Here is a 72,089-nt window from a genome sequence, read left to right as displayed (position 1 = left end):
CTCAAATACTACGTTTGAAACTTACCTTTTCACCTGTTCCCTATATTTCTTACCGCCTCCTCCATCATATCTATAAAAGCAAGCACGACAAGTTTGGATGCTCCCGCACGAGTGCGGTGGGCTGGGGATGACACCATGCTAAGCCAGGGGGCGTCGGGGTAAATTTGGAATGTGTCGCCCTTGAGATCAACCCGAGTTTAGCGACGCTTTCCCATCCAGCCCATAGTGTGAGAAGGCCCTTTTCTCCACGTATCCCAAAAGCACACTCACACACACAAACACCCCACCCAACTACGCACAAATGAATACTATCCAGACGCAAGCCCGCCCACATGGACATTCATTTTGCTGTGCCTTGCTTCACTGTTCGCGTGGGGAATACTAATGAAGGCAGCGTTAATGCGCGATCGGTTCCGCCAGGCCGCGAGCTGAGAAACGATCGCTTTGTGCCGCTCAATGAATAATAATTAGGCGGATTTGTAATAAGTGCAACGCACCGTCACCGGCCGCTTTCCGAAAGAAGACGAAAAGTGCCGAGAAAAGGATTTGCCCGGCTGCCTTCCTGCAGCCTTTCTACGGCGTTTTGTTCAGAAACGTAAGAAAAACGGAGAAACTAACCTTTGATCCTGCCGCTCTTATAGGTCGATAAAGGAGAGGGAAGAGTAATCCGTGAGGTAAAGGAGTGAAAGTATTCTCTGGGGGCAAGAGGTGGACGGTGTGTGTGAGAAAAAAAAGGTATCAGTTTAGAAGTGTATGGAAGTAACTACATCAGAACACAAGATTATTTTTTGGGTAAAAGTAATGACAAATACCAACGAGAGTCTGTGAACTTGATGGGCAGGTTGAAGCATTGCATAAGTATAGAAATTTGACACCTGAAACAGCGCAAAATGCAAATATCAAACATTTCAATTTTCAACTCGTGGGTATCTGATAATTATTCATAATTATTTTAAGGGCTTTATATAGCGAATAAAAATTAGCTGTTCGTAGGAATGTTTCGCAAGTACCCCACCATCGTGGAAACGAAACGGCACACACGACTGCCTGCGCTCATCAATGTAGAAAGAAAAAGAATAAGGGAACCTTCGTTTTAAATCTGCTTCCTTAGCCAATTATTGTTGGGATTGTGTGATTAAATGATGGTCAGCTAGGCTGGACCATCATTTTGTGACGTATTATTTGTCATCATTTTTATTGTTTTCTGCATGAAAACTCAAGTATTCAAGTTAGATATTCTTTGCACGACTCGTTGTTCAGTTTCGAGGTTTTCGAAGGTCCGAAAAACCAACGACCCCTTACTTTACGGGCAACTTTGCAGTTTGTTGCTCAGGAAAGACAGTGAATAAGAATGTTGAAAATTTCGAAACTGCCGCGTGCTGTCAGAACGCAAAGCGACTCCATGCTACAACCGGGCAATTGCTGAAGCTGACTAAAGGTGGTCCTAGAGTAATGCGTTGCGGTCTTCTATTTCTAAGCTTCAACAACGGGTACACGAAGCTGGACGCCCAATGAGTTTCACGTTTATCGACACCGTGTTAGTCTCAACATTGACTTAACCGCCCGTTACGGCTGAATATGAGCATAACAACTCATGTGGACTGGGCCAGTGGCGATGACAGCTGCCGTCAGAAGCTACCGAATGATTCGCCAATTCACATTTGGTTGCGACGTCAGCACACCCACGCACAATTCTCATATACCCACTCGAGCGGATTGGCAAGTTACACTGACGGCTGGCCCCGGAGGACCAACGTCAATTTAGCAATTCCTATTGGTTACGAAGACAACATAACCACTTGAACAGGGCATGCTCGGCGTTCGACTGGGCAATAATCCTTTCCCATTCACAACTCATACGAAGGGCTAGGTGACTTCGGAAGTCGTCTTTATCCACCGCTGTTTTACCCAACCACGGCGTTCCCCTTGAGGAGCGCCCATGCCAACCTGGCCCACAACATCTGGGCATGCCCCCAGAACCATTTCCCTGAAATCCCTTCCAGGGAGAAGTGGGAGACCTCGCTTCACAGCCCCGACCCGGACCAACAGCTCCGCCTAGTCAAGAGTGCGAAAGTGGTCGCCAGAAGGTACCGGCCTAAGGCCATAACAGGACCGCCTACCTAACTCAAGAACAGGTCCACCAGGGGGCGGATTTTCACCTTTGTTATGTTCGGGCTCCTCATGTAATTAAGGAAAGCCGCCGGTGGCTCATGTTCGGCGTCGCGTACGCTGGTTGCGGCTATTCAGTGTCCCTTTCATGTAGCCGCACGGACGCCAAGTTCGGAGCCGCGGAGAGCTGTTGCGCCCGTCCTTTTGTGTGCCAAAGGATGGGGGCGATTAGCCTGAGTACCTCTGTCGCGTCGAGGGTGGCGGGGTCATTCGGCATAACAAGCTGACGGGCGACCAGATGATCGTATCTCTTAGTGTTGAAAGCGCGCGCGGTGTAAGTTTGGAAAATCTTCGACTCCGGCGGCGGGCGCTCTTCGTCGACGGGTCGTTCGCCTCGACGATGGTCGCCTCGGCTGGCAGCGTCTCTCCCCGTGGTCTGTTCAGGTGGCCGGCGGCGCCCCTTTAGTCTGGGAGGGAATTAGCAACCCTCATTGTCACGCCGCGCGCGCGGACGCCCGACGTCGTGGGAGGCGCCGCTCGGAGGGAGGTCAGCCGCGCGAGGACCGCTCCGGGCCCTCGGCTTGGCTGTTGTTTGTGCAGATGCCGCCCGCTGAACGTAATGGATGGTTCACTTTAGGCCGCAGATGGCCTGCATTTTCTGGCCGGGTGCAACAGCGTGCGTAGGAAACGCACTATGAGTGTGTAAGAGAGAGTGTTAGGTCACGTGACCGCAGGTGGGGACATGTGTGTGATTGGCTGATTCCTGTGGCCAATCAATGGTTTGTATTAATTGTTTTGAAAGGTTTTTCTCTCTTTCTTGTACGCCCCTTTTTTGGAGGCGGGGTTTTTGTTATCAAAACCGGAGTGTTGGGTTTTCTCGGGGGTCGGTCGAGAGGGGATCTAGTTTAGTATAGATCTCGGCCGAACAGGCTGCTGCGGTCAGAGTGACAATGTAACCGTCACTCTGACCTGATGTAAAGTTGGAGTTTTGTAAATAATGTAAATAAACCTAATATCTAGCAAGGAAGGCAGTCCTCATCCCTCACCCGCTCCAAGCATCGGTCGTCGGTCATCGGAGCGAGTCGAGATCGTCCTCTCGGCTCGCGCATCAAAAGAACATCACTATTTCGTCTCCATCAGTTCGCCAAGAAGATGGAGAGGCGAAATATAACTACCTTCTTGCCCGCCACCACCACCAGGACCTCGATCAGTTCTCCTCGAGCCACTTCGTCACCCAATAAAGTTTCTCTCTCTCTCTCTCTCGCTCGCTCTCTCGCTCGCTCTCTATCTCTTTTTCTTTAATGAAGGTGTTAACCGGCCCTTTCCTTAAAGTTTGCCGCGTTGATCCCGCCGCTGCTAGAAGCAGCGACGAGGAGCTACGACAGGGAGACCCAGATCCAGGCCGTCCAGCAGGTCTCGGCCGCACTCGAAAGGCAGCGACCCAGCGAACCCGAGGGAAGACTGCCGCTCCAGACCAGGAGCAGGCGTGGTCGACCCGAGGAAGTAGCGGGGCCGCGGCCAAAGTAGAGGCGACACCAACCGAGACGACGTCAAGGCCGCGTCGCGGCGAAGTACCCTAACAAGACCAGGGCGACAAGCCGTCTGCAGGCACTATCAATAAAGTTGTCGTACCGTACCGTACCGGGTTTTTTTACAGTGCGAGAAAGTATTTTTTTTTGCGTGTATAAGTTTTTCTAAACTTTCCGCATTCGCTGGGCAGTTTTACTACCCTTCCTTTTATTATTGCTCTCAACAAATTATTAGAACCTTTCTACCTTTGCTTTGCTTTTTTCTCTCGAATATACTCCACAAGAGGCTTCATGAATCTCTTTTTATTTGGCCCTCGGTACCCTTTAGAGAGCGACCTCGTGACTTCATTTATGGCCCCATGGGACCTCATTTCCAACCTCAATTCAGCACGCCTTAAGCCCGGTGCACCCGTTGCCTTAAAGCCGGAACAGCGCGGATTTATAATATCTAAAAAAAAAGAAAACACAAGTGTTCGGCATTTCACAACCCGACACTACACCTGTACTACGAGGCGCGCTGTAGTGTAAGGCTGTGAATTCACTCAGATCACCTGGAGGTCTTAAAAAGGCGCTGAAATAACGAGACAAGGCCGCTTTCCTTCTTCCCCTCCATCAAAAAAACAGCAGATGCGGCCCGCATCGAACCGACGTCCGTGTGCTCAGCAACACAACGCTTTCGCCCCTGAGCCACCACGGCGCGTAAATGACACAAACCCCAGACCTATACCTTGGCGTGCACGTCCAATTTGGAGTAGAAGCATGGGTGATTGGTGCTGCTTTGTCAATGTCTACATGATTGCACAGCGTAAAAGACTAGGACAGAAAAAACGACCCAAGACAGGTTCTGCCTGGTGTCATTTCGTATGTCCTTACCTTTTGCGATGTGCAATCATGTTCACGTCAGTTCTGCCTGGGAGATTACGCGATGACGATGACCCGTACCACGTACCCTGCTTTCGAGGCAGCGTCGCATTCTTCGTTGCCTCACTTCCCCCCTCCCCCCCCCCCCCCTTAAAGGTCAACGACAGCATACATGCCGAAACTTGACGAGAATCCAGTTGCCTCCATTTGTATTTTCGCACGGGAGCCTGTATAGCTGAAAAAATAAGCGTCAGATTAGGAGGGAGTCGAAGTGCATGCTCAAAACAGCCGGAGACAGCTCGAAATAAAAAAAAACGAATAAAAAGCTTCAGCCCTTTCACGTAATGCTTAGGCTTGAAGCTGTCGTTCAAAAAGGCATGTGGTCGACTGGTGTTTCTACTTCTCTTTTTTATGTTTTTGCAGGGTTTCACGACCTCGAGGCCTGCCACGTCTTCTGTCGTAAACGACAATGCGTTAAAAAGGGATGAACGGGACGCCGGCGGGTGTTAAAATCGTGAATTAAAATTGCAATTATTGCGTGAACAGCTTCGATTAAATATGTCGTTTGAAACGCTCGTAGTTAAACGCCGTAGACGGCGCGCGGACCTCAGAACGTTCGCCGAATTCCGGGTTGTTTCTTCCTTTTATTTCATGCTACTGTGTCTCAGACTTATGAAGATATAGTTTTTTATACTGTTTTCTAGCCGGTTGCTCGCATGGCTCTCCAGTTCTTTATGCATATCCCCGTTACGGCTTGTAATGTCTTTCCACGAAAGTTTGGCGTCCCACTAATAAAAGAAAGGGAAGACGTCATTTTAACCAGTATTTACTATATCTCAATCCCTTTCGCACATATTGAGCAGGATTTTTTTATCGAAGGTTTGAGGCAGATTGAAATAAGGAATTCGACTGAAGAAAAGTGTCATTGAAATATTCCTAAAAACGGTCTCAGGTGCAAAAATTAGGAAGATAATGGCTGACGCGTACGAATAGAACCATGAGGACGAAGAAAAACATCATTCGGGACGAGTGGCAGACAAGTGAACTATTTATTTTGTATTACTCATTTTTAAGTCTAAGGGGTTATCATTACAAATTTTACCGTTTTAGTTGGAGAGTTATTCAACCGTGAGGTTAAATTTTAGGGCACTAAGCGACATACCGTAAAAACCCGCGTATAATACGAGGTTTTTTTCCCAATTTTACTATGTACAATTTTTGCCTCGTATTTTATGTGGATCCCAAAGTTTTCAGCCGAAAATTTGCACTTTCGGTTTTGGTTTCAGCGGAGGGTGGGCCATCTTGCAGTTGCGGTGAGCTGGCTGCTGCTTCTCTCAGCCAGCGCCATTTTGATTGTTTTGACCACGCGAAGGATCGGCACGTTCACCGCAAGTCTATCACGATATGTTGGGTGCACGAAGGCACCATTCAGCGGCAATTAAAAGAAAAGTTATTTTATGTGCCAAGACCATCAGGAATTGCGCCGCAGGACGGCAGTTCGGCGTCACCGAAGGCAGCATTCGCGGGTGGAGAAAGCAACTGGTGCTTGACTGGATAAAGTCTGTGTGGTGTCGGCGGCCTGGAGCACTGTTAGGGGTTCCCGTCAGTGGTCGTGTTGGACGCCTTTCGCTGCCACCTGGCTGATTCAGTGAAGAAGTTGTTGCGCGAACCCCGCACGGAACTCATTGTCATTCCAGGAGGAATGACATCCCAGCTGCAACCGCTAGACGTTTGCATCAACAAGCCTTTCAAAGACTGCATCAGGTCCTGCTACCAAGAGTGGATGAGGTCAGGAGACCCGTAAGTGACAGCTACCGAATGGCTGACGCGGGCCTCTCCAGCGGAGCTTTGTGGCTGGATCGCGGATGCGTGGGCCAGCATCCCAGAGGAGCTCGTCAGTCGCGCTTTTAAGAAATGCGGCATCTCGAACGCCCTTGATGGCACTGAGGACCCCTTTCTGTGGGAAGACATTTCCAACAAGGCGACTTCCGGAGACAGCGGCAGCGAACTTGACGATGTCTGAACGGACGTCGGGAGGCAGTGCCAGCGAAAACTGACAATGACTGAAGGGTTGAAGGGTAACTGCAGTGCAAATAAATGTTTTCTGTGCTCTTTACCTCGTATTATATGCGGATGAAAACTTTTTTTCTGATTTTGCTGTCCCCGAATTACACCTCGTATTATACGCGGGTTTTTACGGTAGTTATTTTGCAGAAAATAGTAAGCGTTTCAGAATAAAGGTGCTACGGTTACTGGGAACTTGCTATAAGAGAAATCGCTGAGACAAAATATTCGACCACACATCGTCTTTAACATTCGTCTTTAACATAGCGAAAATTCCCCAGTCTGCGTTGGCTTCATCTGCAACAGCGAAGGGGCAGCTGTAGCAGCAAAACAACACCTGAATTCCCATTGGCTGCGACACGTCATGTGGCTCATAATCTCGTGCCTCACGCGGACTATTACCCGCCGCGGTGGCTCAGTGGCTATATGACGTTGTGCTACCGAGCACAAGCACGCGGGCTCGATTCCCGGCCGCGGCGGCCGCTTTTCTAATGGCGACAAAAGTGAAAACGCCCGTGTTTTCGAGATTTCGGGCACCTTAAAGATCCCCAGGTGGTCAAAATTAATCCGGAGTCCTCCACTACGGCGTGCCTCATCGCCTGTGTAGCGTCGGCACGTTAAACCCTAAATCAATCAATCACGTTAGCTACGCGTGGGAAGGTCACACGCCTTAAGTGTTTGTATCAACTTTACAACAATAAGCTGAAGTTGAATTTTAGTTTGTATTCGCAACCTCCCGGAAGAGTTTTGGGTGAGCTAATGAAGTTTTTACTATCATGCCTTATATGTGCCTAGAGTTGATTAATTTAAGCTCCTTTCATTGTGAAGACAATTGTTGAGCGGAACAACTTGAACTCCTGTGTATTTCCAACTAACAACACGGTTGACTTGGTTAAAAAAAATTGTAGACGCCTTCTCCATGAAGCCGTGTTTTCTATTTCCACCTTGTAACATCCTGGGAGAGCTCACAGTATAAATAAATAAACACATAAATATATAAATAAATAAAAATAAATAAATAAGCGAATAAATAAATAAGCAAATAAGTAAATAAATAAATAAATAAACTGAAGGAGTACCTTCATTAGGTGTCCACCGAGCAACCTGAAAAAGCGCGGAGTGTGGCAGCGGCAACGGCTGAATTTTGGCTGCCGATCTCCCGGCTAACCCATACAGTCAAACCAGTTTTATTTTAAAGCATCGGCGTCGCCGAGCTTCGCATTCCGGCGCTTCTACTCCTCACGCCCAGTGGCGAAGCAGTCATCAGCTACCCAGGCAATTCTGCACTCAGAGACTTTGAATAAGACCCTGTTGCTTTCACATTTATAACTCAGAAGAGCTTCAGTGTCCTAAGAGCTCTTTTTTTTCCTCAAGCGAAGCTCTGTATATAGCTAGTCGAAAGGAAATCCACACGTCCCATGTGTGCAGAAAATGCGTTCGGCGCAACCCCATGTGCATGCGCAGAAAAGAGCCAGTAACGCTCGCAGTGAGGGGAGAGGTTGTGTCTGAGTTTATGGATGACGTAGCTGCACTTTCGCGTGTGTACCGACGCTGGCAAGGGGAAACAGTGGATCGGAGGGAGCGAAAAAAAGTCTACCTCGTAGCAGAGCGCGCGTGCGACAAGCTACTGCATGAAGCACAGCTCGGCGACAACGCCGGGCAGGGGCGGCGCCGGTGCAGGCAGAAGCGTCACCGCGGCAAAGAAGCACGTTACTTCCACATGGGTAGGCCACGCGCCATGCGTAAAACACCAGCCACGCGCTACAGCTTCCCTTGTTAACCATCTGTGCGGAGTGCACGGGTGATTTTATATCAAGCATCCACCCACTGTTGCGGGCCGGCTTGCAGCATGTTTATAGTCGCGTCTCGCGTAAAAGGCCTTCGCACGAGTGCGACGAGAAGGGCGCTGGAAATTTGTTTTCTAATTGGACCTTGGTGCGGTAATGATGAGGAGGCGGCGCGAGAGACAAGCCCTCTTAATCTTGCACGGGGCCTAAAAGCTGTACAGCGTGCTCCGATCATAATGTGCTTTTAACAAAGGAGCTTTTCTACAAGCCGTAAGTTCGCCGTTGCAGGAAAAACACCCAAGAACCTGCGAAGCGCTCGTGTGCGTGTGCCTGGCGGTGACCACCGAGCGTTCCCGGCACGCGCATTGGCTTTGGCGAAAAAAAAGAAAAAGAAAAAGAAGCACCCCATCCCTGCCGACGAGCGCTACCGCGCATATATAATGCTTGGCGTGAGGAACCCGACGACATCGATGCATATGACGATGACTACTACTAGCCCAGTGCAAAGGAACGACGGAACATGTAAATAAACAATTTCAAACCTAATGCAATGCGTGGTGGTGTGTTCTTGAGTGCTCACGTAAAAAAGAGTAAAAAAACAGCTTCGCTATCAAGCCTTGCGAGACTTTGTGCAAGCTTCGCCAGTTGAACTGGTAGAAGTCTACAATGCTGAGGATGTCTTTGTGTCCACCACTTGCCGCGAGAAAGGCGACGACCTCTTCGATACATATGACGACGATTACTAGCCCCCCTACTGTGGAAACAAACAATGATACGGAAACTTAACTGTGTGTCCGGTAATGCTCCCCTACAACAGCTACGCCTTTCAAGTCTTGTGCGTGAGGGCAAGCTTCGCTGAATTTGCTGTATGGTCCTGCATTTTCTTTCATATCGTGTGTTGTGTATAGTGCTGTTTCAGTTTCGTTGCACATCGTGTTTCACAATATCCTGGTGGACATATATTTCAGTGCTTTATGCTTCACTCCTCCCCCCTGCAGCCAATCTTTTTCCTCTCTCCTTAGCCCCGGTTTGTCCTCTCCCACCAGAAGCAGCAGCCCTGCTGTTAATAGGGCTGACCTCTTCAGATTTTCTTAAAGGAGTACTGACACCAAAATTTTAAGTTCCTTTTTTATTGATTTCATCATTGCTTAACGTCCTGACGAACCAGAAACAGCCCTTTAAATACTTATGCGCGCGATAATAAATTACATTCAACGGCCCCAAAATGGTCCGTTTTGGTTTCCCGCGCTTTCAGCCGGAAGGGCGCGTGTGACAGAATCACGGAATGACCTCACTGTTTTGTGCGAACGTCAAAACACTGCAAAGGCCGGAGGAGGCGTTGTTTCGACCCCGCCGCAGGAGCTGAGCGGATGAGGTGCCTGAAGGCGTTAGGCCTAGCTTTGCGGCGGAAATCTGATGACTGCTTTCGATAAAGTCTGGGCTTTATAATCGGTTCCTTTCCCGCGCGTGGAACTTTATTTTTGGCAAGAGTGCCTTTTTGGGCAGCGGTTACGCCTGTAGCTCTGGCTACGTGTATTACTTCGTGAACGCGCCAGCGCCCAGTTGCCATTGATTGGGCCACGCGCGCGAAGTGACGTCACGAGTTCCTGTCGAGCGTGGGCGGCAAACGGCTGCGTCACTTCTTTTCCCTCTCACGGAGTGATGTCACGCTGATGTTGATTAGCTGCGCACCGGTCCGCGTGCTATACCGTCGGCGCGATAAACCAGACCAAATTGCAGTAGGCTCCACGCGTCTCAAGCCGCTCATATTTCAGCCAGGTATTCTGTTGAGTAAAGGAAGTGAACTGTGTAATAATATTAAAACTAAAACTTGGTGTCAGTGCCAATTTAAAGCTTCTTTCTAGAGACTCTCTATCTCTCCCTCTGGATTGCTTAAGCAAATTAACAATGTAGCGCATTTTTCTTGCTCTATTCTGCGCTAAATGGGATCGTTATCGACCACAAAAAGAGTGCTCCAAATAAGGCCACATTAAAGGTTCATTTTGTAGTTAGACTGCGGGTGCAAGGGAGGTCCAGTTTTATCCCGGGCTATGGGACCGTTATGACGCATAAATCGACTTTGAGGGCTTTATTGATTGATTGATTGATTGATTCATTGACTGACTGATTGATTGATTGGTGGATTAAATAATTAATTAATTGATTAATTAATTACTTAATTAATTAATTAATTGGTTGGTTGGTTGGTTGGTTGGTTGATTGATTGATTGATTGATTGATTGATTGATTGATTGATTGATTGATTGATTGATTGATTGATTGATTGATTGATTGATTGATTGATTGAGAGTGATATCCATAGAATATGTTTTACGTTACACCGTATGAACTCACTCTGTATATACGCCCGCAGGCACCAACAAAGCGGCCGCCACTTGAACGTGTAAGATATATTCACTGGAGGCTCTCGCATGTGTAGGCGTGTATCTACGAAATACTTTGAGATTTAAATTCCTCCCCTCGTCACAAGAAACTTACTTGGAACAATGTCCACTACTTCCAAAGCTCTTGAATATTTTCTGGCATGGATTAGCTGAAGGGTGCTCGAAGGGGTGGATTTGCCCGTAGAGTTTGTTCGGTCATTAAGGAGTTGGCTCCGGGGAGACCACTGCGGAGTCTACCAGGGTGTCTGTCTTCTCCTTTGGTGGGGTTTTTGGCGCAAGGGCATCTGAGGCAAAGAGCGCCATTGCTATGATCAGGTAAAAATGTGTTGATGAAATGAGTGCAAATAGTGCATAAAATTACTTCAGTGTAAAGGGCCGGATCCAAAAGATGAGTGAGGAGCATGATGAGGCATGGAATGAGCTAACGGTGTATAGGGCCATGGTAAACAGTACACTAGGGATGAACAAGGTAATGAGGTGGACGAGAATGCTACTTTCTAAAACAAACCTGTTTTAAAAAAACGATATCATTAAGGTACTCTAAAACTCTGCTGAAATCGAACACACGACAATCCGATAAAAACATTGCAATGTGCCGTGGCATATTCTTACTGTACATGTCCGAGAAATAGCGTTTCCTTTCCGGTTCCATGGCCGAGCCTTCTACCAAAACATGGAGGACTGAAAGACTCTCGCCACATCTGGCGCAGTTCGGTGGATGGTCACCAGTCAGGAGGTAGGAATGCGGGCCATGTGTGTGTTCTATTCGTAGTCTGCACCGCCAGACCTCAAAGGCCCTGCTTTTTCCCTGGCAGCTGATCGGCGAATTATAGGTTGTACCAAGTGAAGCTTGTAGTTTACTTCTCCGTCCCATTCTTTCTGCCAGAGCTGAAGGAGTATGTGTTTTACTGCTGGTTTCATATCCAGGTAAGGTACTTGCGTGATGTCAATACTGGTTATTTCAGCTGCTCTGGCGGCAGCCTGGACGGCTTCCTCGTTGCCAGCTATGTCACAGTGACCAGGAACCCAACACACTATAATTTCTAAATTTAGCTGGTGTGCTTTCTACAGAGCTTTAAGAGGGCAGTAAATGTGGGATTCTTGGTGCCCTTTCCTGTGGACAGGGCCGTGACAACACTGAGCGAGTCTGTGAAAATAACAGACTTGTGTGTTTTGCTTGTGATAATGTGATCCACAGCCACATATACTCCGTGTGCTTCTGCTGTAAATATGGTTGTGTTTTTATGCATTGTTTTTGCTACTGAAAGATACTGTCCAACAGCTGCACAGGCCACAGCCGATTTGGTTTTCGATGCATCAGTGAAAAACTGAGCTGCTTTGTATTTGTCTTGGAGGTATGCGAAGTGCTGTTTGACTTCCAGTAGTGAGCCTTTCCTGTCTACTTGTCTAAATGAGGTGTCGCATGATATGATGCTCGTATCCCAGGGTGCCACGCGTTCATTTGGGGTCATTTTGAGGATGTCATCAAACGAGATGGATAGTTTTGTGGAGATGGAATTGATCACCAGTGGAAACGGTTGAGCTAAGGAAGGTCGATTTGAAAAGAGCAGCATTCTTGAGTTATCTCTTATCAGGGAATCACATGGGTGCTCAGGCTGTGATGTAACCTTCAGGGCATAGGTAATACCAATAAAAGTTCGCTGGTACTCCAAAGACCAACAGTCTGATTCAGCATAGAGGCTCAGTACTGGAGTAGTGTGGAAGGCCCCCCTGGCCAACCTGATACCCAGATTGGGGATATGATCAAGCATTTTCAGAGCAGTGTTAGAGGCTGACCCGGAAACTACACATCCACAATCTAGGCGGGACAAAACAAGACTTTTGTACAGGTGTAGTAAACACTTCTTGTCAGTGCCCCATTTCATGTGTGCTAGTATCTTAAGCACATTCATTGCCTTCAAAAACTTCAGTGTCAGATGCTTCAGGGGTGGGGTGAACGAGAGTCTCGAGTCAAAGATCAATCCGAGAAACTTATGTTCGGTTTTAACAGGAAGCAGTTGTCCATTTAAGTAGATTTCTGGTGCAGGGGCATGCCCCTTTTTTTCGAGAACAGCACACATGCACTTTTTGAAGGGTTAAACTTGAAGCCATTCTCATCTGCCCATTTGGAGAGCTTATTCACTGATAGCTGAATTTGGCGTTCACAAAAGGAGAGATTGCATGACTTGAAGCCAGTCTGCACATCGTCAACATACACAGAGTAAAACATGGTTGGCGGAAGTACCGTGCGTAGAGAATTCATTTTTACAATGAAAAGTGTGCAGCTCAGCACACCTCCCTGCGGCACCCCTGTCTCTTGTGTAAATGGTTTAGACAGAGTACTGCCTATCCTTACACGAAATGTCCGATGAGAGAGAAAGCTTTCAATTGTTTTTACCATATTTCCTTGTATTCCAAGGGCACAAAGATCTATCTCTCAGTATACCAAACCGCCAAGTAGTAGCATAGACCTTTTCACGGTCAAAGAATACAGACAGAAAGTACTGTGTATGCGCGAACGCATATCTTATTTGGGACTCCAAGCGTACAAGTTGGTCAAGCGTGGATTTTTGTTCTCGAAAGACACACTGGAATGGATCCAGGAGCCTGTTTGCTTCTAGAAAATGCATTAATCTTCGGTTGATCATTTTTTCAAATACTTTGCACAAACAGCTAGTCAGAGCTATAGGTTTGTAGCTCGAGGCAACAGCTGGGTCCTTCCCTTCCTTCAATACTGGAACAACAATGGCCTCTTTCAGCCTTGGAGGGATATATCCATTGTTCCAGGTCCTATTAAAAAGTGATAGTAATGCAAGTTGAGTTTCTGGGTGCAAGTTCTTGATCATTTCATAGTGAATATTATCAGGTCCAGGTGCTGCTTTATCAAGTGTGTTTAGGCAAGCTTCGAACTCAGCAATAGAAAACTCAGCATTATATGCCGCACTTGGAGGTGATTTACGATGAAGTTGCAGTTTTTCTTCCCTGCGTTTCAATTTAAGAAACTTGGCTGAGCAGTGCACTGCACTTGAAACCGATTCAAAGTATGCTCCCAGTGCATCCGCCTGATCTTCCAGAGTGCCACCAGCATTATCAACTAGAGGGCGGGGGCAAGTATGCTACCCTTGCAGTTTGCGTATCCTATTCCATACTTTATTTTGGTCGGTGTAAGAGTTAATGTCCTCTATGTACTCCTCCCAACTCTCACTTTTTGCTATCCGTCTCACTCTTCTCGATTGGGATTTAGTGCGTTTGAAGTTTATGTAGTTTTCAGTCGTGGGAGAGTTACGGAAAAGGCGGCATGCGGCATTTTGTTTTTTCCTAGCACTTTGGCAGTCCTCATTCCACAAAGGAATCGGCTTTCTTTTTGGGTTACCAGAACTTTGTGGGATACATTCACTAGCGGCTTCAATTATGTGCTTTTCGATAAAGGAAAGTGCGCTGTCGATGTCCAGCGGATCTAGATAGCCACGTGGAAAACAGGTGAGCTGTCGAAACTTTTTCTAGTCAGCAGACCCCATCCTCCATCGTGGTACACTGTTCTGCCCATGTGTCGACACTACCTTTTCTGTTAACACAATTAGAAAGTGGTCGCTTCCATAGGGGTCATCCAGGACGTGCCAGTCCAATAGTGGGAAGAGAGTAGCTGTGCAGAGAGCTAAGCCAACTGATGAGGATGTTTTGTGCGTGGGACTAAAGTATGTGGGCTTCTTTTTGTTCAGTATGCAAGCTCCAGTGGAGACTAGTAATTTTTCTATCATTCGCCCTCTTAAATCATAGTTTTCACAGCCCCAGAGAGGATGATGGGCATTGTAGTCTCCTGCTATTATGTACGGCTCTGGGAGCTGGCCCATTAGATTTTCAAATTCAGATTTCTGTAGGCGCTTTTCTGGGGAATGTAAATGGAGAAAATTGTTATTAGTCGCTACAACCATATAACTCTCACAGCTAGAGCCTCTAGTTCAGTCCTGGGTTTAACTCCCTTAGCTGTGGTTGACCTTTGAAGGATAATAGCCAAACCACCCGATGGTTGGTTGATGTTTTGCCTGTCCTTTCTGTATGTGATGTACTGGGGTAAAAAGTCTTTGTGCTTGCTGCTTAAGTGGGTTTCTCGGAGACACACTGCCAGAGGTGCATGCTCCCAGAGCAGCTCTTTAACATCATCCAAGTTTTTTAGAAGCCCCCTGTAGTTTCACTGGAGTACACTACAAAAAGCCATTGCTAGTATTGAGACGTTTGTTACTAAAGACAGGCTCAGCTTGTTAGCTGCCAGAGCCTTTTCCAGTAGGAGACACCTTAGCGAGCTCTGCTTTTTTGATCAGTTCCTGGGAGTTCGTACGCTCCAGCGTTTTGTGGCGATCCTTCGGCGTGATTGACGTAGAGGATGGCTCACTTGTTTCCATAGCCTCCAAAGAAGGCTTCTTTGTTGACGGTTTGAGACCTGGGGCCTTGGCTGGCCTCCCGTTCTCCTGTAAGGTTACGACCGTCTCAGTGGTGTTAGTCAGCTGTGAAGACCGCGAGGCTGCAGATGACACATTGGCCGTTTTCGAGCCACCATTTCCTTGAGGTGCACCAGGTGTCGCTGTTTGCACCTGGGGTGCTGAAGATGTTTCCTCAGGCCCTCTCAACGAGGTCCCTGATTGGACAGTTGCCGCACGTGGCGCCGCCCCCTGACGTGCCATGTCGGCGTATGATATCTCATGCGCGATAGCAAGACGCCTGCGTGCTTCTGGGTAAGATATGTTTTCTTTTACTTTCAACGCACTGATTTATTTTTCTTTTTTCCATTGCTGGCATGAGCGTGAGTATGCAGCATGGTCACCGCTGCAGTTGACACAGTGTGGTGGGGCAGCACAGCTTTCCGACACATGGTCGGTTTTGCTGCATTTTGCACATGTTTGGTTACCCCTGCAACTCTGTGATCTGTGGCCAAATTTCTGACATGTATAGCACCGGCGCGGGTTGGGGATGTAAGGTCTGACTCGGATTTTCACGTAGCCAGCTTCTACGGTCTCCGGGAGGACCGTTGTGCCAAAGGTGAGAACAATGTGCTTGGTGGGGATTTCCTTGTTTTCGTGGCGGATGACTATCCGCTGAACTTTGATGACATTTTGCTCATGGAAGCCTTCAAGGAGTTCATTTTCAGTAAGGTCTAGGAGGTCTGCTTCACTTATAACACCACGCACTGTGTTCATGGAGTGGTGAGGACTGACAGTAACAGCGGTGTCACCAATTTTGTCAACTTTGAGGAGCATGTCACATTGAGGCTTATCTTTAACTTCAATCCGCAGGTCGCCATTAAACATTTTTTGTGCCTTATAGCCAGCCCCAATGAGGTTCGACAGACATTTGGACACAAGAAATGGTGGCATATTTCTCATTGTTGTGTTCTCATTTTCCGAGTGCATCACGTGAAAGCGTGGAAAACACTCTTGCCTCTTTGAAAGAAAAAATTCAAAGGTGGTTGCCTCGGTGCGCCCCCTTTTTAGAGAGCCATTCATGGAAAAGGAATTTGGAGATGCCATACATTAAGTATGTGTTCGGTGGCAAGGCCGGTCGCCCCCCACCGATCCCAACAAGGGAACGTGGCTTTTTCAGCACACGCTAACCGTACCTTGCCACTATAACCCTATGCTTGAAATCAAGAGTGATGTCTTTGCACAGGGTTAACCTTGCCGCCTGGAAAAGCATGGAAGCAAATAAGGAAGGAGATTACAGGACAGGGTTAGGAAAGCAAACAGGAAAGAGAAAGAATGAAGAGGAGGACAGGAAAAGGCGACTGGCTGATTTACCCAGGGCGGGTCAATCCTGGGGTACCGTCCGCAGGAAGCACGGGCCAAAGTGCCGTGTTGCCGACACCAGGGGGCCGTAAAGGTCCAAAACAACCCTAGTTTTAGCTCAGCCTCCAGGATGCTCTTTTCCCTGGACACGGCAAAGCCACGCACAGCCAGAGCGTGGGTGGGTCCAACCCACATGGGCTCAGGGTCCGCGTTGTAGCCACTACACCTGGGTGTCTGTCGGTGTCGTAAAAGTGTAATGTTTGTAAAGTCTAGTGTGACGACGTAATTTTGGGGGATATGTGGGGCAGTCCCTGTACTTCGATGCATTTTGTGTGTAGAGAGAGAGAGAGAAATTGTGTGTGTGTATGTGTGTGTGTGTGTGCGTGTGTGTGTGTGTGTGTGTGTGTGTATGCGTGTGTGCGTGTGCGTGCGTGTGCGTGTATGTGTGTTTGCACGCGCACGTTCGAGAGAGAGAGAGAGAGAGAGAGAGAGAGCTTTAGTGACAACTGAAGAGGTAAGGCCTCTAATGGTAGAGCTTGCAACTCCAGATAAGGCTGAACAAAGTAAGACGAAAGAGCAAAAAAAAAAGAAGAGGCCGTGAGGGGGGGGGGGGGCTGCTGGAACATCGCGATATGCAACGGCTTACGGTTTGTGAAAGACAATGATACGCCAATCATAAATATCGCTGCAGAAACATGATCCGACTGTCCATTGCATATTTCTCTAGGCCACCGTTGCAAATAATTCTGCAGCTATTACTGCTGATATAGTGCAAAAGTTGAATTTTTCTTCGTTTTGCAAGAGTTTAGAGGCAATAATCAGCCAAACCAAAAAGGAGAAATTCTTTTTGAATGTAACAAAGTTGTACATCATCTCAATTTGTAAAGAGTATGGCCTAGCTGGCCTTAATATTGCAATACAGGAAAAGCTCGTTAATTTGAACTTCATTGTTTAAAATTTCGGGATAATTCGAACCGTATGATTTGGTCCCGCCAAGCTTTCATAGAGACATATGTACAAAAAAAGCCCATTAGTTATATCGCGAGTAGGTTCCACCTCGGATAATTCGAACTAAGTGCCACCGCGCCGGCACCTTAGCGTTAGAGCACCTTAGTAAGCAGCCAGAGAAGCGTACCCGCTGCCTGCACACGACGCTTTTCCTCTCGCGGGATTAAAAAAAAGCACGAAGAAAAAAAGGTGAAATAGGGCGTTGATGTGAACGCGATGTGATGTGAACGGAATACGTTGATGTGAACGCGAGTGCAGTGGAGTGCTCTGCACTGAAAGATGATGACATTATATCCCAGGTTACGAGCACAGTACCTGTCGCTGCCATTTAAGATGAGGAGGAAGAGGGCGAAGTGCCAATGCGGCCGTCCTCCCGTAAGTAATGGCCGGTAATCGTTTTGTTTGAATTGAAGGAAGGTGAAGAGGAGGGCTTTCGCAACATTCCCTCGTTGGAGAAATAGTGTTGGCTGTCGTCTTGAAGGACAAAAGGTAGACTGCAGTTTCGGTTTTTTTCAAGAAATAAATTGCCGACATGTCTGCTGGTTTCCCATCGCATTGCAGGTTGCTCTTCTTCCATTTCATCATCAACTCGAACTTTCATTATTTCGAGCTGTGATGGCGTCCCCTTGCGGATCAAATTAACGAAATTGTACGGTATAGCCGTAATAATTTACCTCTTACGGATATTTCAGCTGTAGCGAAGTCAAGGTGCTGGCTCCCAAAAAAAACGCATAACAGCCTAAGAAACAAAGAGATACAGAATCGATTATGTGTTATTCAGCTTTCGCACTACTTTATAGGGTAACCTTAACGTTTCACTTTGTTTTTTGAAACCCTCACATTGAAATTAAGTTCGCGGTCATTAGGTTCATGGTCGTTAAGTTGGCGAGAACAAAATACTGTCAATCCACGAGATTTCATAACGGCAAGTTTTTTGTTTCGAACTTTGGGTAAATACCGGACTAGTCACAGTGTTTAGAAATCTGCGTTAAATTTTTGAAAAAAGGTCAGCTAGAACACACAGCAATTCCTCCTTTGTAGAAGCAGGACCTAGGTCACCCATTTTCCGGTCTTCAACGTTCCTCTCTCGGAAACGACCTAATCAATGCTGAAAGTTAACTAACCCTGTCTAGAACTCACACTCGAGAATTTTTCGAAGCAGGGGTGTGTAAATTGCGGGTTTTCAAGCTAATTTCTAGATGTCAGAGTGTGCACGTTAGTGTAGGCTTTCGAACTGCTGAAAGAAAAAAAAAAACGGGCAACACAAGCTGGAGTTTAACGCTTGTGACGCAGCTCGAGTTAGCGGCAATCCCAATCCGGAGTCTGGTTTTGCAACATGCAGATAACGATGACAAATTGTAGCCAGAACTACAGACTGTTTCTCCGGGGAAGCTCATTTTTTGCAGTGTGGCAAGCCGTGGCATTTACCCGCCCAGAGGAGACGTCCAAAGTCATAATGAAGCAACAGCAGTTACACCGTGGCCCACCATCAGGACATGCAGCGTGTCGCAAGGAAGAGCATTCAGGGTTTGCGCCCGTTCCAGCCGCAGTAAAAAAAAGACGCTACCACGGAATTTATGCGTGCCGCTGTGTTGCACCCTGAAAGGGATCTGATGGGCTTGATCTGTAGCCCTCGGGGAGCGTGATTGAAAATGGTTTCGGCACATGATGAGTTGCGCCTTCGGCATTTAAGTCTTTATCTCACCAGTTCAGTATACTTTTATACTGCCTTTAGCAGCATGATAGAGCCGCACTGAATTTCGTAATAAACAATTATGACGGTAAGAAATAACACGCTATAGCGTCACGACTTTTATTAACAAGTCATATCGTCCAACCGCAACAGAGACAAATCGTTGCAACAAGATACAAGGATGAAGGAATAAAGAAGGAAGTAAAGAAAGAAAGAAAGAAAGAAAGAAAGAAAGAAAAAAAGAAAGAAAGGGAGACAGAGAGGAAGCGTGGGGGGCGAAGGAAGGGAGTAAGGAAGGAAGGAAGGAAGGAAAAAAGTAAAAAACCGGACGAATATAAGAGGAAGAAATGGATTGAGAGCATAACGATGAATATAAAAAAAGAAACAAATAAAAAAGAAATGAAAGGATCAATGACGACAAAGCCGCGAAAGAAATATGCATCAGAGAAATAAGGGTAGTCGTGGTACCCGCAACGTTTTCCTCGGCTTTTTTGGAAGCCTACGATGCAAGAGCGCACAAGCTGCTCATTAACACGTACTTAACTAAAACAAAGGATGGAGGGACGATCACGGGACCTCACCGTTACGGGTAAATTTGGGACAAAAGCGAGAACCGACCTGAGAGCGCACTCTTGCTGGCGAGCAGCGTCGTGCTCTTAAAAAGAAGCGCACTCGAAAAGTGGGTCTCCCGTCCGCTCTGAAAAGGCGCCGACGGCTGTTCTTAACATGGAGACAATACGTGCTGCGAAGCAGTGGGCACTGGGTGGGGCGATGAGCAAAAAAGGGCAGCGATGCTATAGCATCAAGCGGCAGCTAAGGAGAAGGCCTAAGACAAGAGCAGCAAAAAAAAAAAAAAAAAGGACCCTAATTTGTTACCCTTATCTCCACAGGATTATGCTCGCGGAGTCGCACGTTTGTTTATAAAGTCTCATCACACACAACGCATTGTTTTCCTTGTTAAGGTGCCGCATTTTTTGCGAAAATGCTGCTTCCCTGCGCAACGTGCGCCTGTGGTGAGTTTTGAGAGTGGAACAGTGCGCGGGGATATCACCGGTATTAGGTTTATTAAAAAAAAAAAAGTTTCGTCGACTTGTGGAAACATAGACAAAGGTTAATGCTCCAGCAATTACATTTTATCACCACACAACGTCTTTTGTTCCTTCACAAGAAGTGTTTATTATTACTTGGGTTTACGTCTTGTTATTACAGAAATAGCGGCCTTGTAGGGCTTCTGACTCCTTTGTCGCAACGGCGTGGAACCGTTTGGAGCTAAAAGACGCGCGTAACAGTCTATCGCAGATACAGCAATGCTCTGCAAGCCCCGTTGTAAATAACCTTCTGTGCATTATTCTAAATACAGTACTGAGAAATCTGGGCCTCAAAAGAAGTGCTAAAGATGATTGATATTCAGGGTTCCCTTAAGGGCGTAACGGGGTGCCTTTAAAGATGAAAGCTTTAGATCGCTTGTTTCAAACACAAGTGTTCTGAGCTACAGAAAATCAGTGGTACAGAAAAGTTGAAGTTGTGGTCGGAGCGAGCGCTAGCCAGGATTGCGTGCCGGGAGGGGAAAACACCAGTGCAGGAGGAAGGTCGGAGGAGGCTTCAGCGTAAGGGTGAAGGAACGCAAACTGGGAAAGGGAACAAAAGTTCCGAAAGAGCGTAGACCGCTGTCCCATGCGCAATGCGAGCTGACTTGCGAAGTGGCTGCACCGAAAAGGGCGAATACGAGACGCCTGGCGATGGGAACGAGTAGAGAGAGTTTCGGAGGGTGCTTTTGTTACTCGCCCATCTATCTCTTTGTCACCCCCTTTCTCCTCTCTAATCTTTATATCCCCCTCCTTCCCCTTCCCACCGCACTGGGTTGTATGCAGGTGAGCCCCCAGATGGGCTCAATAATATCCCCAGTGCACTTCCTTTCCTTTTCACCCGAACCACCTAGTAGTAGTAGTAGTAGGGTGCTGCTCAGGATGGTCACGTGGTGTGATGCGCGGCTGCAAAGGTCAACAGCAGATCAACATAAGGACCAACTAGCTTTTCGAACTTACGTTATTAGGGAGATCTAGCCGAGTAATTCTTTCTTCTGGAGTCTTTTCAGCACTTGGTGAAGCAACTCTTTTAATTTACTGCTAGTCCAGAACCTCTACTCTGACGTGTGGAGTGAAAAAAAAAAAGAAGGCGTGATCCCGCTCATCAAGTGAGAGACTGGCCGACTATTGTACTTTACATCGGAGAGATCACACTCTACTGTCTTACTAGAAGCAGCGCTAAACTGACGAAACACAGTGAAGGCACCGGACAAGGCGCTGAGGCCACTTGACACAGGCACAGGACAGCGCCGAGTACTGTTCTTCTCCCTCTCTCGTAGGTTTAACGCTGTTTCTAGTAAAATGAACTCACTGACTTGCCAAATTTTGTTCTTTCGCAATTAAACTCTATTGTTCTTTTTGAGATTGTTCAGTTTGAGATGGATGCCAGATTACGTTCTTGTAAGGAGCAGGGACGCTGCTTCCAGCCGAACGAGGGGAAGGATATTGATTCCTCTTCTCCAAAGAAAGAGGAAGTACACACTGACCTTCTTTTGGCGACGGGCAGGGAGGTGGAGCATATCTTGGAGACCGTCCAGCTCACTCTGTTGGCTCGGTAGCCCTTGATTTAAAGGCGTTAACCACACAGTAAACTCTGCCAGCTGGTTTGGGGTTTTGCGCGCGTTCACGTGAATTCGAATAGCGTGAGGAGCTTGTTGAGGGGTCTTTGCGTGCTGACATGTGTATGAGTACAACCAACACCCGTTACCATATTTCGTGTCCCCGCAGCTTTCTCTGGCGAAAGACTCTAACCTCGTTTCTATACTCACGCTACGCTAAAGCATTCGTGTACGTTTTAAAGGCATCACAAGCTTCTGGTAACAGCTTCAAACAGGTTTATTCGCTGATTGTGAATATTCTTCCGGTTCAATTTTTTATTTAATTTTTTTGCATTATGGTCTCCTGCGCACTAGGGTGTCGGACGGTTGCAGGAACTAATCTGGTTGCGCAACTTTGAGGTACAGTATCTATTGTGTGAAACGTATGCGAGCGATTCGACACTTAATTCTGGTTTCGGTTTATTGCGGCTGAGTTTAGGCTCTCACAGGATTTCGTAACTGTTACTCGGCAAAACGCTAATATCTCTGTCATCTCGGTGACGTGACTGTTCTACACGTGCACAGTGACTCGAAATTTGTCGCTATCACGATGAGTATTTATACGGCACAATCTTTCCTGCTTTCTTTTTTTTTCTAGTGCTTTATACCATCCACAGGTCACGGTGTTTTTACGCCCCACTGTTTTCCTCATGTGAAATATTTTTATGGGTATACAGGAGCCATTGCTTGGTTTCCGTCGGTTGCGCGGACGTTTGCTGGCTTTGTACATTCGTCCGGCACATTGTCCAACACTAAGTGTTGTACCTTGTGCCCTTCATGGCTGCCTTGAATTCTGTGCGCTTCATGTCCCTTTCGCCCGCATGTTGCTTTGCTTCTTCAAACTTTTTATAAGTGCAGCCGCACTGAAAGGTGACCTTCCGTTCTTCCTTCCTTTTTATTCATTTAAAATGCAACAAGAACTCCACAGAGCAAACACGCTATTTATTTCGACTTTCCCGTATTTAGGAAAGCCGATCTGGAGTGCACGTTTAGAATGCGCAATTTGTGTGCATTGGGGAAAATAAGAGCCTGTGAGCGCTTCCAGAAGTGGTGTAAAAATAGGAACGCCGGCGAGAATCCTTTCAAAGCTACAGTTTCTTATTCACCGTCCATTTTGGGGAAAAGCGGAGGTTTTTCCTTTGGCACGCTCTTTTAGAGACGACATATGGGTGGCTTCGAGCCCGCTTCGTTCAAGTTCTGCTGTTTCATTCCTGAGAAATGGACCCACCGGTTCTTTTCTGATTCAACGCAGGTTTGCACTCTTTAGTTTTGCTCTGACCTCATTCTGCTTTTCAAGTCTTTAAAGTTCGCGCTTCGGCTTCCCGTGGCTTTCTCTGTGACCAATCGATATTAACGGTAAGGTGAAAAAAAAGTAGTTGAAACCTGCTCACGCTGAGGACGCAAATAAATGCGTAGATCTGACCGATAAAAGTAAATGTAACCGGGAGCAGGGTGCGAAGGCCACGACGATGAAGATAGCGGGAGCGCTCTTACAAGTGCACGGTAATTCGAGGATTAACAGTAGCATAAAAAAAATGGCAGCATCTCCACTGCGTGGATGATGGCGAGGGTGCGGAGTACGGGTATTAGAAATGGCATCCAAGTTGTACACCGAGTGACATCCGATTTTCGCCCCGACCGTCATTCGATTTAAGTCGTGAGTTGTACCTTGATTATTCCCTAAATTAAACTGCAACTGACGGCTCAAATCGAATTTCGCTTGATTTTTGCTTGATGGTGGTGTGAGCACGGATGGACCCGGACGGACATTGTGCGGTCCTAAGGTACTCCGCACCTGAAATGTTTGTACTGGCTGTGGTGTCGCGGTTCTAAAAAGCATCGCATTAAATTGCTTCTGTTTTATAATTTTTTTTTTGTTTTTGTTTCTTTTCTTGCTACCAGCTAACTAAAGAGGAAGTCGAAAATGCTTTCAAAGACATGAAAACACGGAAAGCTACAGATGAAAACGGCATAACCGCGTATATTTTTAAGGAAGGAGGAAATAATGTACTGAAAAAGCTTGTTACACTGTTTCCAGAACGCTGAAGGCCACAAAATGAGCCCATAGTCTAGAAAAACGCCAAAATTATAGTGATTCTTAAGAAGCGAGACGATCGAAGGTAACCAAAGACCTTAAGGCGTATAGCCACATCAACCTACCCTCATGTCTTTACAGGCTGTTTTCAAAAGTAACACTTCACCGAATAAGTGATAGCCTCTATTCCCAACAACCCCGAGAGAAGGTTGAGTGCAGGAAAGGGTACTCAATCATAGATCATATCTCTATCGTTACTCAAACAATGAAAAAAATCCGCAGAGTACACTTAGCGCCTTTCGTGGCATTTATAGAATACGAAAAAGCGTTTGACTCAATTCCCACCGCAGCCATGAAGGAAGCATTAAAAGATAACAGAATATAAATTCACCTACATAAGACTTCTAGACGAGGTATACAAAGGATATACAATCAGAATAATACCTTATAAGAAAAGCGACAAACTCCCGATTCCAACAAAGATACCATCTCGACAAAACTGCACACAGCAGGCCTAGATGGGCTATTCAGACGGCTTTACTAGAAAAACACAGGATTGAGGATAGACGGAGAATGCTTGAGCCATTTTAGATTTGCAGACGAAATAATCTGGATATGTCAGACTGAAGAACACATTAAAAAAAATTCTTGAGCAACCACAATCAGAAAGCACGGCCATGGGGCTAAAAAATATCAATAAATTTAAAGTAAGGGTAAATATTTATGCTGAAGGCGCCCTCTTTAACATATATAAGAAAACGGTAGAACAGGTACAAGAATACAGTTGAACCTCGATTTAACGAAGTCACCAGGACCCGCGAATTATTTCGTTAAATCGGGAACTTCGTATAATCGAGAGAACGACAATGTTCGTTTGAATGAGGGACAAATCTCGTGATTTTCGTCTGCGCGCTTCAGTTTCAGTTTCAGTTTTTTTCACTCTAACTTTCGCTTCGCGAACATCTGCAGCCCACATTTCTCGTAGCAAGACAGTGAAGTCAAAACGTCCTCGGCACCCTCATGTGCCCCTGCAAACCGCCTCAGTAGGTCGACGGGGCCCATCTCCTGGCTAGGTGTGGGCACGGGAGCTGCCAGAATCAAGCTGCATTATCTCCTCGTCGTCGAGAACTTCTGTTGTGTCAATGTCCGCGTCTGCGTTCACAAAGTCTTCGAAGTTCTGATCTGCGGCCCCATCGTCACGCCGACGAAGCTCTTCCCAACTGGGGGATGCCTCTTCCTGTTCGTGTTGCGGACTTGTGAAGCCCGACTCAGCCCCGGAAGTAGAAGTGTGGAAGCTCCTCTAGAAGAGTGGAGGCAGTGTGCTACTCTTCCTACGAGGGCAGCGCACTACCAGTGCTCACTCAAACTCAAGCTCAGAGCCAGCGATAGGCTTAGCTTCAGACAACTTACAAGGACTCGCAATTCACCATAGACTCACGACTCATACCGATTTTGGGCTCGGAACTAACCAGTAGATTTCGACACATATAGACTCATTTATGTGAGCTGAGAACTCGTATGGACTTGTTACAGCGTCAGCAACAGATAGGTAATGTCGGTAAAACATTTCTCCGTCGATATGCCTCCAGAGCGACAAAAAAGAGAAGAAAAAAGCGCGTGGTTGCGGCGGCGGTGCTGCCTTCGCTCCGCTGGGGATGTTGCAAGATGTCAAATCAAAGCTTGGCACGCCACCTGTTCCATTCTTAAGTCAATTACTTAAGTCGCCGTTTGCACGCATGGTAGAAAGAAGTGTGCAGTGAGTGCACGGCGACAGAGCAAGGAATGGCATTGACAGCGACGACACGACAATACTGGTGGACAACAAAACAGGCGGTTATTGCCGCTGCACAGGCAAGCAAGGGTGACCACCCAGGCGATTAAAGCGCTAAGTACGGTTAGCACCGCATACACGAGGGGCGTGCAAGAAACGCCGCATTGTGGACTTCGAAAATCGGAGTAGGGTGGCGCGTTTGGACGAGTCTCATGTTCGTGAGGTAGATGAACGGGGCGCCCACGCATTGTTAATGAACCATCAATAAATTTTTCAGTGGTTTTTTTCACAGCGAGGTGGGGATGGGGGCCTCCGAATTTATTCTGACACAGGACTCACTCGGACTCCGTACTCAACCATGCGCAGAATAGGGCCTAAAAACTCGTATGGTCCCTCAACTCACGCAGTCTCAGAACTCTCATAGGTTCAGAACTGATACTTATTCAAATCGTGTACTTTTCACGACTAGAATGGGCTCAAACTCTAGGGATTCAGTTCTTCCTTCCTGTCTGATGGGGTCTCAAAACTAAGATGTGACCAAAAACAACGTTGCCTCTAGATTTATTACAGCCACGATTCTTCACGTCTTGATTACTACCACCATCCACGAGCAAATGCAAAAATCTAGTGGATAAAAAGCACTTGGTATAAGCGTGTGCTTTGATGGTGGATTGCGTAGCTTCCGCTCCTATAGTCGCATTCTGTCTTTCACCCACACGGGTTCATTACACCCGCATTGACGCACACACCGACGCCGCCGTAGATGCAGAGTAAATGTCGCAGCCGAAACTCGTGGTCCCCAGCGCGATTTCCGGTTTTTAATCAAGCTTTTCAAAGCAAACATAAGGAACAAAAACCCCCTATCTCTCCTCGTGTATTTACGCTGTTAACATTGCATGCCCGCCTGCATCCTCCCCAAATACGGGTCGCACTTGCAGTCGCGTGTTACTCCCCCAAAACGACATTAATTTTGCCTTCCGGCAGAAACGACGGCAGCCAAACCTTTCAGACCGTGCGGACAAAAGAGAACCGGGACCAGGATAAATGAGGCGGTACACTCATACTCCCTCGCCGCCAGCATTTGCTTGTGCCCACTTTTAGTTTCATGTGACGGCGAATCAAACAGGGGCTTAAACACGAACTGAGGACCACGCGGGTGAAGGAATGTGTTTTCGTGTCTCGCTTTAATGCCTTTCTTCAGCGCCGCTGCTTTCTCTTCTTCCCCCCGGCCCCCCTTAGTTATCTTCCGTAACTCGACGAGCGCGTTGGCACGTTCGAAGCGGAAGGAACACAATGCACCTCGTTTGTTTCGCATCCCGGCACACAGGACGAATGGCGGCAGTCGACTGTTTAAGGCGCAGCCTCTTTTTTTTTTCACCTTTCTTTTCCCGACTGCCGAACTGCCTCTGATCGTCTCAGAGCTTCGCGAACCACGGGTTCGCCCATCCCCACCTTTTTGCCCCCCTTTTTTTCCTGCTTGATATTTTAGGATGACTTCCTCACACGGAGGTGGTTTACGCCGTTGGGAAGCAGCGCTTTTGCATGTATTGTTGCTCGGCATGGTGTGGAAGGAAAAGGAAGAAACGGGGAGGCCGTAGACTCCATATATCCCGTCGAAGCCCATTCGTTCTCACGGTGGATGGCGGCAGCCCCCACGCTCAACTCCGTCAACATGCACTGGTACGGACGGCGAGGCGGGGAGACGGGTAAGCCGCGCTTTTTTTTCGGAGTAGAATATCTGCTGTACAGACTTGTGCCTGAAAGCAAATCTTCGAATAAACCGATAGCAAAGGGGATGTGTTAAGACTTCTTTTGTTTTCCTTATTTCATTTTTTGTTTATTTTTTGCTATCGAGACAGGACATCACGGGTGTCCTTTCGGGCATGGTTGCAATGTCCTTGGCAACCGCTGTTATGATCACTGCTATTGCGCTTTCCGCCTTTTCTTTCATCGCTGTTTGTTTTAGGCGATATGTTTATATGGCTAAGGATCGATGTATTTTATATGTCTGCGAACAGTCGCGGGACTTTGAAGCGCAGTGCTTTCTAAGACGTGAGGTGTTGGAAAACGAATGGCCCAGCGTCTGCGTTATTTTAAAATAGGGCCCGAACCAAGCCTGGGCCCCAAAAGTTTGGGCCCGGCCCGGCCCGGCCCTGCCCGGCCCGTTTCACCCAATTGTGCCTTGAGCATAAACGAGACACTGTCCAATCCTCAGCTATTGTGAAGATACCAGCAGCACACAAGATATTTTTTGGAGACTGATGTGAGAACTTGGGACAGTGTCACAACTGTGTATCTTCAGTTAATTACGCCCCTTAACACTTTTGCGAAATAATTGCAGGGCAATAATATAAGCGGAGGTCTAGATGGCGGTCTCATGCACGCAGTCCTAACCACGCAATGTTCTTATTGCATTTAAAAGAACGACTACAACATACAACGCCCACATAAAGTGGAAAAACGGTGGACATTGATAGTTGAGTTTACATTAATTGCTGACAAGCTGGGACTGTTGAGTAACAACAGCAAGAAATTCTGCTGCAAACTTCGTTTATTGCACAATGCAACGAGAGAGATAGAAAGAAAAAAAAAACGTGCTGCAACTGCTCCTGGTGGAATTACCACAGTCTGAGTAGCGTTATATAAATAGGTGACCGGTAAAAAGCGCAAAGGCTCATGGGTACATTGTCTGCTCCCGCGGAGCCCCGCCACTTCCTATTGTAGAGCTCTCCTGGCCTCCTGTAGGCTAGCGGCTTTCACGCGCGCGTGTGCTTATTGTTTATCTGTCTCCACCTAAAAAATAAACGGGCATGCATCGTATATTCAATAAATAACAACGATGAATCCTACTAGGGACTCCTCTGAAAGGTAAGCGCTCCGTGAGAAATAACCAACACGCACACACGCGCGTGAAAGCCGCCGGCGTACAAGAGGCCAGGCGAGATCTCGAACCTGAAGTTTCGAGAGCAGACGACGTGCCCATGGGCCTTAGCGCTTTTTACCGGTCACCTATTAAACCGGTCGTTTCGACCCCTCGGCAGAACGAAGACGATACAGTCAATACAAGAAAACAGATCTGTAAACCCGAATACGTAAATACAAAAGAACGTATTTGAATGACAGGACATAAGAGTCCTTTCACATGACATATTTGAAGACAAAATCAATGCAGCAATAGAATAAATTTAATCTCAGCAGAAAATACAGGCCAAAACAGTCGGCCTTTTCGTTTAACATGTGAAACATCAATAGCCCCGAATTCTGCTGCTATCCAAGATAGGGGCTATACAAAAAAGAAAACAATTCAAGACGTAACAGAGAGGTTCATTCGACAACAACTAAACAGCATTTGAGAAGAAAAATAAGTAATGCCAGCCATTGAAATACGCTACGCGCTTGGCATGTATATAGCATTCTGTGAAAAGTGAACGCGGCTAGACGCTCATGAAAACTAAATAGTATCTTCACCCTATACGAATGAGCCAAATTTGCGAAGGTACGCGCTATCAGCGGTTATGCCACGTTTGGCAGATATGTTTAAAATTGCAGCAACTTGGAATGGTAATGACTGATTTTACTTCTAGAAGGCTACATGTTTTCGTGAGGAACAAAAGGTTGTCCAAAGATTCTGCCTTGAGGCAGGTTCTACACTTCTGAAAAATGTAGCCAGCTGCACTGAAGTCTCCTTCACTGCTGGCACTTGTCGCTGGTATAAAAAGAATACTTTTGGCGAGGGAAGACATCCTAGGAGGGTATTGTTTGCTGTGAGTCGTCCACCATTCCAGCACATTGGTGATGGGGTCAGCGCCGTAGCAATGCAAGTACTTGTCTAACTCATCATGCTTCTGCGGCTCTGCCTGAAAGAGGTGCATCTTCCATGATGAATTGCGCGGGAGAACGCGAGGAGAGGAGAATGCAGACAGACAAGGTTGGCTTGCCAAAGCTGGGCCGCCCGACTTCATGCTCCCTCCTAAAATTTTTCTTCCTCCACGCGTTCGCCGTTCGGCGCCGTTGCGGCGCCGTGGCTCACGGACGGAGACGGGCGCGGTGGTGGCTGGGCACCTCCTCTCTGTCTTTCTTCTCGGTCTTATAGGATTCCTTGTGTGGGTTGCGTGTCTTGTAGTTTTGTGTTCGAGCGAACATGCGAACCAACAAAGCCAAACATTAGCACACACGCACCATTACCCACATGTATGCAACCCAGGCCTGATGCGGGCCTGACTCAGGCCCGAGCCCGGCCCGGGCCCGATCCATCAATTCTTTACCCGGCCCGACCCGGCCGACCCGGGCCCATGCAGTGCTCTACTCCACAAGAAACCGGTACTGTCGTCAAGGCAAGTTCGTATTCCCCATTTTGAATTTCCGTCCTCTTCTGACGTCGTGATGGGAACGACATGTTTGGTCTGGAACACGGTGTAAGAATATTTAGGTGCTGATACTGGTTGGGCGCCGCGTCAGAGAACGCGACCACGTCGGGTTTGCCCTCTTGTACATGCGCTGACCGACCGCCGAGGCGTGGGGGAGCTGCGAATGCGGGGCCGGTGATCGCTTGCGGAATGGCGTGCGCAGCTATTGGCTGCGCAGCCTTTTCGTGTCGTTTAAGCTGTTTTCCGGTGTTTTCGGCTGCCAGAATGAACCACTAGGAGTAGACATTATGTTTCAGCTTCCCCGTCGTTGTCAGCACCGTGCGTAGCCTTTTGCGGGGCAACTTGGGGACAGCCGCAATGACCGTTGTGCAACCTCACTTGGTGGAGCGTGCTGACGCAGTCAGCGGATGTTGCCGCCCGTGTGCTTGGTGGCTGTGACGTGTTGGTCATTGCAGAGGCACGCTTGTGAAATCGAGCCAGGCCCAGGAGTCGACTAGACGCTATAATCGGTCAAAAAGGATTCGTACCCAACTGTAGATCGGTATACGGAGTTGTCAGGCTTAAGTGCCACTTTTTAGAGCTCGTTCAAAGCCTGCTAAACTTGAACGTTGGCGCCAGGCAATCTCCAGAGCCTATAAGATATTGCAACCGAGAGACTGAGTCTGTGCGAAGCATGCGATATCAAATTCGTACTACGCCTAGTTGGCAGGTGCTTTTTGATGGAAAGGGTCTGAGAAAGGCAGCTTGTAGTGCATTGTATTTTTTCTAGCCAGAAAAGCGACTGGTAGACATAAGTATTTTTGCAGAGAGTGGCTGTTATGGCTTCCGTGGAACACAAATACATTTTTTTATTCTTATATTGACAGTACACATGGGCGGTAATGGTCATCAGAAGGGAAGGCTCCAAATTAGGACCACATCGAATTCCTCACATCACACCCGACACGGGCACCTTTCGCGTTCTTTTCCTAACACCGGAGTCAGTGTTACACTTATGTTCTACGGTTGAGCGCCCTGATCAGTAATAAGGCTCAAGGTCCACGAATGAAATACCTGGAACTTCTCCAGATTTTGACAAAAAACCTTGCAAAGACGAGGACGAATAAAGGAAAGCCCAAACACGAGCTCCCGTGTTTTCCATTAGTTGTCCTCGTTTGCGTGCTGTTTTTTTGTCAAAATGTGCAGTATAACCAACATGCCCTAGTTTCAAATTTAGTTAGAAATAATTGAGGCTACCGATGGCGGTATCTTCCATGTGTTTTCAAGAAAGCATTTACGCAGACGCACCACATGCCATCTCGCGGCCAGTTTACACCTGCTGTACAACTTGGTTCCGCATATATGTTGGTAAAGCTGTATAATTTGCCCTCACCGTACGATGTTCGGTGAGAATTTTGGGCTCCACCAAGTCCTTTTACCACTCGGACTGCAATTATTCTCAACTGAGGTCTGCCAATCCCCGTTTACAATCGCGTAAGTATTTTATCTCATCGCATGCATGCCTCTGTTTTCGTGGATAGACAACCGTTCAGCACCGTCGGTATCGGCGTAGAAGACGAGCTTGACAGGAGAAACGCCAGGGACATTTGCACTCACCATTTTTCCGTCGAGTAGGTAGCAGTGCTCTGCCCTTGCCATTGAAATCTCGCATATGTAGTCTTGGTTTCGTTTCAGATTGGACCCTCGTGCGTACAGGGGCGGAAGCGCCCCACTACACAGCAAGATAGCGCGGGTTGTGTTCCTTGCAATGGAGGTGGCATTTCTGATGCAGGCGAAATGCAGAAACGTTGGCAACGTCTTTGGGAACATTAAAAAGCCACTGTTGCGTGAGTTTTACCATATTCTATAATACGACGGGCATTATCATATCAGAGCTTCGGCGATTTGCACTGCTCAAGCAACATGTTATCGTTCGCGTAGGCTCTTCGGACAAAATGGGCGAGCGTGCCTGTTTTAAAGTAACTATGCTCCCAGGAGTCGTGCGGGTGAACTCAAAGATTTCTTTGCAATAAAAGCATTTCGGCGACAACCTCACAAGGGTAGCACCTCCGCATTCTCGCTGCTGCTCTGCGCACTCCTGCTGTTTCAGCGAGTAAAAACGGAAGTAGCCCAAAATGATATGGTGTCGGAAGCAGTTTCAATCTTTTTGTACCATGCTGCACTTAAATAACTTCCCGTACACGCCGCCCCACCGAATGATCCCGCATCACTTGCATTACGGTCACCCCAGCTAGGCAACAAGATAGGCCCCGTGGCGCGGCGCCCCTGTCGGCGTTCCAGAGAAGCTCATGGAGCGGTGAAAAAGACCGCGCCGTCGCGCGCGGTGTCAACAGTGTCAACACCTAAATATATTGAAAATCTGAGAGGGCGCTACCAGCCACAATTATTACCTTATTAAGTCTCCTCCATTTTGTTTTCACTAGGTTCTGCTAAAAAAATAATGAAAAAACAATATTTCAAATTGTACGCATATACATAAATTCTTACGTTTTATTTGGAGCTCATTTAGTTGGCAAGAAACTAAAAGGACGCGGTCCTCCACGAATGGCGCGAGATTTTGATTTTGAATGCTATTTAGCATGTCAAGGCGTCGTAATATCATCAGTAGCAGTGTAACGAGACAAGGGGCCATATTCTCGACTGCACAATTTTCCACGGAATTGGGCAATTAGCTGGAAGCCTTTTCTGATTGGCTTTCAATTTTGGTCACGTGCTTCCGGTTGACAGAGCGGTTGGGTGTGGTTTCGTCATTGACGTTGTATGACGTTTACTCCTAACAGTTCTAAAGTTTGCCTTATTTCTCCTCACTGAAAGCGCATAATTCTTGGTCGGCAATGAAAAACTAGACTAAATGCACCGGACATGACAACGTAGGCCTGTCTTTGGTATTCAAAAACAATACTGCTTGTAATACACACCCTCTCTGTGATTTTCTGAGAAGGCCTGACGTTTTTTAAACCATTGGCGGGAAGGATTACGTCACACATTCTCAACTTCAGGCTGCGTAAAAGGGGCGTAATGTTACGTACAGCTTGAAAATGGCGGCTGTTTTTTGCCGAGAATTAGGGCAAAAAATTTCCCCGACCTTCGGCGCCGCGAAATGCCCAGGAATTTGCAGCAGGCGCAGTTCGCATGACACACGGTTTAAAGAATGTTTTTTACCGAAACAAATAATAGTTTAGACTGTCTCCAAGTCAGCGATCACGAAGCATACAAATAACATGCAGTATCATGCTTTTATGTTGGGCGATAAAGTAAAAGTTATTTGTTGGTGTAACCGCCAAGGTAAATGTAACTGGTAGCGAAGCTTCCATAGAAGCCCATACGTTCAGAAAATGGCGGCTCTTAAGCTGCTCATGGGGCTTAGCGCCATTTGTGTGAGGAGGGAACACTTCCGGCGGAACAAAAAATAAACAGGATGTGACGCAAGATCCGGTCAGAACGTGACGTCATTTTGGGGGCATTAGCGCGAAAATTTGAGTTCAAAATAGCTTTAGCAGGCCTCTGATCGCTGAGGGCTCATGTCATTGCCATCTGATGCAAGTTGGCGAGCCCTTGGCGTGTGTGCTTCAAGTCAACGCCAGGTTAACTAGTACAGACTCGTGACTAGAGAAACGTACTTAAGCATAGTGTCGTATGATTCGCCTCGGTGTTTATAAAAACATCTTGCATTTTCTCTGAACCTTTATTCTGTATTCATGCCTTCCACTGCTGTATAAAGGCAATCAGTTGTTTATTTTGATTGCAGTGAGTGGCAAACCGGGAACCGAGCACGTACTTCCCGCCCCTCCGCCCTCCCGCCCCCCTCCTCTTCCCCCCCGACCGGAATTTTTTTTTTCTGCTTTGGGATACAGAGCGCAAAATGACACTTGACCACTCTCCCCGGCCCCCTTTTCATATCAAAAACGTGCCCACTCCTTACCCCGATACAAATTTCTACCAACGCCACTGCTGGGTTTAATTGCGTCGCACTTACGCAGGTTGCGTGCGTGCCTTAAGTATAGATCAAGGTTATATAATGCTTTCTCAGTTTGTGTACTTCTGTTCTAAGAGAATAAATAACGCAGTGTCATGCTATAATCAAGACATTTGAATTTTATTCCAGGATAAACATAAAACAACTTTACCACACTGCACAAAATCAGCACGTATACAATAAGTACAAAATGTTCGTGGGCACTACATGCATTATGATTTTCCTTACGCCCCGAAAAATTGACTTTAACCGTAACACATAGCATTATGAGCAATGAAAGCGTCCACAACAGAACTACTTCGAAACAAGAGAAAAGAACTAGGCACTGCATATTGACGCAGAACACCGGGCCGCGGGAATGCCGATTCACGAAAGTGCAGTGAGCACACCGCAGCTGTCCCGGCGTCTTATCAAGTAGACATGGGCTTCTACAGTAAGTTCACTCAGCATTCACGCCTGCAATTTTCTTTTTGCATTGTTAGGCAAGTGTCGCAACAGAGAAGTAAAAAGAGGAAAAATGGATCAATGCAAAAGAAAGCAACGGCAGTCTGTAAAAACACATAGCAGGAAAGATCTGGCAGCAGCGCAGCACAACACAGTACTGCGATGGAAATAATGATTGCGCATACAAGTGCGGGAAGCAAGGATCACTACAAGCGTTGTAATGCAATAAAGGAAACACTGATATAGACAATTAAAGCGACTCGTTTAAATTCGAGTGGTACTACGCTGCGAAGTCCTACAGAAATTGACACCACTTGCTCCGAGCCAGCCTGAGGTGAAATCAAGAGATAACTGTGATATAACAAAGCTGTAGACCCATTTTTTTTCGAAGCACCACCAAGTCTCCTTACACAACACCCGTGCACGTATTAACAGTACTATAGTTTCGCGTTACCTGTGGAAATGAGAGGGAAATGGTGCAGCAAAACGCCAGGCGTACGGGAGTTGCTGTTGCAACCTTGTACAGCACATCGTTTCCGTAGGTACCGAGGAAAGCGCTCCGCTCCAACCGTTGGCAGTATCGTCCCGTAGTTCACCGTGTCCGCCGGGCACGGTACTAAACGTGTTCACCAACGATACAACGCACCTCGCAACTCCACGCACAGCAAAAATTAAGTGCACACCAAATTAGCAAGGAAAAACGAATCTAAATGCGCACCACCAAAACACGCGAGGGGCGTTTCCTAGCAGACGAACTTTAGGAGCGCCTTTCCGAGCACTACAAGGTCGGCATCGCAGAGAAATGACATGTGCCATTCTTCAGAGGGCGCTACAAAAAAGGTTTTTGAGAATGAACAGCATTTTCATAAATTATTTGCACACTGTGCCTAAATAAATGTGATTCAGAAATAAATATCGTTCGTAAAATATCAATGCTGTTTTATTGTTGAACAAAACTTGGTTTTTTGTTACTACTGTTTGTTCCCTCCTCACCTAGTCGTGCTTCAACCGCCACTCCCATAAGCCCCCATGCTGATGTCGCTGGCAATAGGTTCTGAACCGCTTTTCGCCCGAAGCTTCGCTACCATTTATATTTACCTTGTAACCGCAGCGTAAGAGGGCAGACAAGCCTCTCGATAACAAGGAGAACCCAATGTATGGAATTTGTCCATGCTCTTCTTAGTAAGCTGCTGGGTCACACGATCGAACTTGAGAAAAAAATAGCAAAGAAAAGTGGCTCTTTTGTTCATTAAAACGCTGATTGTAGTCGAGCTTGATGAATGAGTGAATCGGCGACATCGGTGCGCTCCGCGGTTATCAGGCGTAGCGCTTTGCTGCTCTTATGTGTCATACAAGCGATGTTCGCGGCCGTTTTTTCTGTGATCACGTCATAAACTTGTAACATAGTAGCAGACAATAGGGTGGCGCCGGTGGCGGCCGGGAAGGTGTTAACGCAACAATGCTTGCATTGAAACAGAGAGCCCAACTATGTTACTAAAAGCGATTGAAAGAAATAAATAGAAACGGTAAAAAATTGTGTGATGTTCTTTGGTTCGACTTACGCCTTTAGCTCGCTTTTCGATCAACGTAACTCGATCGCCTTGTGGTGTTGACACCAAGTTTGACCTGCAGAAATGTATTTCTCTTGCAAGCCTCAGTTCCCCTCTTAATTTTTACATTACGTGCCAAGTGTTTTTATATATTTTATGCGAAATATTTGATAACTTGGTTGCGATCTTTATGAGTGAAGCGCCAAATTACACTGCATTTCGTCATAGCTATATGTGCATCACGTCACTGATTGCTTACGTCATGCTTAGGCAAAAAACATGGTGAATCACCTGGGAATTTGGGCAGTCGAGAATAGGGCCCTTGAGCTTTCAGTAGCCGAGAATTATGGGCGCACATGCGCAGCATCCATATCAGGAGTGCGACAGACAGGTGCGCATGCTGGGCGAAACATTCTGGAGTCGGCCGCATCAGAAAAGGCGGTCAGAATATAGGCCACGTGTAAGGTAGCGCTACTACTTGAAGATGGCAGCGCTCCGAAGAAAATGGTGTATGAGATGGAACTGTTTCTCTTCGCTTGTGTCAATCACCAGCATCGCGGTGCAGCGGCCGAGCACCGACCTGAAAACCAAAACGGTTTCGGCAGGTTGGAAACCCCGCTGTTAAAACCAGACGCATTCGATTGTGGAGCGGATGTTTTATTTAATCGTAATTCTTGTTTAGTACAGCATAATACCGTAACTATATTTTAATATATCTCCTTACATGATTTCTTCTTAATTCATTCATTTTTCTAATTAATTATTTACTTTTTAACACGAAAGTGTTTTGCGTTGGGATCCACCAACATCTGACTGACGTCGTATATCCATCACGGAAATGAAATCGCCAGAACAAGTTTCATTGACGCGGCTGCGCAAGGATTCGAGCCGGAACCTCTGTCGCCGCAACGGGAGTAGCCAGGCGCTTTACCCGCTGCGCTATAAGCTGAAACGGAGACAGGTGTATGAATGCGCCATATATCCTTTCTATGACCTCCTCCATTTAGATGGTGCTGCCGTCTGGGAGGCGTGAAGCGAAGTAGTGCACCACCATCATGGCCTCCGCGATCAGCTGCCGGCGGAGCGCCGTTGCTCCGGCCGTCCCATTCGGCGCATCTCCCAGCAAAAACCTGTAATTTGTCTAACTCCGCAACGCGCCGCGAGGTGGCGGTGTTAGCCGATGGTTCGGCAGCTTGCACCGACTCCTCACGGCGGCTTTGCGGGGCCTGAGTGTCTGCGTGTCTTCGTTGCCGGAATTCGCGTAACTGTGTTGCAGCTTATTTTTGGTGAGCTGATCAACCGAACGACCAGGTCATGAAGTTCGCTTGTCTCAGAAGCTTCAAGGTATAGCACTGAAACCAAGATTTGTCACTGTACGGCGAGAAGCTAATCGCGTTTTGATTGTTGCGTTTGATCGGTGCAGGACATTTCGGTGCCGGACGTTTCGGTGCGGACATTCAGGCGCGCGGAAATTTGTGCGCAAAAACTTTCGGCGACAGAATTATCGGGTGCTTCCTTGTTGGAACAGCCGTTATATTTCTATTTCCGCATAGGGTGGGTTATGGATAACAATCGAGAACAGCACGTGATTGCATATGTATATGGGCGCCGTGTTTGATTTCTGCCAGTTATTGTTAGAAATGAAAAATTTGTATATATTTGTTTGTTACCTCGTTCAGGGAACACCTGTTATGCAGCCTAGTGATTATATTCTTGCGAACATATTTTTTTAAAAAATTACTACAAGATTTTAATGTATATTCGTTTTTTGCGGCATGCAACTCAGCCAAGACAATTAGCCGCCGTTTACGATGGTAAAATTCATAATTCTTTATGCAGTTTCCACTAAATAAAACGCATACTGTCACTATACAAATAAAGCAGCTCATGCATTCTGAATTGCCCCCCCCCCCCAAACGCAGAAAATCTTATAAGAAATTTTATGTAGGTTGTGCTGTCAAACTCAAAAGATTTTGCAAACACTGTTGTCACCAGCTTTTTTTTTTATACGGACAAGTCGAGGGTATTGGCGTAGAGGAAGAACGGGCCTTTTCGAAAGCAGCTGCAGCTTCTATATATCCTAAATGCTGATAAAGCGCGTGCTGCTTGTGCGTACAAAGCACTGATTTTGCCTCATATGAAACGTTTCCCTCTGTTCGTGTGCCCAGCAAGGAATGATGAACATTCGCTACAACAACTCTGTCCATATGGCTAAGTTTGTGAGACCACTGCTTGCCAATGTTGGCGCAATTATGTCACGGACTAGGGTGCATTCCGGAAAAAGACTGGTTTCCAAGCCCCTGCATCACAAAGTGCTTCATGTGTGAACTTTTCTGTTTGTCAAGACATGCAGATGCTTTGAAAGCGTACATTTGTGAACATAAGTGCAGTGTAGTTCGTAAATAGACGTTCAACAAACTAGACAGCTCTTGGACGAGCGTTCAGTACACATTTGGTTTCTAACTTTTAGTTTGCACAAAGCAAACATGAAAGCTTTCATCATTGCTTAACACATGGATGTGCTTCGAAATCAGTAATTAGAAATTTAAATGTCTTGGATATTCAATCCAAAAGAGGCAAAATTGGGCTTGGCTGTGGCCACCGAAATACGTTAAGAATGCAATGAAATCGGGGTGCATCTGCCTTCAAGGTTTTTTTTTATTTGTTGCGACTGAAATTGAAACCGTAACTTCCTTAACGCGCATGTGTAAAACAGATTACCGCATTCCTTGATGCTATCGCTCAACGTAATACTCCTTAAACGTGTTAATCCTAAAAATAGTGCGGGTGCTTCCACCCAGCAGGCATTAATTCGAAGGCTACATAAGAGCACAGCCATCGATCATGGGTTTGAAGCGATCGCGCCTCTCGCTCTACTGAACTGCATTGGCCATGCAGATTGTATAAAGTACGTTATACGTTATAAAGCGATTAGTAAGTTTATAAAGCGAACTGAACGTTATTTAAGTGCCAGAAATTTTCCATTGGTAGCAGCGAATATTTTCTGTGTGTCGAGGGCGTCATGCGGCACATATTAAAGAAGTCGTATAGCTGCAATCCTAGCTAAAATGAAGGCATTATCAGGTTCTACGAGTCGCTTTGCATCCGTGACATCAGGTATATTTTCTTTTTATTGCGATACGAAGAGCGAAAGTTGACGAAACGCCATTTTGAGGAGCGCTGCCGCACACACGGCTTTCGTTTCAACCATCGGCTCCGCGCGCCGCGGTGCGGCGAAAGACGCGGCCACGCCCCTTTTCAACTTACGCTCTCTCCGGGCGATTGGGACGGCCAGAGCAAAGGCGCGCCGCCGGCAGCTGATCGCGGAGGCCGTGCCACGATGCTAATGAGCGCTGACAGTTGGCGCCAGCTGAGCTCGTCACAACGCACGCAGGAACGCGGTGGTCGCACATTTGCCACAGCGGCGCGTAAGCAGGTCGTCGATCGCCAAGCACACCCACAAGACAGCTCCACAAATATTGCTCTTTCGCTGCAGCGCAATGTGAGTTCTCCAAACGATTCGTTGGCAACCCGTTCGGTTTCGTTCGCATGATTTGCGCGCGCGTGTGGTTTCATTCGGGTTTACGCAGTGCTCCGATGCGTGTAAACCAGTGTCTAATGTTGATGCGTCTGACAACGTCATACCGACGAAATATAAATAGCGATGTACAAGTTCGTATAGATGCAGAATAAACATTTAACTGATCCTGTGAAGGCACATTTCACTTGCGTGTTTTACCGATTTTTATGGAAGAGGGAACAACCACATTTTTTGTTAGTTTATCCTGGTCCACGTGAATACACGATAAGACATCTTAACCTACCTTAACATTACGACATCTTAATAACCTTAATCTAGCTTATTCAATTTTGAGCTATTTAACCCATCTTTATCAATCTATCTAATTTGCTTTAAACCACATTAAACTCCCTATCTAATTTAATCCATCTTGTCCCGCCTTAAATGCTCAAAATCAATCATAATCTTTCTTTATCAAGCTTTACGCACGCTAATCTTAGATGATCTGCCTTACTTCATCTTATTTTTTATCAGTGCATACTAATATATCCTGAATAATCCCAATTCATTTTAAACTACATTAACACACCATAACCTACCTAAAAACACGTCAATTCGCCGTAAGAAACCTTTGTTTACCTTGACCGATATTGAGCTCCCCAAATTTAGCTTTTCCAGCCTTAATCCATCTTATTGCACCTTATTTCCTCCTGGATACCTTTCTACGCACCTTTCGCAGCAAACCGATCCATCGAGTAGCTTTGCTCCTTAATGCTTTGCCTTGACTCCTCATAGAGGGCGCCGCGAGTTTTGAAGCACAAACACGGAAAGTGTAAGGGAGGGTAAACAAATAATGCTCCGCCGTAAAGTGAAGGAGCGACATAAATAAACGGAGAAATACATAACAGAAGAAGAAGCAAAGGTAGAATGAAAGAAAAGAAGAATAAAGACAGAGAGAAGGAAACAGAGAATGAAAAATAAGCGAAGCTTGCACTAAGTCGCGCAAGGCTTGAACCAGAAAGAAGCTGCAGGACTTATTTCTACGTAAGCACTGAAGAATAAATCACCACGCATTTGTACAACTTTTAAATTGTTTATTTGCATATTCCGTCTTCGCTTTTTATTGTGCTAGTAGTAGTCATCATCATATGCATCGATATCGTCTCGTGTTCCTCATGGCAAGCATTACACGCGGCAGCGCTTGACGACAGCTGGGGCACAGCGGAAGCACGTACGTGCACAAAGCGTGGACGGCGTTCCTGGAGTCGCGTCGGGGTTCCGTGGAGCAGTTGTTGCGCCAGATATGGCGTTATCGGTTGCTAGGCAACGCGAAACGCTCCTCAGGGTTTTCGTCAGTTTGTTTTCCTTTTTTTTTTTTTTTTTGCTAAAGCCACGGCACGTGTCGGGGACGGTCGGCGGTCGCCGTGCGGCACGCGCTCGCGAACGCTGGGCCTATCCGTGGTATTTTTACGCGTTAGGCGCCCTACATTACGGCCAGCTACAAGAGCTCCGCTGTTAAGAAAGATAAAGTGAGAACGAAACAGTAAGGAAGTTGCAGCGAAGCCAAGTAAAGCAATAAAATTACCCGCCCCGAACGTATCGAGCCCTTTGTAAATGCAGGTTCTGCGATAATGCTCCGCTTTGGGAGTTTTAATGGGCTTCGCTGTTTGTGCGGCTTCACTTCGGACTTTGCGTATGAAAACATTGCCTTTTCTGCACAAAACAAACTGCGCTAAGCATTACAAGATGCGCGTTGTCCCATCACCAGGCACGTAGTGAGCAGAGAAAACCAAAGTGGTAAAACAAAAGAACCATGAGAAACCCCTTCATGTGACCCGTTTTCTTCTTAATTTGTAGCACCACTACGATACCTTTCAAGCCCGATTATTTCTTTTCCGATATGGGCTTTACGAGGTTGAACAGGCCATGTGGCCTTTAGTGGACCGGGCGTTCCTGAATCGACGACAAGCGACAGCAAGCGCTGCTAAACTTTATCTTGTAGCCAGAAAGCAGCGACAAAAGAGCGGACGTTAGCGCGACAGCAGTCGTACAAACAACAAACAGCAAGTACAATGAACAAGGTGGAGCAAGGCGGCTGGAAGAACAGTTTGCGAAGCTGCGGCGGCACCTTCCGGGCGAGCGTTATCAAAACAACTTCCGCCACATTATTATTTGTGTTCTTAATGTAAGCTGGGGCACTCCGCAGTTCTGGCGCGCGTTTGGGTTGGAACGACGGCCCCTTGTTTTTGCTCCAGCTTGCTCGCCGACCGGTTTTTCTGTCTATTTATGCTTTTCGCAACGACAAGCTTCTCTCTATGGCGCCTGCGTTCACACTTAGCGTTCAGGTTCGGTCGTTAGGAGGAACTGGTGCCCCAAACAACAAGAACTCCAGGGGATGCTCATGCTACTGACTTGTCATTAGCTGAGCACCGACGGCTGCTCGATTCTGTACCTCATGTGATTGGAGGGAACGTGAGCACGTTTTAACTACTGCCACGAAGTGGCAAGAAGTTTAGCGAAATTTGTTGAACAACGCCTTACTACGGCTTAGGCGTGCCACTATTTCGCCATCTCCCGAAGTGCGTGTTTTGGAGAGCCTCACGAAGGTGCGGTTGTATCCATAGGTTTTATTTTTAGGTTATTTCGGCAACACGCTCCCTACCTGCAGTTGGTATGTGGGGAAGGTGTTATGTAAGTTTGTAAGTTGTTATGGGAGTTGTTATGTAAGGAAGGGTCACCAACGCTCTCCAACCAGTGGGCCCAGACAAGAGGCACACCAGGCACCGGATCCCGAATCCCGCCCCCCCCCCCCCCGGTCTGAAGGCGGAACGAGGAAGCCCCCACCCCGGTGGCAGAAGTCACACAAGCAGTAGCCCATGCAACCACCGAAGAATACTATGCCTGGAGGTGGAAACAAGGTGAGCGGCTCAGCACCAACTCACACTGCCGCCTCAAACCCAACAACCCCCTTTATCTATCTCCCCGGAGATAATTAAAGGAGCCATGAAGAGAAAAGACAAGTTTGGTTCATTCAAAAGATTGCCTCGTTAGAATCATACTGACACCACTTTTAACGTAAACTTCGGTCAAATAAGCTACATAATTATGAAAAAAGGAAATGGTCATGCGACCCACCAGCTCATTTCCCGCAACAGAACCTATGATGTCACATGAGCTCAGCTCTGCGATTGGCGGAGGCCGGCAGAAGCAGACGCAAATTAGGTAGAGCTTACAAACTAGCCGAACGAGCGATTGGCGCGTAAATTTAGGGCGCATTCTTTACAAAGGAATAAGAATGATGGGACAAACAGTGGAAGTTACGAAAGCACATGTAAACATAGAAGTACTGATGCGTACTGCTGTTCGTACTGCGCACAGCATGCTTGATTTAGCTGCACAGCACTACGGGGCTTGGGGTTGTCTCAGACGACACTGGCCGATTGACGCAAGCAACGGTGTCTTACGTGACCACATTTGTCGAGCGAGCACTGTTTCAGGGAACGATTATTTTCTCCCAGAACAAAAATAAGCCACGTTTGAATACGAGCAAAAACAAACCAAACGCTTGCCACAGTATGGTGGCGCCATCTAGGTTCAGGAAACGTAAAGAAACGCGGTAACAAACCAACACCGCTATACAGGGTGGAGACAACCTTTCAACGGTCCCGTGCCGCCGCGATTGGGTCAACGTGCTCATTGCGTTGTTCTTTTCGTTTCCCACGAGACCTAGCAACGCGAAACAGACAATATGATTCAAAATTCTTTAGTAAACCGCTTCGCGGCGATAATTTTAGAGCGGTTTTGACACAATGACTTGCTTCGGCGGCGAGCGAGCGACCCAAAATGGCGGCGCCAGCGTATACTTGTCTCGGCCCTGTACGGCGGATGCGTGAATGAAGGTATTCTAGGCTGCAGAGCGGTCGGTTCCTGTGATGTCATTGCAGACCCCGAACACAAACGATTTAGCGGGAAAATCAAAATTGTAACCTAAATTGTTTAATTTCTCAGTGAATAAAGCATCGTTTGTATCCGGACAAGCGCTGGGGGCACTATAAAACACGAAATCTTTCGAATAAAACCAACTTGCATTTTCTCTTCATGGCTCCTTTAAGGAACTAGCTAATATCAGGACTGAAATCACCCTGCTCAGGCAAAAAAAAAATGCATCCTTGCGGCAAGAGAATAGGTCTCTCAATCTTCAGATGCAGAGCCGTACTCGCAAGGCTCAGATGCTCCTCCGCCCAAACGCAGAGCAGCCCCCCACGCTCCCCGAACGGCAGCTGAGAAAAGCACACGGGACGAGCAGATAGACCAGCATTTCGGCACCCTCGAGCAGAATGCGGTATCCTACGGGCAAACTCTATTAGAACAAGAGGACGAATACCTAGGACTCTATTGAGCGCTACGGGAAAATTTAGCCACCCTTCAATCAAGCTTGACATCTACAATTGAGGAACTCCGCACCGAAATGCACATATACATAAGGGGCGTTTTCAGCCGCTTAAATAACCCAATGGGATACAACCCCTCCGTAACTACTCACTATGAGCCTGCCCATCAAGAAAAGTAGCAAGACCGTGCGGGTGTGACAATGGAACCGCCGGGGCTTTCGAAAAAAGCGTAGCAACCTGCAGCTACACATTCAGTCGTTTGGCTCTCCCCCAGATGTCATAGCCGTACAAGAAACGGGCACAATCTTTAAGCTTCCCGGATACAAAACCCTGCAGGGAGATACTGGGCCCAAAACAGCAGTACTAAACGAACGAAACAACCCAGCAGAAAAGACCCAATTCGGCAGCGTAGAAATTTACCATGTCCTAATCCCAATTTTCCCCACAAAAAAAGGAACATCGAAGGTTTTTATTCTAGACGTATATAGTAACGCCAAAGCGCTAAACCATGAAATTTAACCTTTTATTCTCCCTTGTTCGTAAGGAGGCTGGCCCACATTCTCTAGTTGTAGGTGATTTCAATGCACCTTACACAGCGTGGGGCTATCCGAGCTGTACAAGGGGACGGGACATCAGGGACCAAGTGCGCATCCATCATTTCACGTTGGAAATAAAACGAAACACCCCTACTAGGATCGGTATCAGTGTTCAAAAAGACTGCACCCCGGGTCTCGCATTTAAGCTTCACGTCAAGGACACCCAATGGACAGCACCGACACCTCTCTTGGAGTGACAACTTTTTTTATTCAAACAGACATTGCCCTCACTCACTCCATCAAAGCGCATCCTCGACAACAGCAACTCATAAATTGGGATGAGTTCAGGAGTTGCCGAGAATTGCATGATGAAACATCGAATAAGCCAACCCCATCAATTCTCGATGCTTGGGTACAACAGCTGTGTACAAACACATGAGCCGCAACCAAAACAGTCGACCCAGAGATACCTTCGGAAGTCATCGACCGGCACCTACAACGCCTGTGGAAGGCATACAAAAGCATTCAAAAAGGATGGAAGAAAGCTAAACACAACCACAAACTATGCCGTAAACTGGCAGGACTACAAAATAAAATTCAAAACTACACTCTCCGACTTTCCGAGAATCATAGGGGCCAAATCTGCGAACAGCTGCATGGTAACCTAGGCATGAGATGCACCCGGCAGCTTTTGAAGCATCTTTTGAACCTGAACGACTCCAAAACAGAACAGGTGGATCGCCTCACTAGCATCATCCAAAGTTTTCCAGGCTTGAACTTAGACCTTATTTACAGTCAAAGGTATTTACCTCCCCCAAGGCGGTGTTCTCTTTTCTACTATTCAACCTGGTCATACTAAACATTCCCAATAGATTAGAACAAATTCCCGACCTTAGGCTTCGCCTATGCACCAAGGATATTCTGCAGGCAGGTGCTCAGGTCGTAGTAGAAGAAGCGGGACGTTCAGGGCTTTCCTGTTCCCCCTATATGTCAGAACTGTTCCTATTACCCCAAAAAAGAAATTTTAAAGGTTCTCCGGACATTAAAATTCCGATATCCAACAAGCCGAACCCAGAGGTCCCTGTACTGAAAATACTGGGTATGACAATTCAGCGGAACCGAGCCAACACACAATTTCTCCATAAATTGGAACAGCATGTCACCAAAACTATTGGGGCCATTAGGCGAATCTCTAACCGTCGCAAGGGACTCAATGAGGCGGAGAGGATCCGATTGCTCCAGATATTTATTATCACTAGGATCATTTACTCACTCTCGTACTTGAACCCTAGTGAAAGTGAATTAGAGAAAGTCAATCACCTTACTCCCGGGAATACAAAGCTGCCCTTCACCTCCCTCTAAAGGCGTCTACTGCCAGATGCGAGGGGATTGGGATACACAACACGGCAGAGGAGCTTATCAAAACCCATTTATCCAATCTGCTCTGCCTCTGCCTCTGTAGTCCGCCTATCGAAATCTCCTACTGGGCATCACATTTTCAAGCCATGAGGAATAACCAATCTCGACAGTATTGAAGCAAAATCTCCCCTCTCTAGCGACATTGATTCCAATCTCATCATCAGGCCAATCACTCGCAACATGCATCTTATTCACAAGGCGGGCCGTAGAGAACAATGGGTACCAGCTATACACAAATGTCTCCCGGCCCGACCCGATGTAGTATATGTAGATGCTGCCGAATGTAGGTACTACAATACGCAATCGCTGTAATTAATGACCCTGATAACCCCCCACTCACCTCCCTGACCCTTAACACTCCTCACCCAGCCGTGGCGGAGTAGGCGGCTATTGCGTTAGCATTCTCGATGAGGCCAAAACCATCAATCATAATCCCTAATTCTAAAACGGCCATTCAAAATTTCGCTAGCGGCCTAATATCAACGCTGGCCTTCAAAGTTCTGCAACGAATACCACCCAATTCCCCAGTAGAGCTTATCTGGACTCCAGCACACGCTGGTCTCGAGGGAAAGGAGGCTGCCCACAACGCGGCTCGCGCCCTTACGATCCAAGCCTGGGCCAGTCCCGTTCCCTACCATGGGACCAGATCTGCCAGGAACCGACTAGTCACGTACAATGAAATTACTACGTAACACATCACCTCCTCTCCCGCCTTAAATACCCTACCGCCCATATCAAACTCTCGACCTTTCCCAAGAGCACGCGTGGCGTCTTCTCCACACGAACACTTACCCCAATCCTGCAAAACTCAACCTCATCCACCCTTCTCTATACGCCTCCCCAGAATGCCCTGCATACGGTGCCTTCGCCACTCTTCCTCACATCCTTTGGGGGGGTCCTAAAGACCCGTTTCCGCCAGTTACTTATTAAGGGCAGTGGGAGAAGGTACTGAGGACCTCAGACCAAGAGGAGCAAACCGCTATGGTCAACAGAGCTACCGAAGTCGCCAGTCGACACAAGCTGGAGGCCACTACAGACCCTTAGACCACAGAACGCTCAATAAAGTGTTTCTCTCTGTCTTGCTGTCTCTCACCCACCAAACTCGAGCAATGGTTAGCCTAATACCTTACGTCGCATGCCGCGGCATGCGATAACGTGAACATGCGTGAATTTCTAACGAACGTCACATGGCCGCTCACGGCAAGCCGTCACCATAACAGCACACCATCGGCACCGACTGCAGCCTGACAGAAAGCAGAGCATGGAAGACGGTTAAACACCTCCTACACAGCGAATCCTTCTCAGGGGTGGGTTCGTATCACCAACGAAGAATAGTCTCGGAGGTTTTTTTTTTTTTTGCTTTGCATTATCAAAACACATTGTTATATGATCTGTTACGGAGGTCAACGAGCAAGAGCTGCTGTAAACAGGGACGAAGAGGCAGGGGGGCGACTACCTTATATGGACGGTATTTCTAGAATGAAATACACCAAGTGGGAGACTGAAGCAAGAGAGAAACCGATTTCAGAGAGAAATATTCAAACTAGCATAACCTGCCAGTGCAAGACGAAACGAAAGGCAACAAAAAATAAAGACAAAGTCAGGAGCAAACGCGGAAAAAAACAGAGTAAAAGTTTATGCGCGCATAGATCGCTCACATCCACGTAACGACCGAAATTAGGGAGGGTCGTATTTCGATTATCGTGCCAATAAAAGCAGTAAACGTGATTAATTAATGGCTAATTAAACGACATGGCTGGGTTCAGAGTATGGACACACCTGTCGCCCGAAACAAAAGGCGTGAAAATACGCAAATGGGAAGCGCGTTACAGACTTTGATAATATATGAGGTATGCACATCACGCGAGTAAAGGAAAATTTAAAGCAGAGGCATCCGAGCAGAATGAAAACAAGGGTGGAAAAGCAAAAGTTCTCGACGCCAGCAGGTAGTGATCAGCGGGCAGGTCATCAAGGGGTGAAGCAGGGAGGCGACATATTGCTAAGTTTGTATTGGAGAAGCAGGGAACAGCAAATGCAAGCGGAACGCACCGGTATTTTGCTGCAAGCAGTGCGAAACAATTATGGTGTCTATTCTCAGCTCTCAATTTACCACCGCTAGCCTTGCTACTTCCGCTCTCTTATGCTTCTAATTTCCTTCCTCCCTCCTATGTCAAATTATGCTGTATTTAGGATGTAAAATCACAACTCCTAAGCGAGCTCAACAGCACTGGAGTGGCTTTCAGGGCGCTGCAATGGGATTGTGAGATCATGAAGCAACTTTTGGACGCTCAACAGAATGGGACTTGCTTGGTTCGCCAGTTTAGTTGTAACCGCCGAAACACATTCCACGGCTATTGCGGGCGTTGCCACCCAAGTCGAGTTTTCAATTTCTTATATTAGCTAAAAAGTGTGGAAAGTCGACGGACATATTTTTCTAATCTTGATTGATTGATTGATTGATTGATTGATTGATTGATTGATTGATTGATTGATTGATTGATTGATTGATTGATTGATTGATTGATTGATTGATTGATTGATTGAAAGGCTTAACGCGCCGATGCTACACAGGCAATGAGGCGCTCCATAGTGGAGGGCTCCGGATTAATTCTGACCACCTGGGGACCTTTAACGCATCTGGGGACCTTTAATGCATGCCGAAATCTCTAACACCATGACGGTTTCTTTTCCAAACTTTAACTCCGAAGCTGGGAACTATTCTGCTACGCGTTAGAAAAGATGGTTGCTGGTGCCTGGCCAATGAAGCATGTCGTAAGAAACATGGAGCGTGATGGCAGGTTGCGGATGCATTTGCAGAAAGAAACTTCCTTAACCGCCCTCTTACCATAATGAGGAGCGAAGGGCGCACATACCTCCTTTCAGAGGACAAGAAATCATGGCTGCGGTGCTCATTCCGCCGTATCAAACACCCCTAAACTTCATCAATAGAGCGATCATGGTGCCGGTATTCGAGATGGAGACAGCGATAGGACCACACAAAAAAAGCCTGCAGACCAATTTAGAGACGCGGAAGGCCATGACCGAACACGGTAGCGAAAATGTGGATGTGATCGCGGCCACTCCTCTCCGTGGCCCTTGTGTGCACAAGCATCCTGAACAAATGACTAAATACGCCACTAACTAGGGGTCTAAAAAGAAACAACCACACAATGAAGAAACTGAGGAATCATTCTAATGGAGGCCGTTTGTCCAGTGGGCGGTTCCATGGCAGCCTTCCGTTGTGGCCTTTGCAGTGCCGTCGAAGATGTTTCTGCCGCGCAATATCCCGGCTACCCTCCCCCAGAGCAACTACTGCTGGAAGAAAAACTTCGCCACAGAGTGCCTAGTAGCAGCCACAGCACCTGCGATTGTTGCGGCACGCGGTGCCCCGAACGGGGCGGCACAAACGGAAACGCTCTTTGTAGAGCAGCTCATCTCTCTCCGCCAGGGGCACAAAAGGAACAGCTTTCGGGGCTGGAGGCGTCACCGCTGCGGCAGGAGCAGCAGCAGCACCCGTGGACGGAGCCTTTGTGGAGCTCTCCTCTTGCCCCAGCCTCCGAGCGACAGTCAATGGACCACCATTTGGAAACGGCGTCACCAAGCGCTCTTTATACCCTTGCTTAGTGGCCTTTGTTCACTGTCGAACCCTGATGGGCACCCTGTAGCGGACGGCACTTTTCAGTCGGTGTGTTTGTCTATAATAGCAGCTAAGCCAAGAAAGAATGAAATCACTGCAAACAAAGGGTCTGCTCAGGCAGCTATTGTGCGTGTGTATTTTTTCTATGATGTCCTTGTTGTGGTTTTGCTATCGAGAAATAGATGGGCGTAACGGGGCGTGTCTAGCAGAATGTCCTAAGCGACGTCGCCCAGATTTTGAGATTTCTTAACACGGTCTTACAACAACGAAGTTTAGAATCGCCACGGAGAAAGTAAACAAATCAATAACGGCACCAAGAAATCGGAAAGCAGTTTACTGGTAGCGCTAGGGGTAGCAAATTTCGCCTTCGCGACAACCGACTGTCTGGCGCAGTTCTGTCAATATTTGCTTGCTTGGTTCACTTTGTGCCTCACGGCGCTCCCGTTGTTTTCTCCCGTTGTTTCCATTATTTTCCATTCCTTGGTCTCCACATACAATGTCAGTCGCCGTATAACACTGGTATTACGCGAATGCTATTGCGAAAAGCGAAACCACAGTGCAGTGCGAAGCCTGTCGTCTGCTGCAAATAACCGGTTGAAGTGGCGGTGCCATTCGTTCTGCTCTGCTGACGTCTGCACCCCTTTGTTTCGTGTTCCATCTGAGCAATTTATTACACTTAGTAGAATACACACTTTCTAGACCAGTGGGCCTGACTTTATCGGTTCCTTGCCGATCAATTGACGTATTAATGCCGATAGCTGGGAGAATTGGTGTACCTTCAGTCTTTTGCACAATTTTTATGCTGAACGATTATGAACTCCGAGCTATTTCGCCACAGGTTTGACATCCCATTTACAGGAGCCGTAAAGACAAATAAGTTTGGTTCACTCAAACGAACCTCCTTAGAACAACACTTATACCGTTTTCAGCCCGAACTACACTCAGATAAGCTATATAATGAGGGAAACAGAACCACAAAAATACCAGCTGTATAGTTATGACGCGCACCGCCCGCTAGTGCGATTATCTGAGGCCGACAAAATCAAACACAAATTAAACACAGAACCGAAGAGTGAATCACAGTTATGTGCGGCCGAAATTTAGCGCGTAATATTTTTATAGCCGCTCCAATGGTTGGGCAAAGAATAGAGGTTTCGAACGAACACGCAAACACATCGCCGCATTCGAAACTACCGCGTGCGAGCATCGGCGAAACACCAGACGATTTTCTGACACAACACCCGCTGACTGGCATAAGCGAGGTTGCCACTTACAGGAACCTGATTGGCAAGTCATACCCAATATTTTACGAAACGATTGCTATGAGCCGTAAAAAAATACCCACTTACAGGTTCGACCAAATATACGCTGAGCACCGGAGTACCAGAGCCCCGACTGACGGTAACACAGAGCGTTGTTTTAATTTATCTCTCCCAAGTCCGGTTCTTGTTGGATTGCAGCCTTTCGATTCTGCATGGTGTCCCCATAAAAACCCTCCGTTTTGGGTACCTGGCTCTGATATACATCTCTGCTGACATCAAAAATATGCACAGCGAGAGATTGAAATTTCCGTTTGAACTGTTAAATGACTCAGTGAATAAAGCTTCGTTTGCGGCCGCGCATATCCTGAAGATACTATAAAAGCTCTATATGCTCAACAAAACAAAGTTTGACGTTGCTCTAATGGCCCTTAAAGAAAATGATCGTACACACAACGTTAGCGCGCCACGCTTACTAATTGATGTCTACTAGCCAGGGATGCGGCAGGCCACTACTTTACTCCAACTTGTGAATAAAGGGACCCTGCAAGACTTGTTTTTTTTTCGAACTTTTTCCCAAATATTAAATGCTTGCAGAACGTAGTCAACCGACACATCCAGTACTTTGATTAAAGGGCCTCAAAGTACCTCAGCCCAGAAATTACGGCTTTATGCCCATCCGATAATTTTTTCTGTTTTTTTCGGTCTTGGCGTTCTTCGACCACTGGAAATATGTGAGCACAGCGGCACAGCGGCTACCGGCCCGCTTTCAACTTCAGTTGCAGCACTAAATGCATTCACTACTCACTTTTGATAGAAAGCACAAAACCAAGGCAGCAATGGAAGGCGTATCTTCGGCGAGAAGCAAATCACGCAGCGCCGCTCGGTGCTGGCGATAACTATACCTTTCGCAGTGCTTGCAGACGGGTAAAAAGGAGTGAAAGCGTTAATCGGAAGTGTCGCACAGTCTCTTTAAAGGGACGCTGCAACACTTTCTTTAACTTTTTTTGAAATCCTAAATGCTTGCACAGCGTAGTCACCCAACACACCCAGTACTTAAATTAGGGGGTCGCAAAGTATCTCAGCCAAAACTTGCTGCTCTATGACCATCAGAGAACTTGAAAACTCGTTCAAAAGGTTTTTCTATCTTTCCCGGTATTGACGTTCTTCAACGGCTTGATTTACGTCACTAAGGCCATGTAGCAGCTGTTGGCCGGTTGTCCCTTAGTTGCAGCAATGAACGCTTTTCGATGGCAACTTCAAAAATAAAGCCACAAAATAAAGCAGAAACGGAAGGCGTATGTGGGGCGACGAGCAAATAACGTAGCGCCTCTCCGCGCTGGCGATAACTGTAACTTTCGCAGTGCCTCCAGACGCAAAGGAAAGACTGAAAGCGTTTATCGAAAGTGTTGCAGGGTCCCTTTAAACCAGGCTAAATAATATGCCGCGGGCTGAAACGTTATCATTCAACAGGGAGGAGGAACGGCAAATTCATACCAGACGAATGATTAACGGTTAATTGGTGTTTTAACTGCAAACAGACAAGTACAAAATGAGATTGCAACGAACATGAAAAATCGGTAGCATAATGCAAGAATCCATGTAAATCGTAAATCATGGGAACGGCAAATACGTGTGCCATCGCTTTCTTCCTAGAATAAACGAAAGGAGGGGGGGTGGCAATGATTGGCCCAGTGGCGTCGCCGGCGCTTATTTGAGGATGAAGCGTTTCTTGTGTGCTTGACGCTAATTAATGCACTCCGCGCCAACTTCACGGTGTGAAAAGTTCGATTTGTTTATTACAAACATTCCACCCCTTTTTGTCCCATAGCGATGAGCCCCTGAGCCAGCAGTGAGGGCAAGTATAGCCACCCGTGCGGAAATACTGTAATTACGTACATCAGTTCAAAGTTGCGCCCCGTCAAGACGCAACCAAGCAGAACTAAATTGGCGCGGTGTGCTTCCAGAGCGCGCGGGCGCGCGCGCGCACGCACGCACGCACGCGCACGCGCGCACACGCACACACACACACACACACACACACACGCACACACACACACACACACGCACACACACACACGCACAGACACACACACACACACACACACACACACACACACACACACACACACACACGCACGCACGCACGCACGCACACACACACACACACACACACAATCTGGACAGGGTCAGTGTGGAGTATCGTCTACGCTGATACCGCGGGCCGACATCATCGTCATCTAAACAGCCAGCGGCGAAAACCGCAGGCTGTAAAAGCGGTACCTTTAACGCTCGGCTTAAATGTAGTGGCCACCGCATTTTATAATTTAGGCAATTTATAGCTTCTGCATTTGTTTATAAATAAGGGAACGCTGCAGATTTTTAATGACTCCAGGACAAAAAAGCCCCACTACAACGGCTATAACCATAACGACGAAACGCACCCACCGCTACGGCACAGCAGTGAAGCAGGAACATTTGTAGGTAGACTGGGCAATATAGGTGCCAGCTTGGAGCGCATGCGTCGTTTGTGCTTTGCGATGGAAACGTGGTATTTTCTAGTTGCTTTAACTTACATTTGAAACCTTTCATCTAAAACATCCCTTTAAAACCCCGTTAGTATAGTGAATGCTGAGGTATTCACGCACGCTTGCAGTCGTCACTTATATAAGGAGCGTTTTAAGACTTGCAGTTCAAACTTGAAAAGTTGCATTGCTAATGACGCGTCAACTTAATAAAGCTTTCAGCGAAGCCGAAATGAACCATGTTGTTTAATGCCGGCATCATACAGGGACAAGAAAGCCAGAAAAGTAAAAATATTTGACCATCAAAAATAGTAGTCCTCGGTGCCGACTTTTAGCGTCCTATCGCAGCGGTTTTCAACCATGAGTGTGTCCGGGCCCCTTCCGGGCTTACAAAAGTGATTGGGGACCCCACGGTAAACTATGTTGATCCTTCTCATACTTTCCCAGACTTTGCACTTCCAGCTGAAGTCTACAACATACTTATCAGCGCCAGCCTTTCCTGTCCGACTTTTAGGCTGATGCGTGTCATCTTGTCAAACAATTTGCTCTTGCAGTTAATAATCACCCAAGCCTTTTGTGTGTCTGGCTTTTCCGCAGAGCTGGTGTGTCGTGCAAAAGGCCAACGTTAAACCATGGGCTACGCAACACTCGCTACAATAAACATTAAACGTTATGCAGCGAAGCCACCTTTTTGCGTTTACAGCAAAGTTTAGCAAAAAAGAACAAATGAAGGGGGGGGGGGTGAGGTTGAAAAGTTTCGAGGAGGGTTTGGCCGACCGTTGAAATGCCCTCGCGGAACCCTTAGGGTCCGTGGACCCTCATTTGAGAACTATTGTTCTACCATTTTAGTTGCTCCTACTTGATATCGCTAATTGATATCGCTTGAGATCAGTCTATGGTGGTTTTAAATAAGAAAAAAAAACAATGAATGTTCGGCGATCTGTGCCGTTTCCAGAGCCAACGGGCTTAATTTTAGTTTTTAACGCACATTTGGAGTCGCGCATGGATGATATAGGCTTGAGTAAACACTGGTGCTGTTAGTGCGGATTTCTGTTTCTGCTGAGAATGGTTTATTTATTTTAACGCGCACGCGTGAATTCCTCACTTGTGAATTCGGCGAGACTATGTCGGAAGCCGCCAAGCTGATTGAGGGAAGCGCCGGAGGAGAGAGGCGCCTAGAGGTGAAGAAGACAAGAACGTGGTGGTGTGGAAAAAGAGGAAGGAGGCGCTACACGTGTCGCTCAAAGTCTAAGCGGACGCACCTCTGAAATAAAATACTGAGTAAATTACATCAACTGGAGAAATCCACGTGAATTACAGAATACTGAGGTTCAAGGTCACGCCACAGACACGTGGACAGCCAGCTGCCGATCACGTGTACATTTTCGATTAGAGCACACAACAGCGAACACCGGGAACAAGCTTAACAAGACCTGTAAAAGGCGTGAAATATGTGTGCCGAGAAGGCTTGCGAGCAACTCGTTTTGATTAAGAGAAACGGTCCTATAATGTCTACTCTTGCTGCCAGCTTTTTATCGATAGGCAGTACTTATTTATGGTCAGCGCGACTCTTTCGATCCGCAGTTACGCCGAGCCGTACCTTCTGACAAACGTCCGCAAATTTTGCTGCAATGTTCTGGAATTTGTAATGTTCTGGAAAAAAAGCGTCGGTCACGCAAAACAATACGTCAGTGCTTCTCAAATGGGGGTCCGCGGACCCCAAGGGGTCCACCAGGGCATTTCAAGGGTCCACCAACAGTCCCGCCTCTCCACCCCCCCCCACCCCACCCCCATTCATTTTTTTTTTTTTTGCAAAACCCCTCCGGGAACGCAAAAAATTCAAGCCGTTCACTCAACGTGAAAGCTGTCGGAAGTGCAGAGAAGCGATTCATAATAACGGGCTGTGGTACCGTTTATACGCTCACTGCGGCCACCTATTACACTCTTCGCCTCCCTGTCTCACTCATTTCTTGATGAATTGAACGGAGGTTTCTCCCATGCGATTGAAATTTGTCGCCTTCGAAGTGCTCGGCGCCCCCCTGCCTGGAACAGAGTGAGCGGAGTCTCGCACGAGCCGGCGCCTTACTGCGCGGTTTAGAACGCGGCGTTCTTCTGGATTAGTTTTAGGGGCGAAGCACCTTAGAACCTCGCTTTGTCCGCGGCTTGGCGTCCGTGTACACAGTGTTACGCATGCGCGAGGAGCATTGGATTGGATTGAATTGGACTGGATTAAATTGAATTGTATCGGATTGGATTGGATTGGAATTATAAATACTGTACACACGCGTTGTCACTTCGTGGAGATGCGGGAATTTTTGTTCGCTTACTATCGGAAAAAACCACTCAACGGGCGTTCCTAACCAAATGGACGCGGAGGCTGTCGGTTATATACAGAGATTTTGTCTCAAATTTACCTATGGTTTTCTTTCAGCTAAACAACGGGGAGATGTCTGACAAGCGCCAACAGTTCAGGAGTTTCAAACAGTTGTGACTAGGTAAACCGCTTGGTTTTCGAAGCCTCTTTGTTACGCCGCTTCGTACGCAGTGGGGCTCTACTTGGGTTCGTTATCTCACTGCGCCGCCTGATTCCGGCAGTCACGTGACATTCTGACAGGCAGCTACGAGATAGAAACACTTTGTTGAGCGTTCTGCAGTTTAAAGGGTCTGTAGTGTCCCCCAGCTTGTGCCGAGTGGGACTTGGGTAGATCTGTTGACCATAGTGGTTTGTACTTCTTGATCTGGGCTCCCCAGAACCTTCTCCCACTGCTCTTTCCAAGTAATTGAAGGAAACGGGTCTTTAGGACACCCCCACTGGACGAGAGGAAGGGTGGAGAGGGCACCACTTGCAGGGCATATATTTTGCATGCAGGGCAAGCAGGGCATAAACAATGAATTTTTCCCATAAATGATCTCAAAAACCCCAAAATACGTATCTTATACATCCAACCCAAAAACCAAAGAATAAACAAAAAAAAAGCCCCGCAAAAGAACCTTGGAAATCGGAAATACGTGTAATAGTGTAAACGGACCGACTCTGAAGTACGCCTTGCATCGTCGCAAAAAAAAAAAAAAACATAATTTGCGAAGTAAGGGCGCTTCATCGCTATAAGCATAAATGTACTTCAGTAGCGAAGATAAACAAAGGAAAACTGCAAAGAACTCACGCTATAGACAAGTGGCATAACAACGCTACGCAATTTTATTGAATTCTCTGAATTTTTGCGGAAAGAGAGAGAAAGAGTAAGTTTTTATTGGGGAAGAGAGCCGAGAGGTGTGCCGGAATCTCAACACCGACACGCTACTCCGCGCCAGAAAGGGTAGGGGAGGATAGAGATGACCCTGTAGATAACAGGAGGAAAGATGAGAAAGTAGTAAGATAAAAACAGCGTTTAGTTTGGCGAACAGTTCGATTAACATCACGGTAGTATTTTTTTTTTGTTACTATTTCAGCGACCACTTTCCAACTTTCGACGTCTGGGAAGCGATGCTGCCCATTAGCCTGTTAGTTTCAAAGAAAAAACGAACATGCCAACCTTTAACAGGCAATAGAAAAACGCCTGCGCTCACTTTAAACCGGATATACATGTATACACGACCTGCGCTGACTTGAAACTTAGGCATGTCATTGAGACTTTTATTTTCCTTTTACGCATGTGCGGAACCAGGCTTCACAAAACAAAACAAAACATTTTTGTCTCTATATACATTATTCTCTTTTTTTTTTGTATATACATAACGCAAAAGCACGCAAGAAAATTGCGTTTATTTGGGTGCAAAACGACTGCCACGGTACTTTTGCATTTGCGTTTCTTTTTTGTTTATAAAAATCACGATAAGAAGTTCTCGTCCTACAGTGCTCCTAGATTTTGTCATCGTCCTAATCTCGTCAAGCAGAATATTACATTTTTCAGGACAGGAAGTGCGTCAGAAATTGGGTGCAAAGTTACTTGTTGATTGACAGCTCGTTTCATTCGGCCCGTGTCCGTATGCCCTACGTAGACCATACCGCAGGCAAAAAGGAATCTCGTAGCTGGAGGAGACTGAGCATATCACATCCGCAACAGTCTGGCTCATTCCCGAGTGGGTTGTAGGACGTTTGTCTTCCAAGTTCGAATTCTTAAAGTAGCGAATAAATGCAATTGTCCTGCGCCCCCCATCTGCAACTCATGCCTGCATTAAGAGAAGGAAACTCGCCGCAAGTTTTTTTTTTTGTTCTATTTCTGTGCCTCAATTCCACCCCTGTTTAGAAATTTGCATCCGAATAATATGCATGAAAATAATGAAGGAGCGGTACAAAACAAAGCAAAAAGAAAAACGACTAGACAAGCGCTCCCACCCTTCGTGAGTGGTCGGTGAGGGCCTGAGTCCTGCGCCCACTGTTTCTTTTGTGCTCTGTTTTCTAGCGCTCGTTTATCGTTCATATCATGAACCAACGCTACCAAAAAAATGTTTTGTTTAACGAGTGCAGGTTCGACATTAGCGCTTGCGGCAGGCGCCCCCTATTATGCTCCTGTTTTCTCTGTGTTTTTCCTCCTCATCCAAAACCAAGTTGTCAAGTTCGGAGCCACGAAGGCATACAATCTGCATCTCGAATCATCTTTTTTTGCGTGTGCGTCACAACAGAGCCTCTAGTCTCTTTGCTCGTGGAAAAAAAAAACACCAATTTTTTTATTAGCTAATTCTGTGGTGCCACTGTGCATCTTTAACGCCCAATTTTGAATATTCTTCTTTCCAAGCTGTCGTTCCCATTTAACTCGTCATTCTTGGCGGAGAAGCGTCGGTGCTCTTGAAAAGCTTTGTTTCGAACACTGCCACAACAGCCGTGTTCTCCGTATTTTTTAAATTCTTTCTCCGGGACGGACCCTCGGAATCGTTAACCTTAGGACGTCCAGTCATTCCCGAACCTCCCCGGGAGGCGTTTCATTTTTTTTTTTTGAAGGCCTGGGAATTTTGTGGCAGTTTTGTTGTTGCCGTTGTATGACTCATTTCTTCCGGCTTGCTATTGTCCTCCACCCTAAACTTGTAGCTTTTGCAAGTCACTCCAGAACAACAGTGAATGTCTTGTTTGTCCCAGATTTCATTCACCATCCCGCTCGCCATGTTTTCTCTCAAGTTGCACGTGGATCCCCTTTTTCTTCTGCTGTTGATAATGTACGACTTTTCGAACACTTCGTGGAAACTCCCATTCCACTGTATTATCTCAATCTGGGATCCACAGCTTATTCAGGCAGTCTGTCGCACGCAAGTGCCGGCGTGGAGGAGCCTTAAGCATATCAAGACCAGCCAGCCGGCGTGGAGGAGCCTTAAGCATATCAAGACCGGCATGCGACTCGTGAAGATGGAGATGGCCAAGGCCGTCCCCTAACTTCATGAAGATTCGAGGGTTCAAGGCCCAGTTTGAATACAAAGGTGTGCGGAGGGTATGCGCCCGCTGCGGCCAGACCGATCACCAAGTTAGCGCCTGCAAGACCCCCTGGTGCGGCCGCTGCTCGGAGTACGGCCACGATGATGTCAACTGCAATGCCCAGTGTCGCCGCTGCAAGGGCAACCATGCCACCGCTGACAGCCTGCGGCCCCGCTCCTATGCGGATGCTGCGAGCAATTTCTCTGAGACGCCTCGCGCGCCCCCGGTCTGCAAGCTCTTAAAAGTACAAGTGACTTTCCCGAGCTCACCCGGGCCTCCTTGGGCAAGCCTGCCGAGAAGTGAAGCGAAGGTGCTGATCTGGGCGTCACCCCTACCGACAGCCAAGAGATGGAATTGGAGAGCTGCCTGTCGCCTTCGGAGGAAGAGCTTGCACCTGCGGCAGAAGCCACGTCATCGTCATCGGACGATACCTCCCTCTTCACGAGCCTCAGCTCTTCCGAGAGCAGTGACCCCGCGGAGCATGCTCAGCACGAGCCAGGGCGTGCACTGGAGAAAAGCATCGCTCTCCCCGGTTCCTCGAACGTCTCGCGCAGCCGCCGGAAGGAACAAAGCAAAACCGGCACGAGCGGCAAGGCAGCGGTTGCCCGTTCTAGTCTCGCCTCTAAGTCGCCTGTAGCCGGTCACAGTACGGCCAGTACCAGTGCTGCCCCGACGCCCAAGGTTACGGACTCCCATCTCCTCAATCCAGTCAGCCAGGTCACCGATCTGCAGAGTTCCCCATCTCTCCTGGAGCGGCTCTAAGCGTGCACCAAGCAAAATCAGCCTTCTTCGGCAGACTCAGGTGGTGTTGGAGGCACTGACGAGCCTGCTGGTTCCTCCCTCGTTGTTACCGACCCTCGCCTCGCCAACCCGATCAATCAGGTGCACGACTTGCTTCCTCCCCGACCCTCTCCACCGGATCGCCTAGATGCGTCCAAGCGGGCGTTGCCATCGTCGGCAGCAGACACCGATGATGCCGACGACAACAAGAAACTGTGTGTCGAAGTCGACGTGCCGTCCGACGATAGTGAGTTTTGAGGATGGGAGGGTTAACGTGGTTTGTGCACTTATCACCTTATGCTGGTGCGTTTTCTTACTTTGAATGTCCAGGGCTTTCGGTACTTGGACAAGCAGAGGGAGGTGATGCACTATGCTCGGGCGCAACACGTTGACCTTCTCTTTTTGCAGGAGTGCAATTTTCGTACTCCACGCGACGTTCTTTCTTTTCGCGAGCGCTTTTGTGTGCAAGCTTTTTTTACCATCTCGGATAGGATGGCTTCGGGCGTAGGCGTTGTATTTCTACGCGAGAGTGGATGGACAGACACTCCATCCATGGATTGCGACGTAGACACCTCGCACAACGCCGCCGCACGTGCACCAATGGACACCACCAATGCGGACGCCCCCGGCAACGCCACTCAACCAAGTGACCACCCTTCCATCAGTTACGACGCCCTTAGCGGGCGCACTATTCACGCCCCCAGCCCATGGTTAGAGGCTGTGGCCTCTAGAAAGTCTAACCACCGCAACGACAAGCTGGAAAGTACTCCAGAGACTACCAAACCCACCCCGACCAAGCCCCCCATACCACCGCCCAGAAATCCATCTACCCACTACGTCACTGTTTTCCGGCCGCAAAAAGGGCACCGGGTTCAAGACCTCTCCAATCACGACATATCGCAAGGCCTCTCCCAATCCAGTGGAATCGAAGACAAGCAATTTCGCGCCCTCATCACATTGCAAGTACAACCTCAACAAAACTTGTTTGTGATTGGCACACCAGACCCGTATGTCGCCGACAGGCTCGCGCAACTCACCAGCATCCCGCTCCGAACAACACAGATGGAAGTCACTGCTTACATGAAGCCACCCCCAGGGACGTCACGGGGGGTCATTCACGGCCTCCCCGACGACATCACGCCTGAGAAGCTTCTGGACTACTTAGATACAAACCGCCCATACCTCATTCATGCACGCCTTATGGGCCGCTCCAAATCGGCACTCCTCACTTTCAATGGTACCCGTGTGCCTTATTACGTGGAATTCAACTGTGAACTGATCCGATGTCGCCCATACCGGCATGTCATTCAAGTCTGCAAGCAATGTGGCGAGATGGGTCATCGGCTCGACGTCTGGCCTTATCCACAACGACAACTGTGCACTAATTGTGATACTTTAGATCCAGCTGCGGACCACACCTGCCAGCCTCAGTGCAAATTGTGCAACGCGCCCCATATCACTGCAAGTAAGGACTGTCCGAAACGCCACCTTCCTGCCGCTCCTAAGCGCCGCCAAGATGCGCAGTCGAAGCACAGCCCCCTCGACTTTCAAGCGGACTTTCCAACCCTGCCACCCCTCCAAACAAGAAGGCCACCGCCACACGCACCCCAGCCAGACATCCAACCGGTAAGCTGGTCAGCCAAAGTTTCTCACTCTCCTTCTGCTCCATCCACTCCCCACTCCCCACCACCTGCCTCCCCGTTCACTTTCGCTCAAGTCATTACACACATCCAACAGAAAACCAACGAGGTCCTCCAGCAGCTCTCTGAAATCACCAAGCAGATCCAAAACCTTGCGGCGAAACCCCTGCCCTCTTCCCCACCACCATCCATTGACCTGGAACGAATACTCACCAACATGAAAGAGAAACTCTCGCAAACTGTCAAACAGATCACAGAATCACACACAGCAATGATTACCCCGCTATGCGAAGGACTCCAGACTCTCACTGACAGACAGGCCAAGCTAGAACTAGCATTCCGAAGCATCTCAGAATCACTTCACTCCTCTCATCCCCCCAATAAATCCAAGCATCACCCGTATTATGACTAAGCCGGCAGACGACCGACTTTCGATACTACAGTGGAACTGTCGCTCGTACAACAAGAGATCTCAGCTAGCACTTTACCTCACCTTGTCTCACTCCGATGTCGCAGCGCTGCAAGAAACAGACACATCTCACCCTACTCTACCCGGATACCAAACCTACACGCAAGACGCCCTTCATCGGACGGCAGTACTGGTGCACAGCTCCGTTCCTGCCCAGGCGCATTCGCTCGATCAGGACATCCCCAAAACATTTGTCGAACTGCTGCCCCGTCAACCACTCCACCCGAGCACATACATCTTAAACATATATAGCCCTCCCAGACAGAACTTCCACGCGATCGAGAAACTTCTCCACGCTGCCACTCGCATCTCGCAACGTGATCCCCTCCTCGTCCTAGGGGACTTCAACGCGCCTCACCCTGCTTGGGGTTACCCACGGGCCAAAAAAAAAGGTTCAGCCTTAATCCGAGCCGCACACAACCACGACCTTGTGTTACAAAATGACCTTTCTATGCCCACTAGAATCGGCAACAGTGTCACTCGTGACACCATTCCGGACCTCACATGGTCCCGGAATTGCCCCCATACCGACTGGACCTGTCACTCAGAAACCCTCGGAAGCGATCATTATATCATCACCATACAGCTACCGGTGCACAAGAAACCGCTCAGCAGAGGTACTGCCAAACTAACAGACTGGCCCTCCTTCAGAAAGGACGCAGAGGCCCTTCCACCCATTATGGATGATCTAAATGCCTGGGCGGAGGCACTCGAACAAAAATTCAAGCGCTATACACATGAAGTAACACTTACCGACGATCACCCAGCAGTCGACGGCCACCTGCTACATATCTGGGAGGCGCGCCGCAACCTCACTAAACGCTGGAAGCAACAGCGCCACAATAAATCACTCATGAAACGCATTGCCCTCCTCTCTATCCAAGCGAAGGAATATGCCTACACGCTTCTTAGGCAGAACTGGTTCTCGCTATGCGACGAACTCAAAGGCACGCTAAGCTCTAAACGTACCTGGCACCTACTTCGCCACCTACTTGACACCATCCCGTCCCGTACCCAGAGTAACCATCAAATACAGAGGCTTATTCGAAACAGTTCTCTTCACCCGAGAGATTTGCTCCATGCAACTCAGACGAACCTCTTCGGCGCACCCGCAACCTACCCCTCTCCCCCCACCCAGACTTATACCGGCAATCCCAACCCTGCACTCGACGCCCCTTTCACCATGGAAGAATTACAGGCCATATTAACTAATCTGAAACGTAACACCACACCTGGCAAAGATCGCATTACAAACCGCCTCCTTCGTAACCTCGACATCCTTGACCTCGACTCCCTCTTGCAACTGTTCAACACTCACTGGACGAATGGCACCCTTCTGGAGCAGTGGCGGCATTCGGAAATTAATTTAATCCCAAAACCCCACAAACCTGTTTCGCTAACATCACTACGTCCGATCGCCCTTACCTCATGCATTGGCAAACTGTTCGAGCGTCTTGTACTTCACCGCCTCACCGACTACCTCGAAGAAAAGAATTTATACCCACTCACGATGTTTGGTTTTCGCACCAAACTGTCCACGCAGGACATTCTCTTACAACTTAAGGAGCAGGTGCTAGACCATCTCAGCCGTACCACGCCTTGCACCATCCTTGCGCTGGACGCAAAAGGCGCATTTGACAACGTTACTCACCAAGCGATTCTAGACAACCTCAACGCCACCCACTGTGGGTCTTGCACCTTCAACTACGTTGCAGCGTTTCTCCGAGAGCGCACGGCTACTATCAAGCTCGGAAGTCTAACCTCGCCCATCATCAGAACACCCCCTAAAGGCGCACCGCAAGGATCTGTAATATCCCCCCTACTTTTCAATATCGCATTACTTGAACTACTTACTCTTCTGAACAAAATACCCAACCTGCATCATGCCATATACGCCGACGACATTACTTCCTGGACTACATCTGGTTCCAGTGGAGAACAGCAAGACGCCCTCCAAAAAGCTGTAGACACCACCGTCAACTACCTCCGTCCCAGGGGCCTGACCTGTGAACCTGCCCTTCTCATCCTGCGGGCCCGATCACGCGGCAGCCCTCCTACTCCCACACCTGATCCTGAAGTGTCTATTCAAGGCGAACTTATCCCCTCGGTGACCACCCTCCGCGTCCTCGGCGTCCCCTTGCATCGGGACGGCACGGGTACAGCGCTCTTACCGCAACTCCAGACATCCATTACTCGCCTAACCCATCTTATCTGCAGAATCCGCAGCCGACACCACGGCCTCACAGAATGGGAAATTTGTCGTCTGGTCCAAGCTCTCCTGATCAGCAAAATCACCTATGCCACACCGTACCTCAATCTTCGACCACAAGAAACCGCTAAAATTGAAGCCCTCATTCGTAAAGCATACAAAACAGATCTTGGCCTCCCCATTTACACCTCTACGGACAAACTGCTGAAGCTGGGCATACACAACGCCCTTGGCGAGCTTGTGGAGGCGCAGCGAAACTCCCAACTTCAACGCCTCAGCTTCACGCCAACTGGCCATTCCGTTCTCCGCACACTCGGCTACCCTACACCGCTCAATCAAGACCGACCACAACGCCTCCCAACTACGATCAAGCACCGTATCCACGTTTCCCCTTTACCGCGCCATATTCATCCCACCTTCAACCGAGGCCGTCGGGAAGCGCGGGTCCGCTATCTCATGAAGAAGCTAGCGGATAACCCCCAGGTCCGTTATACTGACGTCGCCTATGATTCCTGCACTCGACGCACAACTTTGGTTACCCTAAATCACGCCGGCCGAATCTCCACGGCTGCCACTACGCACACCAACAAAATACAGACGGCAGAAGCTCTGGCAATCGCCTTCGCAGCCACCACCCACGCCAAGCATCCGCACATCACTGTAGTCTCCGACTCACAGCAGGCATGCCGCCTCTACCAGGCAGGTCTAGCGCCACCCCAGGCCATTCCACTCCTCTAGCGTCTACCTGACGAGACCACCATTACGATTGTCTGGACTCCCGGACACTCCGGCCTTCCGGGGAATGAAGCGGCCTACGCCGCCGCCCGAGCTCTGCACTTCCGGGCATTCTCCACCGATGGTCAGGTGATCCCATCACCCCGCACGAACGACCACGACCTCCTCCAAATTTCTATTGATAATACTTACAATGCCCTTCTCTCCCACTACACCCTTGCTCGCCGGGTCTACCCCCCTCCCCACCACTAATTAACCAACCAGCAAGCCATAATCTATCGTCGCCTTCAGACCGGCACCTTTTACAATCACGTCATCCTCCACCAGATCGCACCCACTATCTACTCCCGTCAATGCCAACACTGCGACACCCCACTCACCACATTCCACCTCGTATACTCCTGTCCCCACTCCCCTAACCCACCCTCCTTCCCCACCCCGGAGCAGTGGAAGACTGAGCTGACCAGCCCGGACCCGGCCCGCCAGAGGGCCTTGGTTTCTCGGGCCATTGAGTCGGCTCGGTCGAGAGGCATCCTGGACTAGGGACGCTTCACCACCACCCTTTTCCATTTCCCTTTTGCTCCAATAGACGTTTACTACTACTACTCATTGTACCTATGGGTTCGGAGGGCGCGTGCTTGCAGTTGATTTTTTCTTGCTTGCTCGTCGCGTCCGAGCTGTTGTAGGGTACGCACCCGCGCAGCACTCTGACTCTTCCTCTTTTTTTGCATCCCTCGACGCATTCCTGCTCGAACCTTACCCAACATTTTTGGTGGGTGATTTTAATTGTGTAACCGACCCTCAGCGTGATGTACGGGGACGTGGGCAAGGTCGACCCTATAGCGGTGCCCGGGAGTTAAAGGACCTGATCGGTCAATTCCATCTTTCTGATGCGTGGGTGCAGCTCCACGGCGACAGCTTTGTAGCTACTTGGGAAAGGGGACAATCTGGCAGTCGGCTAGATGAGTTCTATTTCCCACCCGAGTTGAGCTGCTACTTGGAATACTGTGCCGTACTCTCCTTCCCAACTGGAGCTCGTCGAGTGTCCGGTCATCGGCCCGTGTTAGCGACACTTAACCTTGGCAACTGTGCGCCACGCCACCAGATGTGGCGAATGGACGACCGCCTGCTGACCGACAGGGACAGTTCAGCAGTACTTAATGCTTCGTTGAATGCTCTGTGCGAGTTCGGTTCTCTGCCTTGGGATGAGTTGAAGGACCACTGGCGCGTGCTTTTAGTAAAGGAGGGTCGTGCGCGCAAGGCGCGCATCACGGCCGCGCTTAACGACACGTTGTGGAGGCTTCGCATAGTACAGAGAGGGGGAACCTTAACCTTCGCGATGCGGGACTACGTTAACCTGCTAAAGGTACGCTACGAGTCCCTGTTACGGCAATCATCGCAAGCGGCGAGCCGTGCGCAGACCTTGGGCAGGCCCGTCTCGGACCCTCCGGCATATTAGAGCGGGCTCCCTTGACGAGGGTGGGCTAGCGACAGTTCCAGAGGTTACACTCGCTGACGGGTCGGTTAGCACGAGGGCTGAAGATATAGCCGAGGTCTTCGTGGGACATTTTGCCACCCTTTTCTCGACCGAGAACGCGTCGTGGGATGCAGAGGATTTTGAGGACAAACTTAATGCGTTTTGTGGGGTGCTGCCGTGTGTGCCAGATCACCTTGTTGATTCGCTGTGTGCTTCCGTGGATGCTGACGAGCTCGCCGAGTGTGTTAAAAAATTGAATGGTGCATCGGCGCCTGGGCCTGACGGGATTCCTGCGGGGTTTTAAAAGAATTTTTTCCCGGCCAGTCAGGGTGCGCTCCGCGACATGGTGAACGGCTTTTTTCTCCATGGAGTAACGCCAGAATCGTTCCGTGAGGGTCGCGTTATCTTGATCGCGAAGCCAGGCGGGGATCCCACGCAGCCCCAGGCGTATCGACCGATCACACTCCTCAACACGGACTACAAGATCGTAGCATCCATTTTGGCTAGACGCACCAGTGCCGTTTTAGCCGACATTATCAGCCAAGCGCAAACGTGCAACGTGCAAGGTCGCACGATTTTCTCGTCCCTGGCATTGACGCGTGATTTATTCAGCTATGCGACGAAAATTAGCACCTCTGGCTGCTTCATCTCCCTAGATCAAGCGAAAGTCTCGACAGAGTGGAACATCGATACCTGGCAGGCGTTTTCGTCAATACGGCTTTCCGGCCGACTTTGTAACATTGCTTGAGCTGCTGTACTCGAACGTGAGGGTTAGACTCCTTGTCAACGGACTATTAAGTAGTCCGTTCTCCGTCACCCGTGGGATAAGGCAGGGATGCCTTATTTCACCCGTCAGTTCGCCACGAAGTTCGGGTCGTTCTTTTGGGCGGGCAAGACAGAAACAGTGTCGCGTGCGCTGTTGAGACTGCCCAAGTCAATGGGTGGTTTCAGTCTGCCTTGCTTGCACACCATGTGTAGCGTGCTGGCCGTACGCGCAGTGTTCGACCTTGTGGACTCAACTGAGTACCCAGGGAGGGCGCTTCTGCAGTACTTTCTGGGAACGTACCGCTCAATGTTTTATGACGAACGCATTGCCGGTCCCTCTGCTGAGCAGTCACCGCCATTTTATGCCTATGTAGTCAAAACACTGAGGAACGTCCAGTCTACCTTGCCAAGCCTAAATTTCAGAGAAAGTACAGCAAGCGAATTGTGCGAAAAATTGGCAATAAACCAATTAGATAATCAGCAGACAGCAAGATCACGCGGTGTCCGTTGGCATCAGCTGACTTCGACGGAGCTTCCTTCTGATGTTAGGGATTTCGGATGGTTGCGTGCATGGCAAGTTCTCCCAACGTGTGACCGTCTGGCGAGATTCGGCATCGTGCGTTCCTCACGGTGCCCGCACTGCGGGCACACTGAAACATTGGAACATGCCTTGTTTCAGTGTCGTGTAGCGGTAACGTTTTGGACTTTGCTAAGCAGGTTGTTTGGTGTTACACTTAGAATGAGCACACGTTCAAATGACACGTTGGTGAACTTCCTGATGTGTGCTGGGGCTTTTGTATTGTGGCGAAATCGTGGTGCCGCGTGTCTTCGCACCCGACCGCAACGGCCGATGTTTCCATTGTTGTGGCGTGTGCGGTCAATCCTTATGAGTCACTTTGAAAATGAGTTGGCAGTTCTAGGCGAAGAAGCCTTCCTGTTACGCTGGTCCACGCGTTTCATAGTGGCCAGGAACAACATCCTGAGCATCACTATTGTGCCGTATTGACTTTCAACGAGTTTATGAACTCTTTCTGTGAATGCATGTGAACTTTTTATGGATTGATTTCTGAGTAGCTTGTTTTACCACCATAGACATTTGTCGTGCAAAGCGTTGACTGCCCGGAGTATTTGGAAACTGATTGGATTTTTTTTTTCTTTCGGGCAGCGCTGTTACCACTAGTCGCTGCGTGCTGATGTGTGGTTTTATAATAAATCCTCTTCTCACACACATTCCCTTTGGCATAAAGTTTAAAGGTACAAGTTGGCAGCCGTTTGCTGGAGGAAGTCCAGAAGATAGGGGTAGTGGGGACCCCACAACCATCGCTAGAGAACGGGAAATCTCCCTGGATGCAGGCCTGTGCCGCGAAGGTGTCAGGGTCTCGCTGCACTCAGGGAACGGCACGTCCATAACAGGTGACTCGTGTAGGCGTCTTCGGCAGGAGCCGTGCAGAAGGGGCAGTTGTTGGAAAACGGAGCATGGTACGGTGGCGACGTGCGGATTACCGAAGGAGAGAGGACAACCACAAATCAAAGTTTACGCAGCAAGACCTCCTCTCATGTCGAGCGAGCTCACAGGGAAGGTCTGTTCCACACGGTTGTATGACAGCGCGTGTGGCGCGACGCAGATCTTCCTGTAGTTGGACAAATTGTTCATGCGGGGCAGTGGTCAGTCAGGGAAGCGGTCGTGGAGTAGGCGTATGGTGACAGGTACTATCCGCCGCAAAATGAGCGGTGAATGTATTACGCCAGATCCACGACAGTCGGAGAGGGCAGGGGTGGGTGTCCAGTATGAAGGTCTCTTAAGACAGACGAGTAGGAGGCTATACACGGTGCAAATCCCGTATGGCCGCCATTGAATCCGCGAAAATTTGTACAGTAGAACTTCGAAGGGCCTGAAAAAGGGCCGGTATTAGCGCCTGCGGTCCGTCCCGGACGGCTGTACGCTCCTCCAGCATAGAAGGCAAGGTGCGGAGTGTTTCATAAAAGCAGTTTTGGTTCGCTTCTGATTGAAAGGGACATTCGATCGCAGTAGTTAAAACGCCGTCTTTGGCCCCAGCGTCCACAAGTCCCTCTACTACCGGGGGTTGATTCACAGCCGCCAGTAATGGTACACCCGCGAAATACGCGTCCGCGTTTCCGGTCGACCGACTGTGGAGTCGAATGAGCGCCCGGGTGTAGGTCACTTCATGGTGCTGCCAAGGCGGCCTAGTGACAGGGTGACCTGGTAGGGCGGGTAGTGAACGGCCCATGTAGATCACCAACGCCGCTGCCTCCGCAACAAAATTAAGTTTGTGCTGGCGGGCGGAGCGGCACTGATGTACAAGATCATCCAGGGTGTAAAGTTGAGCTTCTGCCTGAAGTGATGGTATAGGCGTTATTTCAGGAAAACACGTGATCACCCGCATTGGAGCTCTATTAACTGCTTCAAGTCGGGCCCACTCCGCTTGGGTCATGGGCTGGAATTGAGCCTGATAGAGAAGTCGAGGCTAAAGACTGCACCAAGAGTCAGGCCATTTTTAATCAGGAGCTTCCAGACTTTCGTGAAATGCGTCGGATAAGATGTAGCCTTTCACCTGCTTGTCGGCGTGAATATCGCAGCCACAAGGCAGCTGACCCTTACGATGAAATCTACAATCCCAGCAAGCGAAGAGAGGTGGCTCTACGCACAGGCTGGCGGGAGAGTTGTAGCGCGAGCGGCGATATCTCCAGTCTAAGATGGCCCCTAGCATTGGCCACGGAGAGAATGGCTGGCTTTTCGACTGAAAGCGTAAGACCAGCGTGTTCACCCCATTTCTGTATGTCAGGGAAAGCTTGTTTCAGGCTCGCTGCTATCCGGGACAGGTCTAGGTGGGCAGTCCATACTGTAGTATCCTCCGCGTACACCAAAATGTTTAGGTCTGATATGGAGCCAAGATGCCAGGCAAGCGGCAGCATAACTATAATGAAAACAAAGGTGAAATCACCGACCCCTGGGGAACTCCAAGGACTAGCGTAAAAAGGTCATAACCAGCTCCACCAATCCGTACTGTGAATGATCTTTTAGTCAAAAAGGTTCGGATGAAAGAGTGGTCCTTTTCCAAGAGAAGTAGGCTTTGAAGAACTTCCAGGATAGCTCTTCGGCTGACGTTGTCAAATGCCTGGTGAATGTCAATGGCAACCAACGTCCGCACTTAGTGAGATTGGCGGCCAAGTAGCAGCATTTACGTTAAGTGCTGAAGTACATCGTCTGCCCCCAGACGAAGTCTGAACCCAACCTGTGCTGGGTCGTACCACCGCACATTGTCCATTCACCTCCGAAGTCGCGTAGCGAGCATTCGCTTCATGAGATTCCTCAAGTTGCACGTTAGTGCGATTGGGCGCAAATTGGGGACATGCTCAGGTGGTTTGCCTGGCTTCGGAATAGGGACGATATCTGCCCGGAGCCACGATTCTGGTATTTGGCTTGAGAGCCACTACTCTTCGATGGAATCAAGGAGACGGCTCGTGGCCGGTTAGTCAAGGTTCTTATAAACCTCGTACGTAACGCCATCTGGGCCGGGAGGTGACCAAAGTTTCGCCTGGTCTATCGCAGCCAGGAACTCTGCCATGGTACAAGCCGATTGTATTCCGGGGACCGCGTCCTCAGATGGAGAGGTACCGACGTTGCGCAGTACAGGAAACGGGAACGGGTTGCTATCAGGAAGGCTGTCACATGCAGGGTACAAGGTGCGAACCACATCGAATGAAAATTGGTCGGGGTTCTTGCCTGATGCCAGGCACGCGCTGGCTGCTGCATCCAGAGTACGGCCGCCTGATTCAATTGCGCGAAAAGTGCGCCAAATATACGATGTGGTGGACGAAGGGCTGAGCGAACACGCCAGCTGAGCCATCGTTGCCGCGAAAGACGTTTCTCGTCTCGTCTTGCCGAAGCGGTCAAGCGTTGCAGACGCATTCGAGCCGGCACACACGAGGAATCTCGTGAGGCAGCCACTTCGGCCTGTTTGAGCTGGGTCCACAGCTGCTGAAGTCGAAGGTCACGCTTCGGCCAGGACTCCTCTACCCACGTCCTCAGAGTGGCGCTTCTCAGAGTATCTTTAATCACAGTGGTCGGGTCTGTGCTGGACGCCGTTATGGTAGAATTGATGCTGCACCGGAACTCATCCCAATTTACTACAGTGTAGCTTCACTGAAGTTGTCGCGTCGAGTTTGGGACAACGCGAAGCCGGTGATGATCACTGCCCCAACAGTCGGCCTCTCGCTGCCAAGATACCACATCACTCCCAAGGCACCAGGTTAAGTCGGGTGAGTAGGGCGGCATGCGTGGATAAGTTCGTCGGCGCGTTGGACATGATATTTCATTTAGTAGTGCGGAGTGAGCATCTTTGAGGTATTAAAGTAATATACGTCCACATTCACTTCAGGTAAGGTATCTTCAATCGAAATAGGGCGCATTGAAGTCGCCAGTTGCAAGCAATGGACAGGCAGCGTTCCAAGGGCGCAGAGATGTTAATCAGCCCAATTGCAGCCGGGGTGCACGTCCGCTGCGTGAACGCACGTAACACAATACAAAAATTATTGCGCACCTGGGAAGTTGCACCTTTACCGCACCTACTATTTTCCAAGCTGTGCACCATGCTTCTAATAGAATCGGAGTTTGTGGGTGAGCCATGTGTACATAAATTGAGGCATTGCCTGGTGGAGACGTGGTGGAGCCAAACACCGATCAGGTATGGAAGGCGTAACATAGGCTCTAAAATTGGAAAGGCAAGGCAGACCGTTCGGCTCTTGGACCAGGAACGCCCAAGCTCGAAGTCCGCCTAGACGAAGACGTTCACGAAGCTCACCAACCTTACTTGTGAGCCCGCGGCAGTTTCACTGTAGTATACAGAGTGATCAAAATTAAGTTGACAAGCTTTTTTAATATTAGGCTCTTAGATTCACGTGAAGACCACCTCTACCGCTAGGTTTTGCGTCCACGGCGACACAGAATAAGATGCTAATTATTGATGTCGGTGGCTTGATTAACTAAAGTTTAATAATTAACTTTTTTAGTGGCTGCTGTAAGCAGCCGTGTTTGCATTGAAAAGTGGAACATCATCGTGTTGTCACGCAGTTTAATTTGGCAGAATTATTCTAGCGCATCCGTACTCGGACATATCGAACTGCGAAGTTAATTGGCGTTCGCACGATTACGCATACTAGACAATGAAGACCGGCGCAAAGCTACCCCATTTAATTCTGTGGTTTGGTAGCGGTTCCGAGTACTGCTGATTGCGATAAGACCA

Source organism: Haemaphysalis longicornis, unplaced genomic scaffold (assembly GCF_048455015.1).
Source record: "Haemaphysalis longicornis isolate Haplotype H1 unplaced genomic scaffold, Haemaphysalis longicornis Haplotype H1 scaffold_2, whole genome shotgun sequence".
Lineage (NCBI taxonomy): Eukaryota > Metazoa > Arthropoda > Arachnida > Ixodida > Ixodidae > Haemaphysalis > Haemaphysalis longicornis.
Note: the sequence above shows the minus strand (reverse complement) of the source record.